General features: G+C 41.8%; 5 protein-coding genes across 8 annotated transcripts in view; 2 read left to right on the forward strand and 3 right to left on the reverse strand.

Annotated features, from left to right (window-relative positions):
• Window positions 1-653: 653 nt before the first annotated feature.
• Window positions 654-14,123, reverse strand: slc43a1b (solute carrier family 43 member 1b). Of its 2 annotated transcripts, none has more exons than XM_028403616.1 (15): window positions 13,984-14,123; window positions 12,357-12,515; window positions 8,953-9,136; window positions 8,486-8,541; window positions 8,164-8,240; window positions 5,747-5,839; window positions 5,324-5,457; window positions 4,951-5,099; window positions 4,078-4,224; window positions 3,885-3,920; window positions 3,602-3,728; window positions 3,342-3,471; window positions 3,093-3,166; window positions 1,997-2,120; window positions 654-1,909 (listed from the first exon to the last, which is right to left on the reverse strand). In XM_028403616.1, the coding sequence occupies exons 2-15, from the start codon at window positions 12,508-12,510 to the stop codon at window positions 1,712-1,714; spliced, it is 1,683 nt and encodes a 560-aa protein (XP_028259417.1). In that variant the 5' UTR covers window positions 12,511-12,515; window positions 13,984-14,123; the 3' UTR covers window positions 654-1,711. The 2 variants fall into 2 exon arrangements, with proteins under 2 accessions (XP_028259417.1, XP_028259408.1); XM_028403607.1 differs by having other exon boundaries at window positions 4,951-5,102.
• A 2,971-nt stretch (window positions 14,124-17,094) lies between these two features.
• Window positions 17,095-35,079, reverse strand: LOC114434688 (sarcoplasmic/endoplasmic reticulum calcium ATPase 2). 3 transcript variants are annotated; one of them, XM_028404033.1, is made up of 25 exons: window positions 34,976-35,079; window positions 34,469-34,868; window positions 31,419-31,538; window positions 31,119-31,136; window positions 30,944-31,026; window positions 30,167-30,271; window positions 26,285-26,423; window positions 24,404-24,570; window positions 22,735-22,890; window positions 22,519-22,660; window positions 22,172-22,338; window positions 21,903-21,991; window positions 21,682-21,784; window positions 21,441-21,572; window positions 21,201-21,326; window positions 20,890-21,111; window positions 20,643-20,754; window positions 20,315-20,553; window positions 20,022-20,242; window positions 19,694-19,896; window positions 19,481-19,566; window positions 18,962-19,095; window positions 18,719-18,836; window positions 18,505-18,639; window positions 17,095-18,080 (listed from the first exon to the last, which is right to left on the reverse strand). In XM_028404033.1, the coding sequence occupies exons 3-25, from the start codon at window positions 31,534-31,536 to the stop codon at window positions 17,901-17,903; spliced, it is 3,195 nt and encodes a 1,064-aa protein (XP_028259834.1). In that variant the 5' UTR covers window positions 31,537-31,538; window positions 34,469-34,868; window positions 34,976-35,079; the 3' UTR covers window positions 17,095-17,900. The 3 variants fall into 3 exon arrangements, with proteins under 3 accessions (XP_028259834.1, XP_028259841.1, XP_028259849.1); XM_028404040.1 differs by having other exon boundaries at window positions 34,967-35,064; XM_028404048.1 differs by having other exon boundaries at window positions 34,469-34,510; window positions 34,707-35,055.
• A 1,864-nt stretch (window positions 35,080-36,943) lies between these two features.
• pold4 (DNA polymerase delta 4, accessory subunit) lies at window positions 36,944-41,287 on the reverse strand. The gene is made up of 5 exons (XM_028406268.1): window positions 41,130-41,287; window positions 40,096-40,211; window positions 39,913-39,996; window positions 38,390-38,501; window positions 36,944-37,154 (listed from the first exon to the last, which is right to left on the reverse strand). The coding sequence occupies exons 2-5, from the start codon at window positions 40,199-40,201 to the stop codon at window positions 37,130-37,132; spliced, it is 327 nt and encodes a 108-aa protein (XP_028262069.1). The 5' UTR covers window positions 40,202-40,211; window positions 41,130-41,287; the 3' UTR covers window positions 36,944-37,129.
• Window positions 41,288-46,374: 5,087 nt separating this feature from the next.
• On the forward strand, window positions 46,375-55,649 carry LOC114437039 (P2X purinoceptor 3-like). Its single transcript, XM_028407404.1, is given in 13 exon segments — window positions 46,375-46,730; window positions 47,789-47,924; window positions 48,386-48,457; window positions 50,628-50,688; window positions 50,769-50,862; window positions 51,095-51,172; window positions 51,259-51,400; window positions 51,753-51,889; window positions 52,064-52,157; window positions 52,371-52,419; window positions 52,422-52,435; window positions 54,841-54,918; window positions 55,296-55,649. Coding segments are annotated over 13 exon segments (1,194 nt in total). The 5' UTR covers window positions 46,375-46,611; the 3' UTR covers window positions 55,416-55,649.
• Window positions 55,650-59,601: 3,952 nt separating this feature from the next.
• The window catches only part of LOC114436233 (P2X purinoceptor 3-like), a 5,467-nt gene continuing 5,162 nt past the window's right edge, over window positions 59,602-59,906 (forward strand). The window contains exon 1 of the mRNA XM_028406405.1: window positions 59,602-59,610. Within this exon, the coding sequence (XP_028262206.1) occupies window positions 59,602-59,610 (9 nt within the window). The remainder of the gene's footprint in view (window positions 59,611-59,906) is intronic.

A 59,906-nucleotide genomic window follows, 5' to 3' on the forward strand; every position in this document is an offset into this window, starting at 1 on the left:
CTTCTATACAACACTGCTAGACAAGTGTCATTACAGCCTCATATGTAAATTAAAAGAGTTATTCCAATGAATCGTAGATATTATAACCACAATAAAAATGATCTGATAGTAGTTTGGTCTCAATATTAGAAAAATACAAATTCAGATGAACATATCACTATCATCAACATATAACTTTTCACTGTGCCATTATTTATATATCAAAAGTGAAGCAAAAAAAAGTCCCCATTTAAAGTCCCCATTACAGCTCACACAGGATTTAATTAGGTGAGCTGCAGCAGGTAGCAGGCTCTACCTGCTGAGGAGGAGGTCTTTTGGACTGAAAGGGGCACTCCTGAAGACCTTCTATGACTCTGTGGTGGCATCAGTCATCCTGTACAGTGTGGTCAGCTGGAACAGCAGCATCACTGAGAGGGAGAGGAAGAAGCTGGACAGAGTCATCAGGAAGTCCAGCTCTGTCCTGGGCTGCTCTCTGGACTCAGTGCAGGAGGTGGGTGACAGGAGGGTCCTGGCAAAACTGACATCCATGCTGCACAATGAGTCCCACCCCCTGCAGGACCCCCTGTCAGCCCTGCAGAGCAGCTTCAGTGATAGACTGCTCCACCCTCGGTGTGTGGAGGAGAATGTGTGGAGGCAATATTCACACACCACAGTGTACAATAAATTATTTATTTCGTTTTTGATTCACTACGTACAGTCTTCTTACAGAAAAAAAACATTTTTCTTTTTTTTTTACTTAATGGATTCATTGTCACTAAATGGCACAGTGAAAAGCGTTTTGCAGTGGTTGTCTGAGATTGTGTTTGTCTGATACTAACACCCACTTTGGTCAGATTGTTTTTACTTTTATTTTTTGAGAGGAGGTACTAACCTTTGAACATGACTGTATACTCAATAACATTAACATTAACATTTTTGAATGTGTCTTGGCTTACCAAATTAAATAGATATAATAGATATAAAAATCTGTGTTTTTATAGCACTTTTTCTACCTACTCAGTGGTCTTTAAAGCCCTTTTGAGCAACTTATGGTTAAGTGTCTTGCCCAGACGCACATCGGTGTGCAGCCAGGGTGGGATCATGCAGCCATGAACAACCACTCCACCAGAGCCTCCGCGCTATGAAGTGATATAAATATGTATATAAATGTTCATTCTTCAAGCACAGAGTGGCTCATGTTGCTCACTGCAGCTCCTCTCCCCTCTGCAATAACTAGCAAATTACCTTGAAGCAGACATTAAAAACATGTCCACATTATCCTGAATATAAACAAAATCAGGACTCACAACTGTAACATACAGTATGTGTACACCTACTTTCAAAACTTACTCCAGTACTACTGGAGGAAATAAAATACTCCAGTACTACTGTGTATGACTAAAGGGGATCAAAGTCTTGAAGGGCTTGTATTCTTTCGTCACTAACCTGCATTCTCACTGCTGTCCCTCTCTAAACTGAACCCCATACAGGAAGGAGATGACATCAACAAGCAAGATGGCATACTGGTGTATTTTCTATATAAAAAGTCTGGCATAGGTGCTACAGTTTCTATGTTCCTTTACCAAAATGTTACCAAATGTCTTCAAATACAGATAAAAGGTCTGTTATTGCTTGTGTCATGCTGCTGTTAGAATGAGGTTACTTTATGTCCCCTGAATATTCACAAACCACCGAACAGTCAAAAACTGTAATATAAAAGGATCGTTTCTCTTTAAGCAGTATGCCCATTGGCTAGGCTTGTTGCCATTCCATCATCTGACTGGGTAAGAGCAACACTCTCCTTCTCTGATTGGCTGGCAGCCACCCTATCACGCTGTGCATTTGCCCTAATTAGGTTTCTGCGGTGATAAAACAGATAGCCTGGCAACAGGAAGCCAGACAGGGAGAAGATGACGAGGCCCATATTGATCTGTTGTGGAGGAGACATGTCAGTACATGTTACAAAACTTGTTGGATAAGTTTGTATAATCACTTTGTCAGTGCATGTGTGCCTCACCCAGTAAGGATCTCCATTGAGGTGTCCGACCATCAGCATGAACAGTGGCTGCTGAAGCAAGGCAAAGGAAGCACTGAACATTGACTGCATGCCGGTTAGTGTCCCAAAGTGGTTGGCTGGATACCTGGACATGAATGAGAAGACAGAATGCCTTATATCTCAGCCCAAATAAAGCCAGTAATTCAGCATTTACTTTGACTAACTCCCAGCAAGTAACAAGCACAAACTCTGGAGTGATCTTTGACTCACTTATAGTCAAAGATCACTCCACTTAAGATCACTTAAACACACTTATAACAAGGAGGCTTGGCTACTGTGAAGTTCACCAGTCTGATCAATTAAAAACAGGGAAAAAATCGTCATCAGGGTCATGGGGGGCTGGAGTCTCTCCCAGCTATTTACGGTTGAGAGGTGGGGTACACCCTGGTCAGGTCACCAGTCCATCACAGGGCAACATACAGACGAGCAACCATTCACACTCACACCTATGGGCAATTTAGAGTGACCAACTGACCTAACAAGCACGTCTTTAGAATGTGGGACAAGGCCGGAGCCCCCGAAGAAAACCCACGCAGGCACAGTCAGAATCAAGCCAAGGGACTTCGCAGTGAGGCGACAGTGCTAACCACTGCACCGCCGTGCCGCCCCCTATCAAGCTTCATTTTTATTGTAAATCATTGCATTTTGTAGTCTATATTTTTATTGTGTTCAGAGTTGAAGGTGAGAAGCTGCCCTGTATGTACGTGTGTTTATGAGTAAACAAAGGTTTCAGTGACATGCTCTGTAACCCAGCCTGATAACCTCAGGTAACCAGGAAGAGCTTGCAACATACGGATACACCACACTTCAGAAATGCGCCTGAAAGTTGTCTGGTGGGAATTGATGTTGCTCTGGAGACGCAAAAAAATGTGCCGCTTACGTTTCGCAGTTGTTTGGTAGCTGGTGTAGTCATAAAAGTGGTAACAGTGAACCACAAGCTATGTAAAGATCAGGACAGCTGTTTGGCCAGCTAATGTTTCTCTGTATGGGTTTACTGGGGTTCTACACATTCAGGCATCTAAGATCTATTAATACTGTAACCTGTGGGGTCACTCACACAGCAGCATAGAGACCTCCACAGCAGGAATGGATAAATCCTCTCACCATGGTATGCAGTACAAATGATACCACCTATTAGAGAAAGAAGGGAGAAATAAACTGTCCACATTAACCAATGATCATCTAAAATGTGTCTGTGAATTCATTCGCTTTATGTTACACACTAATGTGAATGTCGTGCTTTATTTCAAACAGGACAAAGTCATATAAAGATAGAGGTAACTTGAAACAGTGTGTATTGTCTAACCTGTATAGGCAAGTTGTCAATCAAGGAAATTATTCCAAAAGTGACCAACAGGAGGTTGGTGAAGATGAAGGCCCTCATGGCATTGGTCAATTTCTGGATCTTTCTGTCTCTCTTTGGTGGACCTGATTGGCTGAGAGAGAGAAATGTCAGGCTTACAGCTAACACTGTAGTTATGCAAGATGAGCTTGCATGAGTGCAGTTATAAAGGTCTCGGTGTAGTGCCACGATGTTAAAGAGAAACCACTGTACACTTTTCATACTTCTTGTCTCCTTGTGCGTTTTCTTCCTCACACTCCTTCATCCTCCAGTCCATGATGTAGCCAATCAGAGGACAGGTCAGTAGGCACAGCAGCTGCATTGTGCCAAAGATAGATGAGTAGAAACCAACTGGGAGAGGACATGAAGGGTTAGAGTCAATGGAAATATGTGGTTCTGTGAGAGATGCGATATTGTTCTTTTTTCTGAAAGGCTGTCACCATCTTGGTGGTGGTGGTGTCTGATTCCAGCATTATTTGTGAGAAAAACCTGGAAGCGTTCTCTTACCTTGTTCCTCCACCATGTGCTGCAGCTCCTCTGAAGCTGAAAGAGAGAACAGCTGTATCAGAGATCAACATGCAGGCATTAACACATGGCTACGCTGCTCTCAGTAATTGTGTTTCCTCCATCTATTATATATTCTGCAGCACATAGAAAACCATACCTCTACTGTATATTCATTTAGGGTTATTATTCTTACGATTAGGGTCACCGTGAGTGACAAGGAACTCCAGCATCTTATTCATGGCACCCATGAAGAAGATCAGCCTCAGCTGGGTCATCGCCATAGTGATGACACTCCACAGGAAAATTGGAGAGCACACAGAATGACAGAGTGGTACGGAGGCTGAGCAAGGAGGAGGGAAGAGAGAGAGGGTGTGAAATACTGTTGACTACTGAGACAGTCGACTACACAGTCAGTTCAATAAAATGGTTACAGGTCACTGAGAGTTCACCAAAATGGGAAACTTCAGCAGTTAATGAAGCTGTGTAGTCGGATATAAAAAAGTGGAAAACATCAATGATATAATGATATAATAACTTATTGTCATTGTTGATGTGCATGGTGGTTGAATAGTGCTCGCATGGTTGTTTTCAGCAGGAGTGTGATCGTAATAAAAGCTGGACTGAGTCAATGAAAAGCAGCCTTGCATATACGGTATGTCTCTGTGCTCCAGGTGTTCCAACAGCCTGTGAGACACAACAGCAATGGTGTATATAATAGAGGATAACTGTACATGCAGCTGTGAGGAATGTTAATGTGAAAGTGACCTGAGTAACAAAATGCTGCACTTGTGTATAAATGTAAATATGTAAATCATATCTAAAAGGGGATTACATTACTACCAACAAAACCTGGAGCCAGTGTGCAACATTTCCTGCAGTGTGAACTTTCAGCTGAAGCCTCAGGACGTTTACTTTAAAAATGTGTTTCACTGTGGAATAGCTGTGCTGATAGCTCCAAAAAAGATGGGTTTGAGATTCAGTGTATAACATATAACATTGTGTCTCACTGACACTTGGTGATATACAATAAAATGAACTTGATCAGATAACTTAAAATGGAACAAACCTGCACCCTGGGCTGTGCTTTGGGAGTCTGTCTGCTTAGGCTCTGGCTGCTTGGCTCCCATCGTGTCCTCCATGACGGTCACATGGGTGATACACCTTTCCCCTGTCATCTTGTCTTCTGTCACAACCCCTCTCAGCTTCACCTTTTTACTGCTGAGAAAAGAAGAGATTCATGAATATTGAATTATGCAGAAAAAGCAATAATCTGCAGTAATCTGTGTGTAGAAACCTAAAAGATCTGATGAGTGCCAGACTATGACGGACAGACCTGTGGGTTTTACAGGAGTGAAAGTACAAATGTCTGTGTTCTCTGTGTACAGTGACACACACACTACAGGATTTAAAATGTGATGTAGCAGAGTATTCACACTGACGTGTATCTGACATCTTCAGGTGCAGGGAAGGACTCAGCAGGCCAGTTCAGGAAGCAGTTAAGGAAGACCAGGCAGGCCAAGCCAGACCAGACCCACATGATAACCCGAAAAGACACGCCAAGATCATAAATCAGCTGGGTTTGAGAGGAGACACACAACAAGAAATAAACTGGAATAAATACATTGATAAAAATGTGCATAGTTTATTTCTCTTTTCATGCTTAATTTTTTTCTCGCAAGTTTATGGTTATACTATATCTATTATATGATAATTCTTTTGTTGTTATGTAATGATTGTGAAACGAGCACAACAAAACAATAAACAAGAAATCTGTTTTTAACACAGTTTGTACTTATGATTATTACTTTTTAGCATATCATATACCCTGTCTGTGTATATGTGTGTTAGAGTGATGTGTGCACCTTAACTCCAGGGAAGGTGACCGCTGAAGAAGCATAGGAACCGATCATCAGGGAGAGGATAGTTGATCGTACATTACCAAACATATTAGGCAGCTAGATGAGAAGGGAGAACATGTCACATGAACAGAATGTAACGTGTACGGGTAAGGCTAGATTAAGTCTGCCATGAGGAAATTAGAAAATAGAGAAGCATGTAACCAGCAGGTGGTGCTACTGAGTCTCATCGTGCTGGGCTGTAGGCCCAGCTGATTTACACACACAGAGTATGCAAGGTGAGAGGGGGCATGGAGACACACGTCATTGCTCCCAGCAAACAGAATGGAAGTAGTTACTAGGTCCTATGTGTGAGCATCTGTGTGACTCCTAATGGTCAGGCTTCATCTGGGGGCATGTGAACATTATCTGGCTCTACAGATGGGAGGTTTTGGAGTGTGTGGTTGTGTCAGCAGACTTTTACTCTAACTATAGCCACAGCTGGAATGCTGCCAATCACAGTTCCCTGCACGTGGCTCTGTTCAAACTGCAAACCTTCATGCTCAGACACACACAGGATTCTATGTGTCACAGCCTGATCCCAAATCACAGTGTCCAATTAATGTCGACACATTCAATTCAACAAATGACAGTACAGCAAGGCCTGGTGAGAGCATTTGCTAACATTCTACATGGGAAGGTATACTGAGTCATCTCAGTTCGTATGTATTGTAGACTAAATATTTAATGATTATTTCTCATCTCTTCTAGGGACTAGTTCGCACTGCAGGTCAGTCCAACAGTAGTCTGGTCAAAGTCTGCTGTTCTTATAAAAAGTGATAGAAACAGCTAAAAGTAAACTAGAGACAGGTACAGTCTTTACTTCTTACCTCCACACTCACATGTCAAATAGGGAAGAAATGGGACCAATGGACATGGGAAAGTTCGGCTTTGTTTTTGTATTAAATGTTGTAGAGGGGTAATGAAGAAGTAATACCACATAAAAATAACTGTTTCCTCTGTCCAGTCATACCTCTCTCTCTCTCTCTCTCTCTCTCTGTTTACCATCAGTAATGGTTCCATGCCACTAAAGCATCGCCTCCTTCTTCCCTCCCCTTTTTTCCATGTCTGAAGTTCCAGAAACACCAATGACTTCCACAAGGTCAGTTTATTATCATTGATGAATCACACCAACTATGCTGATAATTAACATTCTATAGACAATTCAACACCTCCACCTTTAACACCCCTACATGATAAAAGAGCTCCCTACTTTTCTGTTATCGCCATCACCATGTCAAAACAGACTACATGGGTCTCACAGTAAACATTGCCACTGCGCTTGCCTTCATTTGTACTTTCTCATTAGACATGTAATGAAATTTAATAAGCATAGATGTAGACTAGGCTGAAAAGGCCCCTTTCTGTCACAGGACAGGTTGTCTTATCAAAGTTGACAAAGCTCCAGATGTGATGTAAACTGGGATTGTAGACTGTTTCCATCAGGTAGTTAGTAAGGCATGTCAACAAGATGCAGCCACGACTCTAACCATAAACATAACCAAGCCCTAACCAAAGCTATACCCCAACCTTAAACCAAGTGTGATGATTTATTAAGGGAGCCCTGTTCTCCTTGCAGAAAAAGGAACATATTCATGTCTCACAACACTAATACACATTTATTCTCAACAGTGAGGTCACTGTGACCGTGTCGAATTCAGGACATGGTGTAAGTCAGAAGTGGGGAGGAAGACCCAGAGAGACAGACAGGGCTGACAAGGAGACAAGGCTGTGAGAGGGTGTGTTGACCACGAGGTTTTGGATTGGCTGAGAGACTGCAGCAGAATTTAGAACAAGTGGAACAACATGTGCTGCTTTCCAAAACACACACACACACACACACACGCACACACATACACACAGACACACACACACACACACACACAGACACACACACACACACACACACAGACACACACACACGCACACACACACACACGCACACACACACACACACACACACACACACACACACACACACACACACACACACACAGACACACACACAGACACACACACACACACAGACAAAGTAGAGTAAATGTACTAGTATGAAAATCCCTGGTGAGTCTCAGAAGTTGGAACCCTTCATGCATGTATATAGCACATCTGGACACAGCTGTTTGGACTTTGATAGACATGGTTATGTGGGGCATCCTGGTGAGCCAGCATTCTGTTTACCTTGATGCTGTAATGCCCCAGGTTCACATCCTTACAACAGAGAACTTTGTCCCATATCCCTGTCCAAATACTTCCTGTCACCTGTTGATTGTGTGTGCGTAGACTGACCATAGGAAGGGCTACATCTTTGAGGCAACAAGTGCCCTCATTAAACACATCAAATAAAGTAAGACATACAACACAATGCATAGTGAAGATCGTACTGTGAGTGAGGTGAAGGTCAGGCAGATTCCTCCAAACCCATTGCAGCAGACAGCCAAGAAAATGAGGCCGGACAGCGCTGATGGAATACATGAGAAGGTGCATCAGCAGAAAAGAAACCTGAATGTTTTCAGTTTGTGTTTGCCTGTAATTTGTCATTTTGTTTTTTCTTTCAGTATTTTGAGTGTTTATCATTTCTCTGCTCACTACCTTTCTTCTTCCCCAGATGAACTCTTTGGTAAAGGCACACTAGGAGAGCAACATGCCGTCTCTCACAGAACAAACTGTACTGTATAGAAGCATGTGTATGACTTGGAGTCTCACCTTCAGGGTTGTGTGCAGCAGCAGCGATCATTGCACAGGAGGCTGCGAAACAAGAACTACAACACAGAGGGTGGAGGTCAGGGCACATTTGTGTGGTTCTAATCTTATTTTCATTTTTCTGCACACACTTTCACATATTTGGCATACATTATACCCAAGGACAGGCGAGGCAGCACCCTCCTGGTCTGAGAAATAAAACCCATGCAGTTCACTACACAGCCTCTAGGGGCTGTCTCTAAAAGAAGGTGACCCCACACAGACTCCCATGTTAAACTGTTTACAGTATGATACAAATAACAATTTTGGCCTCTATTGATAATTTCTTTTTGACAACTATACAAGGGGTGAATTTTATGTCAGTTACTCATTTTTATTCTGTTAAGGCCACACACTGCACAGGCTTCCTAACATGAGTGTTAATAAGTGTTAATAAAGACTGTAATATGTTGAAATACTGTTCATCATACCTGCCAATGAGCCTAAGGGGCCGCGGCCCATATCTGTCCATCAAGATCCCCAAAGGTAATGTGGCTGCACTCAAGAGGAACGAGCCAATCGTGAAGCCGAGATTCAAGATCTCATCCTGCTCCAGGCAGGTCGGCCATTTACCACTTTCCACGGATGTCAGGTTGGTGTCAGCAGTCTGATTTTCTGGAAGAAGACAAAGCACCAAATCTGTTTTTTGTGGTATAAGTGTCAACACTACCATGTGCATATAAAATAACTAACAACCTATCAAAATGCAGCATTGGCCAAATACATGTAAACAAACCACAAGAGACGGTGGTATCAACACACAACCTAAACAACATGTGATTTCACAACATAGGAAGAATGTTCACACAACAAAACTAGAACAAATATTATAAGAAAAATGCATTTAGCTGCTGCCTGCTTTGGTCTGCATAAAGAAAATGCTGAAATCTGAATTTGTAAAAATAGTCAAAGAAACTCTGGGACTGTGTAAATGGAAGTTTAATAGAGCAACACAATGTTACAGTGTCAGAGTGATGCTGAAAAGCTCATCCATGCTTTTGTCACTTCAAGACTGGACTACTGCAACTCTTTATTGTCAGCATGTCCACATTACTCCATCAACAGTCTGCAGCTGATCCAGAACGCAGCAGCTAGAGTTCTGACAGGAAGCAGCCAAAGGGATCATATCTCTCCTGTCCTAGCGTCTCTTCACTGGCTCCCAGTGGACTCAAGAATACACTTCAAGATCCTTCTTCTAACCTCTTCATGGACTTGCTCCATTGTATCTGCAGGACCTGATTGTACCATATGTTCCTAATAGGACACTCAGATCTCTGAGTGCAGGTTTACTTGTAGGATTCATAAAAGTAGAGTTATGTTCATCTCATAATCAAAATGTGTTCACTGTCTTCCTTACAGTTTTGTGCCTCTCTCTCTCGCTCTCTCTCTCTCTCTCTTTGCAGGTCTCCAGACCTGCATACTGGCCTGCAGTCTGGCCCCTGAATAGTCCAGTGCTCATTGACTGCACCAGTCTCTGCTGCTCATCTTTGCTTTGATTACTATCAAATTACGATTATTATTTATGAACTGACGATATCTATAGATATCCATTATAATCAGCATCAACCTGCCCTGTTTGTTCTCTGTACTGTATCATGTTTGCTGCATGTTTGTTCCTCTCTCTCCTTCATCCTCTCTGTCCTGTCTCCCTCTTCTTCTCCTCCTCTACCCGGCCGACTGTCAGCAGGAAGGTTCTCCTTATGAGCCGGGTCCTGTTCCAGGTTTCTTCCTGTTAAAGGGGAGTTTTTCTTGCTACTGTTGCTCTTAAGGGGGTTCAGGCTCTGGGTCTCTGTGAAGCGCTTTGAGACATTTCTGATTGTAAAATGCACTATATAAATAAAACTGAATTGAATTTAAGGCAGAAAAGTGTGCATTCCATGTCCATTAGTGTCACGTTTCCTAGGTTTCATTACTTTCAAAGGTCAACTAATGAAAGAGTTGAAAGCTGTGGTCGACCTGCTCCCTCCATTCAAAAAAGACTAAAACACTTTTCTTGGTTTTGTTTCTGCTGCAGATTTATCTGTGAGTAAAGCAGCTGCCCCCTCACCTGTCTAGACTCCACCTCCAGACCTGTCACCTGGACTCCTAAGGGCTCAGGCTGCCTCACCAATCTAAAGCCCCTGTTCACTAGTGCCAATGTCTTTTCACACAATGAACCCCACAGACATGTTATTGTATCTCAGTGAAACCCTGAGGATGAGAAACCTTATTTACATGCCTTGGCTCTCTCTTTTGTCACCTGTCCCCACCTGCTCTCATGCAGCCTGTGGTTTCCAACTCTGCTCCATGTTAGGAGGCCTTTCAATACAGCAAAAGAGATCAATTCATCTGTCTGCCTAGGTGGATTTACACCAGAAGCGTAAGGCTTGCGAAACCGCTGTGAAACACTTTTTAGTCAATGAGAGTATTTACTTTAGAGATTTATTCAAAACGTTGCAACACAAAGTGCTTCATAATGTTTAATGTTTCACACATTTAAATGTTGAAATGTGGGGAAAAGGTCATATGTGATGAAGATGAAGGAAAACGTTCAAGAAAAGCAAAATTGTTTACCTTGTGAGTTACTCAAAGCTAAAATAATTATGTAAATAATTAAATATCTTGCATTGGCCAGCCTCATTTTAAATGCTGTTTGACACCTGTGACTATTGAAGGTCCAGGTGAGAATACTAAGTATACTTATAAAAGCAATTTAACTGGGGCTTCAACTTTGAAAGTCTGGCACTGTTCAAGTTCCTTTGAAGCCTGGGACCAAAGGTCCATGAACCGTGGATTGTGAATGTAACCCTGCTGCTCTGGTTCCTCCTGTGTGTGTGTGACACAGCATTTGTGTGTCTTTGATACAGAACCGGGCCATACAGCTGCAGCTCCTCTGTCTCGGGTCGAGGCCCCTGACACACTGAGCTGGTTCATTTCTGCCCAAGGTATTTGATGGTAGCTGGATATGGCATGAACACCATTGGTTAAGGCATTACAAACAGGTATAAGTGGTGAGGCATCTATCATTTTAAATGATGAGGAGTTTGAAGGGTTTTTCACCCACTCTTATATAAATGTTTACACATTTTTTATATTTTAATAAGTTAGTAACATAGTGTGAAAATTGTTAATACAATACAAGCTAAAAGGGAATACATGTTCTATTCACTTTAAAACTGGCTGTGACCCTATCTATGTCCAGGTTTGGTAAAAAAACGACACCGGGAAGGCCGAGAGAATCAAGACAAAACAATATCAGTAGGTGTGACCACAGAGACCACTTTTTGCAACCTAGATCAGGGGTCTATGCAAAAAGCTCCAAAAACTAAAGATGAATACATCAAGCTTTGGTCCTCCAGCTGGACCCAAAAATAACACAATTAATGAATGACCTCCTGAACTCTCAACAACTAGAAATGCAGTCTTACATCTGCTTTGTGTTTTTATCTTTGTTGTCCAAATATTAAAATGACACAACACCACCACCAACAACAACAACAACAATAGTAGTGGCAAAGCTCCGCACAACTTTGAGCCTAAGACAGGGGTAGCACCAGCCGGCAAGGCTACTAGCCTGTCACCCAGTCGAGCAAGTGGACTGGGTTAGAACTGGGTTAGCATAGCTGCAGTATGGACAGAGGGTTGCCTCTGCACAGACACGCTGTGTAGGAGACATTTTTCCACATATTGTCCACATTTCTTTGGATACATGTTTTGTAAGTATTCTAAAGCCTTATGTAGAATTGAACTAAACTAAAGGTTGATATAGGCAAATATAAGAGCTGATACAGACATGCCTGTGGAAGGGTCACTGCACTACAAATAAGCAGCAGATGGTTCTGGATGGTGGTCTTACCAACACAAACGTGAGAGTAGAAGCCCTCGTTCTTAAGCATGATGAGCAGGGAGGCCCAGCCCAACAGGACAGCAGAGAATAGCAGGTTCTCTATGATGGCTGTGATGGCCATCCACCACCTCCTCCTAAACGCCTGGGCCAAGCTGGGAGCCATGACAGCTGCAGGTAACCAGGGAGACATCAAACAGCATCAGAAAGTGTGCTCAAGAATTACAAAATGTATGCAGACCCACACATGTCATGCCACACGCACACACTACATGATGTCATGAAGCCTGAGGAACCGAGGTAAAGATGACGCCAAAGAGGAAGAGATTTGACCCCAGTTGACCTACTGTTTGTGGGCAGCAGTGGCTCAGTGGTAGAGCAGGGCTGTCCAGTAACCAGAAGGTTGGTGGTTTGATCCCAACTCCTCCCTAGTCACTGTTGTGTGTCCTTGGGCAGGACACACCTTAAGCAATTTCCCCATTGTGGGACTAATAAAGGTTTCTTAATGTAACTGCAGCTCTCCAGGATTCATTCTGGCTCACATTTATTAGTTTGATTGCTGTTGCTAGGCAATCAAACTATTGATCTTCACCCTCTTTCTTCTTTTTTATTCTTCCTTACGTTTTTGGCGCAGCGTATCTTCAGCACACATTGACCGATTTCAGCCATTCAACTATCAAAATGTTCATCTCACAGAGGACATTCTGGGTCAACAAGACCTCAAAACCCACTCCAACTTTGAGAGCCTGGCGTGCGTAAACAATTCGGAATTAGAACATTCTGAATACAAGTTTGATAGAGCAGCATCTAATGAGCGTTTTATGGAGTCTGTAGCTTGAAATTTGTAGGAGGAGATACATTTGGCAGATGACCCTCGTTGAAGGGCTCTCTCATAGACTCCCATGTTAAAAATGACACCGAAATTGCTTAATATTTGAAAAATTATAATTTTTTGAAAGTTTGGGACTGGAAGCTGGAATCGGTCACTGTATGCTGAAGATACGCTGCGCCAAAAGACGGGTGAATGCACCCTGACGTCACTATGAGTGTGTGTGAGCCTGTACATGTAAATGTCTTCACAGCTTTAGAGATCAGCTTGCACAGTGGGCAGCACTGTTGACCACACAAATAGCAGTGCCCCCCCCCTATCAAGCACACACACTCTGGGGGAAGTTTCACCAGCTCTCGGTGGGTAAGGATTAGTCTTGGGATGGGGATGCACAAATACATCATTTTGGGTTTAACGATAAGGTTTAAATGACCTGAAGTCAATGGAACATCTTTTGGAGTCATCCAAGTGTGAGTTTACAAAACACCTAAGCGTGCACGCACACACACACACACACACACACACACACACACGTAACAAGCAGCTGTCAAAGTGAGCTGACAGATCAGTTAATGTGACTGTCAGTGCTGTGAGTTTCCCTCTGACTGTGTTTCATCATGAGCATAATTTTTTCAATGTGACGTGCCTCATGTGACAAAAATCTGTAACCATTCCCCTACAAAGGCCATGAACACTACAGCACTACACCAAACACTCCATACATAATATAAAGTCAGCGTTAAAGTGATCCCTCTTTTACCAGATGTGCCAAACAAAAAGGAAACACTGCAAGTGTTTAAAATAACTTACTTTACACGCAGTCCTCTGCCTGAAAGGGATTCAACACCTCTACGACCAAACAGCCGTCACTTGCAGACTCTTTTTCTTTCTTTCTGTCTGATTATTCCTCTCAGTGTGGCAGCTGTAATCAGTGGCACATGTGCGCTCACGTTGGTTTTCTCCATATACAGTATGTCTATAAAAGGAGCTCAAGCCTTGCCCACCCACCCGCTGACCTTAACAAACATAACACACACCCACAGCCTCTAAGGACTGAACCTGTACTGACCTAATGCACAGCTTTTGTGTTAAAGACTATTTTTGCCAGTTGATATGTTTTGTCATTATTAGGGTGTACAATAAAAGTGATCAGTGTGTTGTACTGGCAGCTTGCTCACTGCCCCCATCATGTGGTGAATGACATTATAACTCATGTAATGATTCTAAATGTGTCTTTAGTATAAACAAACATGCTCCAGTATTTCCTTCTGTTTCTTTCTTCTTTTTTGTTAGATATATATGTAAATGTAAATGTAAAGAATTCTCAGAGCAATGAATGGAGATATATATTTATATTGACTATGCTGCTGTACTGATTAATGTGATATTAACAATTTGGGACATGAAATGTGCTACTGTTTCAGGGACTACTACCTCTTTCAGGGTGCAGGCTTGCTTGCGGTTCCCAGATTCTCCAAAAGTAGAATGGGAAGAGGAACCTTTAGCAGGCAGCTCTCCTGTGGAAGCAGCTCACAGTTTGGGTTCAGGAGGCAGACTACTGCTGGGGGGCACAGCAATATCCTCAGCTATTTCAACAAGATTCATTTGGTCTTCACCTTTTATAACCTACAAGTATTATTTTTAATCAGACCAGTGTTGTGTGTTTTTACCTTGACATCCTCAGCTTTCCTCTTCTCTGGTGCACCCCCAATACATATATATATATATAATCAGTAATGCACCAAGCATGTATACTCAAACAAGGACAATGCACTTAAGGTTTATTGTCATTTTGATCCTGTAACATCTGTTCCTAAGACATCATACCCTTCATCAGCAGCATGAACAAAAAACCAGTGTACATGTGAAGAAACAGGAGAAGGCTGGCATATATGGAAACACTTTCCTAAACTGACATTCAACAGTCCAACAACCATTAACCAGTGGGTAACAGTTCGCACATCCCTTTCCCCACTCATTCTACTCCTAAAAACATGGGTGTTAATAACAGCAATATAGAATATTAGAAGAACAAACCTCTTTCCACAGGATAAAAGAACAAACCAATGTGCAGAAAATACAATAAATATTAAAAACACAAAGTAAGTATTTAAGTGCACCTACACATGTTTATTCTGCCTAAGTAGTCTTCTAAAAACAAAGAAAAAACTTGCCACAAATCTTTGCTATTTTCAGGCTATAGTGTGAAAAACTTAAGCAAACAAAAAACAAATACAACATTTTGACATTTACAGTGATAAGTATCAAATAATTAAAACGTTAAATAAAAAGTCATATAATTATAAGATGGAAGAAAGGTATAATAACACAAATTCAAAAACCTCAGGGTGAAATTATAAGTCATATCACTACAGAATGAAGCTGCAGGTAAATGCAGTGTAAAAGTCAATCATTCTGAAGAAAACTGGGCCTTCTCTAACAGGGTCAAATGTTGCTGTATTCTGACTTTACTCTCATGATGTAATGACTTTTCTTTTATGTGAAATCTGAAAATATCCTGACTTCTCTCTTACTGACCTGGGGACAAAACCCTTCAATGGCAAACAGATGTCACAATGACATCACTAAGGAAATGGCAGACAGGCCAGTTTTAAGAAGCACTCGCTGTCAGTCCTCCTCTGTTTGGGTGAGATATCATCAGGACTAAAAGCAGTGCTGATCAAACTGAGTACATTTCCTGTACACTGACACAGAGGCAGCTTCTGGCAGACACAAAAGAAATTCTAACTAAACTAAAACATCAGCATAACGGAGCAGGAGCAGAGGAACATTAGGTGTACATCCACAGCAAGACTACATGAAACGACGAGCACTTCAGTGTGTTGTCAGAGCGTATGATCTATATCTTCAGTCAGATTGTCTAAACATGTGCCAGCAGTCTGTATGTATACTGTGACTGTATGTATATTGTGACTGTTAAAGCAGAAGGTTAGGGCTCTGTCTGGGCCTGTTACTGATCACATATAATTACTGCTGAAATGCAGAGACAATGTAAAGCTGCTCACTTTCCAAGTGTTCTTCTAAAAGGTGCAATGTGTAGCATTTTACCATTTATACAATATATCTACATGCCGTGACAACATCAGAGCTTCCAACTTCAGGTTCTGGACCAACTTACAAGAAAGGAAAGAACTCTGCTACACAGATCACATTTCTCTATGCTGTCCTTAACAGCTTTACCTTTTCAGGAGCTAACTCAGACATATAATATAGGTTTTCTCCGAAAAAATAGTTCTTTCATTAGCTCCAGGTGGAACTTACTGGAGTGGAGAAACATTAAACACATTCAGATTGAAAAGTATAAAAACATGAGACCTTTCATGTACAGAGACTTACATGTACATGAAATCCCAATTTACAGGCAAGTTGTTTTCTTTTCTTGCAAGGACTGTTTCAGTCATGCAACTTCAGGTGGCGCTCTGTCAAAGCCTCAATATTGTTGTATAGATGTGTTTAGGGTCAGACTCTGATCATACATGTGACATTTGGTACAGATTGGACAGTAAACACAGAAGTTATAGAGACTTCCTGTTTCCTCTGAAATGGTCAAACTTTGAGGCCACGCCCCGGCCACACCGTCAGACTTTTGTAAGAGTTTTGGAATGCGTCTATTCCCTATGGTGTCCTGAGTGGACACAGTGAATTTCAGCTCAATCCGATGAAGTATGCGAGGCGTGAAAAGTTTTGCAGCAGGGTCACACATCGCCAAAAATGGCTGCAAACTTTAAAATGGCGGACTTCCTGTTGGGTTTGGAGGGGGGGTCCAAGAGACTTTTTTGTGCGTCTTGAGGTGATACATATGTGTGCCAATTTTCATAATCCTGTGTCAAACCGACCAGAGGGGCTACGCTTTGGGGGCGCTATAGAGCCATTTTTATATGTGCATTTCAAAAGTTTTTCGGGCGAATGAATTTTTCTACCAAGTTTGGTGAGTTTTTGGGCATGTTAAGGCCTCCAAAAATGCGATCAAAGGGGGGGGGGGGGGGGGGGGGGGGATAATAATCCTAAAGGTTTCAATAAGGCTCTTGCACCATTCGGTGCTCGGGCCCTAATAATAATCCTAATAATCATAAACCAAAAGTTTAAAAAAGGACGTTTCTGCATTACTCTTTAATCTAAATGCTGAAGCAAGCTACTTCATTATCAATTTCATAAATGTATCCTTCTGACTTGTTTTACCCAAGCATACTAACTTTAGCATACTAGCATGCTAATGTTTACTTTAAAACCCAGTAAGCCAGTAAACATGCTATGCTATAGTAAACATGCTACTTTGGATTATGTCAAACAGACCAAACTGGAGTGACATACTACAGCCAAAAATGAAGCTGTAGGTATTCAAATGGTAAATGCACTGCACTTCAACAGCACTCTGAACGTCAATGAAACAAAGCATTTCACATATGTTAGTGGTCACACTAGTGGCATCAGAGCTGCCATGCAAGGTGCGGTCCTATCATGGGGTTCTTTCCCAAGAACACTTAGTACGTGGAGGCCAGCGGTAAGCCACCTGAGCCATGACCACCTGTGTATAAGCAAAGTGATCTGAAGAGGGAAAAAGCTACACATAGCACCTTTGTTACTGAGGAAGTCACTTTTTAAAACTGCTTTGCCCATTTAGTTTTTTTTTCTCTGATTGTCTTTCAGGTCCAGCTTTCTTTAAATTTATTCTCATGTTCCCTGTAAGCCACTTATCCACTCTTCCATCACTCCCAGAAGATGTTTGTGATGTCAGAATCCAGGCTAAAGATCCAGATCACAAGTGGTGCTGATATCAGGAGAAACGACCAGGACACTCCCTTTACTGACTGATGAAGCTTCATCATCACTGCACCGACCAATCCCATGCGAGCCTGGCGCTGCATCTCCTCTTCTTCTTCTAGTGTCTGTTTAATATGCATCAGGGGAAAGGGAAAAAGAAGGGTTGGAAACAAAACACTTCACTGTGCACCAGAGGTGCTTCAGTGTGTCATATTTAGTATATTATAGTAATATAGTCTATTACAAGCAGCAAACAGATGCTGCATTTTACAGGTTCACAAATAATGCCAACTTCCAGATTGCCCTACCTACAGCAATCTGTTGGTGTGCTATTTTCATTTGAACAGACCCAGTTCACAGGTCTATGCCTGTACTTCCCAGATATTTATAATCCTAGGGGGATTCTAGACAAAAATCCTCCCAGAGAATATTAGCCGCCCCCTCAAAACTACTCCTCTGCAAGTCTTGAATGTTGTTTTTCAACTTTTTTTTTTGTAAAAAAACAAAAAACCCTTTGAGATAACCTGCTGTGCATTAAACTCTTCTGACCTGGATCTGGTTTCCTGGTTCGATATAGTTGCGGGCCAAGAACTTGAGTGCTTCATCCATCAAGATGACAGGTAGTGACATCTTCAGTACCACCACCCACTGAGTCCATGACAAGGGGCGTATTTGGAAGATCACCTGATGATACAAAATCAGAGTTGTTTTTTTGTCCTTTCCATGTTAATGAAACACATTCAGTACCTGCATACATGCTCACCGGCAGTGGGTCTACATATAGAATGAGGAAGTGTAGGGCCATTGACAGACAGATGGCTCCCACCAGCCAGGGGTTAGACCAAGGAGGCATTTTTAGTAGGGACTGGTTCTCTGAAAGACTAGACAGAGCAAAAGCATTCATTCTTTCTGTTGCTGACAGCAGCTCTCATCTGGGTCTCTGCCTGTAAACAACTTAAATTATTCTTTAACTAATGACATCATTTTTGTGTTTGTGTGTTCTTACCTGTTCAGGGCATTGCACATCTCTATAGTAACCAGGACAGACAGCGCCATTGTCATGGGATAAGGAGACTCGAAGACTGAACACTGCACACCAGCAAACTCAGCATGGCCCTCACTACACTGTAGATAATGGGACTGTTGTGGAGACAAAGGCATAAATAACATTATTCTACAGTATGTATGGAATGATACCCATATAATTACAGTTCTGTGATCAACCAGTTTCTTTCATTCGTCTGCATCTCTCTAAAGTCAACAAGCATTTTTGATTTAAAGGGAATCTTTTGGACAATTAAAGCCTTCAAATGTTCAAGTCTGTTTAACATTAGCCCAGTCCCTGTAGTTGTGAAGAACTGACTGACTCAGTGCTGACTCACAGCTGACGGTTTTCTCTTTAGACTGAACTTAGAGTCTGAACAGTCAGCCACGACGAGCTGTCATTCATACATCTGTACTCATGCTTACTTGTTCAATGAAGTCAGATATCTTTGAACATTATGAAGTAAAAGCAAAGGTTTACCAGTTGATAGAAAGACACTTTTGGTCCATCATGGGCTGCCATAAACCACCAGGCAGCTGCTCCTACAGTGGCTGCTCCAACATAGCCTGCAGACAGTTATTCCATAGTTATAGTTAAACTGAAAGCAACGTACACAACAGCAATCCCAGAACAGGCTACAATGCTGCCAAGTGTGGCAGTATAGGGTTTTAATGATTCAGACTCATAACTCACATCCAATGATGAGGTACCGACAGAACAACCAGCTGGAGATTAGCGGCTCTTTAGGGGAGCGGGGAGGCCGAGACATAATGTCCAGGTCAGGCGGGTTGAAGCCCAGAGCAGTTGCTGGGAAACCATCAGTGACTAAATTGACCCAAAGCAGCTGGACTGGGATCAGTGCTTCAGGCATGCCCAGTGCGGCTGTCAGGAAGATACTGAGAAGACGAAAAGATGGAAGAGCAGAAAATGGATCTACATAATCTATAAATACCATCTTTGACACGACTTTCTCTATTCAGTTTGGTTGGATACTCATCCAGTTCCTGTTTTTATTACTAACCAGACAACCTCTCCTATGTTGGATGAAATCAGGTATCTGATGAACTGTTTCATGTTGTTGTAGATGGCTCTGCCTTCTTCCACAGCTGCCACAATGGTGGAGAAGTTGTCATCAGCCAAGATCATCTCAGAGGCTGATTTGGCTACTGCTGTGCCGCTGCCCATAGCAATGCCGATCTCTGCCTTCTTTAATGCCGGCGCATCATTCACACCGTCACCTGTCTGAACCGATCAAAAAGGGGAGTTGTACTGCTTATCAACACAAGTGCTTCACAGACAAGGGCATAGTCTCACCATAGCAGTGATGTCACTCAGGCTCTGCAGGTACTCCACTATTCGGCTCTTGTGTGCCGGTTCCACACGGGCAAAGCACCGTGCTGTCTGGCAGGCCTGACGCTGCAGGTGAGGGGGCAGCTCATCAAACTCCCGTCCTGTCAGGCCCCCAGTGAGCCCCGCCCCCTCCTGTTCTTCCTCCTGCTCTGTAATGATGCCCACTCTCCTGCAGATAGACAGGGCTGTCCCTTTGTTATCACCTGGATGAAGACAAAGACAAAGATCCTTTAAATTAAACATTGTTATGCTCCGTAGTATATCAGAGGTTTAGATGTGTGTGCAAACTGACCTGTGATCATGATGACTCGTATGCCAGCTTGCCGACACATTCGGACAGCGCCAAGCACCTCTTTCCTGGGGGGGTCTAACATGCCCACACAGCCCACAAAGGTCAGATCCGACTAGAAAGAGATGGACAGAAGGCATCATCAGGAGGATCTGGCTATACATGGTGGGTATTCTCTTAACAACAATGAAAAAAAATAATCTTTACACAGAATGTTACAGCAGTCTGTCTGTACTATTGTCATCATCACCTCATAGTCACTAAAGGTTCCTGAGTTCTCCAGGTTGAGAGAGTGGATATCAGGGGGCGTGTCCCTTGTCGCCATGGCAAGGCAACGCAGCGTGTCTCGGCCTGACCCCCATTCTCGCACAGTGCACAGGATCTGCTCTCGAACTGCTGGACTCAAAGGCACGCGTGTAGCACCACTGATCCGGCAGTAAGTACATCGCTCCAGCACACTCTCTGGAGCTCCCTAGAGAGAAGAGAGAAGATAAAGGCATGTTTGTCTCTTAATAGCTAATAAACAACCAAATGTGTCATGGACAGTGGTGTGCAACTGACCTTGACAAACATCCTGGCCATAGAGGCCGATCCTGAATGTAAAGCTGTTGAGCAGAAGACAGACATGGACTTTCTGTCTCTGGAAAACTCTAGTGTGAGCTCTTTCCTCATCAGCTGCTTGATTACCTGAAAACAACAAATTGGTCAATGACTCATCTGCAGCAAGATGATCTATTTTCTGCCTCTTTCTTTTCTTCTGACACATATGCATGTTTGTAGACATCAGGTATCCACACTTACAGAGCAGCAGGCTGTAGCTCTCTCAGCAGGACTCAGGCCTTTCAGGTCAGTATCAAACACATTCATTTTTTCCACCAGACAGCAGAGGGCAGTCTCTGTTGCTTCACCGACCTTTTCATACACACCCTTTGTCTGCATTAAACACACAGAATGAAGTAAGGTGGTTCTTCTAGGTCAATTTAGAACTGTGGCAATAATTCATTAATATAGGGTTCCAGCGGCTGCTGTTTCAGTGTATTACCTCATTGTAGTCCAATGATGAGTCATTGCACAGTGCACATATAGTGGCCATCTCTACTAGACCGTCATACTGATTGCATTTCACCACAGAGCCATCCTTGTAGCTGGAAAGACAGACAGAGGAAGCACAATTTTCAAAATGAAACAAAAGGAGTGGGCTTTCATATCTGATCAAGTGTTACAGGTGGAGGTGTTTAATTGTTAAAGGTTAGGGACACTCACACTTCCCCTTCAGGGGCATAAGTAGATCCAGTCACTGTGAACTCACTCAGGTTGCAGCGTTCCCCTGACACACTGTCTACCACAAACATCTAGACATGCAGATACACAGCCAGACAAATGCAAACATTAATATTAGTACACCTTATTATGTATCATGCGATTATGTATCAATTAGTGCTCATCTGAAAATCCTGTTACTCTCAACTACTATTACCGTTAAGCTAATGTTAGTGTGACGAGCTATTAGATGTTAATGTGGCACATCTTACCCTGCAGACTGACATCTGGTTAGTGGTAAGTGTTCCAGTTTTGTCAGAGCAGATAACAGATGTGCAGCCCAGTGTCTCCACTGATGGCAGGCTCCGCACAATGGCATTCTTCCTGGCCATCCTCCTGGTGCCCAGTGCCAGGCATGTAGTGATGACTGCTGGAAGTCCTGGGAGAAACACAAGAGGCAGTGATGAGAGAGGAGAGAGAGGACCCTTACAGAGTCTCTTTCACAGTTCTGAGCCATGTGCCTTCCTCTAGACCGTATCACAGATAAAGAATATCAAAAATATCCATATGTATGAAGAAGAAGAGTTTTTTGCAAAAGCAGATAGATGACATGCCTGACCTTCTGGTATAGCAGCTACAGCCAGTGCCACAGCGATCTTGAAATAGTAAACTGCTCCTCTCAGCCAGCTGCCTCCATGGACTGGGTCATTAAAATGTCCTACATTGATGGCCCACACTGCCACACAGATCACACTGATGACCTGCAGGTTAGAACATAACAACAGTGAAGCAATAAAACAGAATGGCTAATTACACACATATAAAAGTTTCTTACCTTAGAAAGCTGCTCTCCAAACTGGTCTAGTTTTTGCTGTAGTGGGGTCCTTTCAGGGTCAGTAGAGGCCATCTCATCTCTGATTTTCCCAATCTCTGTCTGCACCCCTGTTGCCACAACAACCCCAATGGCTCGCCCTGCTGCAATGTTCGTTCCCTGGGTGTGGGTTATAATAGACACAAATGTACTTCCAATGACTTCAGCGTTAACAAGACTGTTTTTTAAATGGAGATGATAATCAGGCATTACAATGTAAACAACAATAAACAGCAAAACAAACAATACTGTCTTTTCTTCCCATATTGTCTCTTATTCCTTTCTACATCACTGCAAGAACACTGATAATTGCAACAGCAAAGACAATCTGCAGGTCTGGAGCCTGTCAGAGAGATGCTGCTAAATAAAACATCAATGGCTGTTGTTCTTTGACCACAGATCACCTGGTGGCCCAGCTGCCTTTGATGTCTGACAAATATAATATGAAGCTCCAAGCATTCCGTCTTTTTTCTATGAAAAGAACACTGCTTGTCATGTGTGCATATATATAACGTACTATTTGAACAGGATTCGTTTTTCCTGGGGACCTCTGGTAATGTAACTATTACTCACATCAGATCTGAGTAGCACATTCACATGTGACAATTGATGCTCTTGAAAGAGCAAAATGCTGGTATTGTGTGCTTTCATGGGTTATAAGTGTGGCCTCTGAGACTGAGCAGTGCAGGTGTGTGCACATCTGGAGTGCAGACAACCTGTCTCCAGGTAGCAGCTCATATGTTTAGCTATAGGGATAAAGTGTACAGTACAGATTGAGAAGCTGAACACAAGTGAGCGATCCTGCAGCTGCTCTCAGCCCTCACCCTGTACTTTCTGACTACAGTCAGAAGGTTGAAACAGGAATGGTTCATGACTAACTATCCATGTCAGATCCTGTCTAAAGGACATGAGCTTTCTGTGGTAAAACTTTGCTTTCTTGAGAAGAAGAAAAGTAAAGAAATGCAAAGACATATCCAAATGTAATACTGCTCTAGATCATACACTGTGATTTGCACAGGACTAGTATTATCACAAGATGGCACCATTTATAGAGCATGAAGATCACAAATTATTTTGATCACAGGTCCCCAGGTAAAACCTATCCCACCAAGCATTAGTACAGACATAAAGTGAACTTAATGCAGTAAATATAATAACTCCAAATAATAGACTAAATCCATGGTTTGGGGATATAACCCAATTTAAACTGTCATGCACTGTAAGTTAGTCTAGGTTTCAAGTTTGGATTTTCCAAGTGCTGTATCTGTATATGTAAAACTTTATAAAATTGCTTAACCTTAAACTTTCTGACTTTACTACCCTATCTCTAGTTCACAACTCAAAGCACAACAGGTTCAATGGAAGGTTTTGAACTAAGAATGTGTACATCTTTAAGATAATCACTATAATAAATTCTTCGTTCGTCTGCGGGATTAACTGAAAACAATTCATAGATTTGTGGTAATTAATCTGAGCAACTGAGACTTTTTTATATTGACAAGAGCAAAATCTCCTGCCAATATGAAACTTAAAGTAAGTAAGCTGACAACGTAGTAGTCAAATTGACTTTATGTGACTTATAAAATGATCACGTTAATCCTTACCATAAGACATATTGGCTGTTAAAACTTACAGAAAAAAGCATATTCTTCTTGTCCTGGTTGACAGCTCTGGGATCTGGTACAGGGTCTGTGTGTTTGAGCACAGACACAGACTCCCCTGTGAGAATAGACTGGTCCACCCTGAGTGTGGTGGAGCGGATGGATGTTAGCCTGATGTCAGCTGGAACCTTATCACCAACTGAGGGATAGTGGGTAGGAGAGAGAGACAAAAGCAAAAAACACATTTACACTTGTTTCTTCTCATTTTGGTTGAATGTATAGTGACAGTTTAGACTTTGTTCTACTTATTTAAACAATAAATCCAAATTAAACAAATGGTTGGCCGTTAAAAACATTCCACTGTTTAATTTAGCAGAGAGAGAGTTGTTACGATTATAGCCAGACTGCAGGGACATTAAAAAGATGGAGGTCCAGCCTCAGTGACCGAATATATAAATATTCCTCATCTTTACGTTAATAGAAAACAAATTAAAATAACATACTCTTTCAAGGTTACTGACAGAGGCAACTAATCCAAACAAATAAAAAATGTATTGGCCATCATGTAAAAAGAGAATATAACAACAACGCCATAAATGCAACTCTGTTCTGTGCTGGGTCAAGTTCCCATGTTCTTGAACACAAATACTTCTACCACTGACAGAGGGGGAGAGGATAAAACACACACTCTAGTAACACTGTTTACTCTATGAGCAGTCTGACATATCCGTCAGTATCTGGAGGATTCAGCTGGATTTTTTTACTGGGTCAAGAAAAAGTGTGTGTGTGTTTGTGTGTTTAGTTTAAAAGGATTCATTTCAGCCATTAAACAGGATAAACCATCTGATTACTGGAACACACAGGCACTGCTGAAAACAAGGTCAATCCTTTTTGTTTCTTCTCAAAGAAACAGCCATACAACCAGCATCTGCTGAAATCCTCATCATTGGGATTATCCTATCATTTCAAGAATATCTATACCCAAACATTCGGCTCAAATATAAACATATTCAGATTTTCCATGAGGACATTATCCAGAGGGAGAGGGAGAGGCAAGAAGGCATGCAGATTGAGAGGTTTGCCAAGAATAACAAATAAAGAAAGTTATTTCAGTAGTCTAAACAACCATGCACTACTTAAATACAGGTCTATGACAATAATTAAAGTACTCACTCCCACACAATCAAACCATGCAGTGATTCTAACTGTAATACTTGGGGCTTCAATCTTGTTATTGATAGCTTCCATTCATAGCATAACTGCTGTAGCCATCAACACCACAATGTAACACTAATCTGTTTCTGTATGGCCATAGTGGAAAACCATGGGTTGCAACATCTTTGTCACATTACTGGCAAAGCTGAAATCTTGTTTGCAATGTATTTGTAATGTTATTTTACACATCTTGATGCTCATTTTTTAAAAATTGTTCACACAAATTCATACCACAGAAACATGATTATTACATACCTATTGAAGTTAGTATGCTGCCCAACTAGCTGCAGACTACTCTCTTGTCCAACATTTCTCTCTGGGCAATAGATTGGGCAGCAGAAATATAGCAGACTGGAATGTTTAGAGACTTCTAACCCTCCTGTTTTCACACAGTGGCAGACCTCCAGACAGTTCTATTAGACTAGACAGGCCTCTTTTATGCAAACAAAACTGCATCTCTGTGCAGTAAGGCTTGGTGGTTAATGTGTTTAAATCAACCATTACTAGCTTTTTGCATAGCTATCACTGCTGTGTTTTTGCATTCTATAGACTGTGCTAATCATGCCTTTTCCATCCCAACTTTACATGGAAAACACATACCATACAAATGCTTGCAACTTGGTGTATGGCTAATCCCTTTCAATAGTTTTTACTGCATGTATAAATCGGATGATAATGTACGTAGTTCTCAGACTTACCTGCAACTTCAACAATGTCTCCAGGGACAATGTCTCGAGCTCTGACCCTCTGAACGCTCTTCTTGTCCTGTCGGTATACCTTCCCCATCTCTGGCTCATACTCCTTCAGAGCCTCAATGGCATTTTCAGCATTACGCTCCTTGAGAACAAAACCAGATGTAAGCATTTGGTAGAACAAATCACTGAGTAGTGAGGATGACAAAACACTCACTCAGGCTCACATCTCATCACGTTCCGTCCATTGGGTCAGACAAGAATTCATTATGCGGCTCGAGGAGTGTACATATATGTAAAGTTGATGAAAGAAACAGCTCTACTTAGAACAGGCTTCTGTGTTTGGAAGTATGGCTTGTTTACCAACAAAGAATGATGTGCCTGCATGCCAAGGAGTTAACCAGCTACAGAGTTCGATGTTACTGTACCAGATACTTCCAAACTATAATACCATTGTTATATACACCAACCAGGCATAACAATATGACCACCTGCCTAACATTGTGTTGTCCCCTTTTTGCTGCCAAACTGGCCTCACCCATCGAAGCATGGACTACACTAGACTCCTGAAGGTTTTCTGTGGTATCTGGCAGGTCTGGAAGGTGGGGTCCCACTGGAGCGGACATGTTTATCCAAGTTATTATTGTGCTCCTCAAGCTATTCCTGAACCATTGCTGGTTTGTGGCACAGCGCATTATCTGGCTGACAGAGGCCACAGCCATCAAGGAACACCGTTTCTATGAAAAAAGTCTACATGGTCTGCAACAATGCTTAGGGTACTTATACACGTCAAAGTAACATCCACACGTATGGCAGCACCCATAGTTTCCCGGCTTGCTCTCTTCCCATCATGGTGCCATGTGTTCCCTGGTTTAGTGATGCACCTGGCCATCCACATGATGTAAAAGTAAACATGATTACTTCCATTGCTCCGTGGTCCAGTTCTAATGCTCAGTTCTAATTGTTGGTGCTTTTGGCAGTGTACAGGGGTCAGAACCAGCATTAACTTCTTCAGCACTTTGAGCAACAGCAGCAGTAGTTGTCTGTTGGATTGGACCACACAGGCCAGCCTTCACTCCTACATGCATTGATCAGCCTTGATCACCCATGACCCAGTCTCCAGTTCACCGCTGTTCATACCTTGGACCACTTTGATAGATACTGACCACTGCAGACTGGGAACACCCCACAAGAGCTGCAGTTTTGGAGATGCTCTGACTGAGTAGTCTAGCCATCAGGCCCTAAACTTGCTTAAAATCATTATGCTTGCTCATTTTTTCCTGCCTCTAACATATCAACTTTAAGGACAATAATGCATAATATATCCCACCCACTAAGAGGTGCAATGATAAAGAGATCGATGTATACATAAGTATCACACCGGCATTGACATGCCCAGGTTAACTCTGTTCTTACATCTCCAAGTAGTAAATGCAATCACAACTAAACATTGATAAGTGCTGCATATTTGCTACAGCAAGAGGGTCCAGGACGACTGGTCTGGGAGCCTCTAGAATTTTGGTACCAAACCCCAATACCATGCCCTGATGAACTCAGTACACCTGACCTGAGTAGAGTACAGCAAACTTCTGGGGCCGTATTCACAAAGATTCTTAGAATCCCCTCCATTCCAGAATCCCAGTGAGGAGGCGTGTTTGACCCCGTTGCTAAGTGTGACACATTGTTTTATGAGATGTAATTGGTTGACAGAACAACATGAGAATATGTTCCTAATACATAAGCAGCATTGACTAGACAGAGACTGTATTCACAGCGATTATTTGTTTCCGTTAGGAGTGAAAAAGAACAACATTCTTAGAAGTTTCCAAGAAATTACTCTTATATTTAGGCCTAAATCCTAGTAAAGATAAAAGTGATTGACAAGCCTTAAAAAGAGGCCTTAAGGTAAAAAACTGTTAAGAGTAGAGAGGAGGACTTTTAAGAGGCTTAAGAGTTCCCTAAACACAGAGAGGACAGAGAGGAGACACCTTCTCCAATCCAAGAATGAGTGAGCTATTAAAACCCTACGGCTGCATGCATTCTTTATATTATACAACATCAGTGATATCTCTGCGTTCTTCTGTTTCCATTTTGTTTGCAGGTAAATCTGCACCAACAAGCGACTACGTAACAGACAGCAATCACAGAATGAGACAGCTGAGCGCGTTGATATCCTACAGGCTGAACTCCATGCAAACAATTTGTGTTTAAGATCTCATCATCATCTGAGACTACAGACTTCATGTCACTGTCCATTCTATATTGTTTATATTATTAGGAACGTGTTCTCATATTTTTCCTGTCAACCAATCACATCGCCTAAACAAAGCGTCACACTTACACGCCTCCTCACTAAGATGAAACTTTCACTTCTCCCTGTATAAGGAACTATTAAGCCTCTTAAAAGTCCTCCTCTCCACTCTTAACAGTTTTTACCTTAACACATCTTTTATCTTTACTAGGATTTAGTCTTAAATGTAAGGGGAAATTCTTGGAAAACATCATAAAAATCTTAAATATGCAGAACTGGACAGGACAGGACCAGACCCTGACATGTACCACACCTCTGGCTAAATACACTAAATTCACTCCATACACTGATTCTGCATGGGACCCTCGCAGAATAGCTACCCAAAGGACCTCACAAGGGAGTAAAGGCATCACAGAAACCATGGCGAATAAGCACCTATCTCAGTACATGAGCAGGGCTCAGAAACGAATTAGTAGGAACTAGGGATGCATCAAAATGAAAATTCTTGGCCGAAACTATGACTGTGTACTAACCTCACTAAAATCAAGGCATTGCAAATGCAAAACTTAATATTAATGTTTCAAAGAATAAAGCAACTGAAAATCTTGATCTTTATAACGCGGATCGGAGGTGCAGAGAATCGGAGTAGTGAAACGCGTGCTGACAGAGTGTACTTTTCATCATTTTCACTCCGCGGTCCGTCTCAGCCTCGTTGCTTAGAAGACACCTTAGTGCCTTAGTGTTTAAAAGAATAACGTCAGCTGCAGGTGCATCAGAGGGGCGGATCTCTTTAGTTAGCTGCTCAAATGAAGAAAAGACACCTCAGACATGCTGGAGCGTCATCACAACAACATCCTGTTTCAGCCGAGTTGTTTCGGTGAAAAAAGTGTTTCGGCCGAAAACAGAAAATGCACTTTTGGACCACAACCGAAAATCTTCGGTATACGAAAATTCGGTGCATCTCTACTAGGAACACCAGCTGTAGCTAGCAGTCTGTCAAGACTGTAAGCCCAGACAAACCAACTTATTCACTGCCTGGACTGACTACAAGAAATCCAACAACTCAGTGCTCCCTACGTGGATCCAGGAATGCTTGAAATCAACATAACTCAGGGGCCAAATGCCTATCCTCATTCCAATACTCATAACCTGACTGTGTCTTCTTCTAGTCCACATGCATCTTGAAAGTTAATCCCCTCTTACCTTTTATAGTCATTTTTACCACCAATAAACACCATCACCAACAGCAGCATTTGGCTCTTTTAGGCTTGATATTGGGCACAAAATAAACAATTTGAAAACCCCTGTGCTTTGGAAGGTTTGCTTTTCAGATCATTAATGATTAATTTATTTATTTATTTACATTTGAGCATTTGCTTCTTAATAGTTTTATCTTAAATAAATATAAATATAGTCTGATCCTGAATTGCAAAGCATTTTGTAAAGGTTCTAAATGTATTAGCAAAAGCAGTATAGATTTGACACTTTGATATGATTATATGTGTGATGTGCAGTCTGTTGGTAAACACTGCAGCTAGCGCTGTAATCCACAGCTACTGCGAGGGCACCTTTACTGCAGCTACAATCTCACACTCACTCACACATAATCACACACACGAGACATAAACACAGTTTACCTGCCATACTCCTACAATAGCATTAGCAATGAGGATGAGGAGGATGACGAAGGGTTCAACAAAGGCGGTGATTGTCCCCTCCCCTTCTTCGAACCAAGCCAGGGTCTACAGAAAAGAGCCAGAAAGGAATGTGAAGGCTTGTGTGCAGTGTAGTACTCACTTAATTTGTATAATATGGATGTGACACACTGAGTACAGTCAGTTTGTCAGAATCAATATAAAACAACATTTCCTCAGTATAAATATGAGAACTCATCTATCCATGTTTTGACGGACAGCATGAAAAGTCAGTCATAATGAGAATAGCGCCCGGCTGAAGTCATCATGTGATGGTAACAGAGTTATAGCCATGTCCGCCTGGGATAACGCAAACAGCGCAAAAGACCAGAAGCCAGCAGCAGCACATGTCCAGTGTTTGGGCTTCTGCTCGGGCATTTTAGTCCATTAAAAGGCAGAGTAGTGGGCCCTGCTCATTGTGTCAGATGCATGTTCCTTCAAAGACAGGTCATTCTACCAATGTTAAACTGTAATAACCTTTATTATATATACACAATGTTATTTATTTGAAACAAAGCTACTGTGATAACACTCTTTTCCACATCACCCAACCCTTCCCTGTGAGTTTTTAAAAAACGGATTTTATTGATGTGTAGTTGTGTGTATTGTGTACTACGAGCCTGAAGCATTCAGCACTGATATATAGTAGAGGAATAAATAGATAGATATACAAATGTACAATTTTGTTGTAAAAATGATTGTGCTTGTGTGTTTCCTTACAAATGAAATGCATGCAGCCAGCAGCAAGATTCGAACCAACAGATCCTCAAACTGTTCAAGGACCAGCTCCCACAGGGATTTCCCTACACAGCACAAGGAGAAGCAGACAGACAGGGTACAGGATAACACATACATAGGAAATAAAAAGAAACATACAGATACTCTTGATACTTACCTTCTTCAGCTGGCAATTCTATAAGAAGAAGAAAAAAGTAGCATCAATGGTTAAATACATTTAAATATGTCAGATCTTTACCAATATACTGGCATTTTTAACATCTATGTATTGCAGCACATATTTTCCAATTACAAGCATTACACTTTCCTCACATGACCAATGTTAAGCTATCATGGGGAACCAGCAACTCTTCTATCAGTTCTTACCTAACCTCCAGACATCACTAAGGTCAACACGGTATTTTGGAGGCACACACAGGAACATGTATAATAAAAATAAATAGATTTCCATTCATACCATTTGGTCCCCATCTCTCTTTGTTCTTCTTCAGCTGCTCACAGCTCAGTCCTGTAGATTCATTTACACCAAAAAAGCCCAAAACCTCCTCTACCGTCTTAGTATGAGCATTATCCATTACTGTGGAGAGAGGGGAAGGGCAGAGGACAATCGCTTAATGTTAATGGTAATCTTTCTTAGTACAAATATATCACTATGAAATCTATTCATGTTTTCATGGACAGTTATAACCCTGGAATTAAGTGTTCAATGGGGACAGTAATGTGACTTTCCATTACTTAGACTGAGATACATTATTTAATTCATGTAGTATGATCGGATACTTAGCAAATTATAAACCTATCTCCAAACTCATTCTTATTTCTAAGACACTTGAATAGGTGGTTGCATGTCAGTCAAAGCGCCTGCATAGGAACAGTATGTTTGATGCATCCACAGCACAGAGCGAGCAGCTAGACAGAAGTCAGCAAGTTTTAGCTTCTCTTCACTGGCTCCCAATGGACTAGCTCCATTATATCTGCATAATCTAATAGTACCATGTTCCTAATAGAACACTCAGAGTGCAGGTTTGCTCGGAGTTCCTAGAATTCATAAAAGTAGAAGGACGAGCCATCAGGCACCGCTACTATGGAACTGGCTTCCAACTTGGGTTCAGGAGTCAGACACCACCTCCACCTTTAAGCCCAGGCTTAAAACCTTTCTGTTCAGCAAGGTGTATAACTAGTCTAAACTATAGTGTGTAGAGAAGTTAGTCACTTGTTGATATGGCTTTAGCCACAGGTAAACAGGTATGAAATGTGCTGCTACAGGCCTACGCTGTCGGGGGACACAAACATTATCCACTGAGCAGTTCCCCGTCCCCTCAAATCCCCCTCACACCTCTCCTCTAGGCTTGTGCAAAATCGTATCGTGTGCAATTAATCGTCAGAAAAACTGTCACCGATTAATATTCGCCACTTATCGATTACGGCGATTAGTCGCGTTTCGTTATGATCACGCATTTTTGTGTGAGACGTACTCTCACCATCACCGTCAAGCGCGCACATGTGAGCCCACAATAACAATAATGGCGGAAGACAGCGGTGTTTAGTTAAAAGATGCGGAGCAGCACGATCCTAACAGAGGTTCACCGTCTGTCACCATAAGCCGGAGCACGAAGAAAGCCGAAGAAAGCCGAAGAAAGCACAACGAGGACACAACGCCGGCTACAGCTGTATATAGTGCCGCCACATGCATTAGGTGAAGCGTGGAGCGTTGGTTGTTGCCATAGTAACTGGACTTTTGCTCGGATCAAATGAATAAACTCCGATCTTTATTTACGGACTCCACAGCAACATAGGAAACATTACAACAGCGAAGTCTCCTCCAGCAGATATTGGAAAGAATTCCACTCAGCCGAGAATCCGCGGTACGTTTAGTCATCGTGCTGCTTACGACCAAACTAAGCACTGGAAGAACATAATGCAGGTTGATTTGCACAGACACACATTTAAATGTGAAATTGTCCGGTTTGTTTATTTGTTTGTTTTTTCTGCTGCTGTTCTACAGTCTGAGTGAAAACATGCACTAGTGTGGGACATATTCCAGTCACAGGTTCATTTGCACAGACACATTTTTTAACTTTAATAATCACTGATGTGACTTTTCTGAACTTATTTGTCCTGTTTAATGTTAATGTTGACATGCACTGCTCTGTGACCTGAAGATAAGAACATTTGAAGGACAAAGTTACTTTAAACGTTTGCTTCATTATTACTTTGAAGCAGTTTGTGCATCTGTTATCAATACATATTTCCATGGCTGGTTGGTGCCTAATCACTACTCACCAGCCTGTTAGAATGAAGGAGTGAACTTGACTGATGATTTGTCGGTATCAATTCAGAACAATGTGGCGATTTAGAGTCAAAAACATGTAAGTGCAACTGTCATCAATGAATCGTCAAATTAATCGTTATCGGCTAAATGCCACAATTAATTGTGATTAATTATTTTGCCAATATCGCCCAACCCTACTCTCCTCTATTCTCTACGGAAGCGCTGAACTGCCACAGTAGAAAAAAAATTATCACTATCTCGTTATAACGACATATTATCTCGTTATAACGACATATTATCTCGTTATAACGTCAAACCGTATCTCGTTATAACGTGATAAGACGCTATCTCGTTATAACGTGATATTATCTCGTTATAACGAGATATACTGCTATATACTGCTGTGTTGCTCTTAAGGTGGTTTATGCACTGGGTTTCTGAAAAAATACTGATAGTAAAATGCGCTATATAAATAAATCTGAGTTGAATTATACAAATATATGTAGACACTGATCGACTGACCTCTTAAAAAAGGTAAAATACACTGCACTACTACTACACGTGTAAGGTCCCTCACTATGTTCCTTGATACCTGCGATTAACAAGGCACACTGTTGCAGTAACAGGGGAATCACATGTAGCCAACAACCACACATATGGATCCCACAGACAGACCTGCTCAGGACAAGGGGTTTACAGACCAGGAGACATTCACAAGGTTTTACCTATTGATAACATTGATTACTTGTACCCATTTAATGCTTTTAAAAAAGAGCTCAGTTGCAAATTCGTTGTCCATAAACAACAGAGAAAATATGAACAATTTTTTGTTTCTAGAATTTCTCTTGAGAAAAATAATGCACACATTTCTGTCATTACCTGCATAACACTTCATAAGGAATTGAAGCAAGGTTTCTGAAGCAGGCACGAATGTCAGATCATTCATTCTACGGAACTAAATTGCTGCAATTAGGCTACTAGTGCTAATTTCTGTTGATTAGCGTAAATGCTGGATTATATCCACACACTTCGACAACACCTGCCATTATTATTCATGTAGTGTGCAGGTTAGTGACAGAACAATGTGCACCGAGAAATGACACCACCCGTTAAAGCCTTTTAGCCACAACCTGGTAATCAGCTGAAAAGAGACGGGGATGTGTCTCAGGGCGAGCTAGCAGGCTAGGCAGCTACACGCTCCGTGTTAATCCTCCGGACATGAACAGGTCGCTTACCAGAACCGTCGGTGTGCCCGTGTGTCCACAGCTGAAGGAAGACTAGATGTTATCACAGCACCATGCGAGCCCGGCACGATTATTCACAGCAGCGAAACAAACACAGCAAACATTAGTTTGGAAAATTGTTTTTACGACAGTCTGAAGCTCATGAGTTAAAAATCATTCCGAGATATCCGCGATGTTCGATGGTCAGGCGGTAAAATGCTGTCTGTGAAGAAAACCTGTCTCCACTCACGGTTCGGCGCAGGTTAGAGCATCAGATCTGTCATCTTACACCTGATCCTGGATGCAGGAGTGTCTGTGGTCCGTGATGTCAACCTACAGGCTCGCGCATCCCATGGAGTCAAGCCTGCGTCTCGAGCTGTAACATCCGGTGACCGTGACCCAGTCAGGGTACCTTTTGAAGAAATGATAGCTTGTTTGTCACAATATAATTCATATTGCCTTTTCAGGTATTGTTTAAAAGACAGTTTGAAGTGTTCCTCTGCAGCTTACAGCCCGCACCAATAGAATACAAGTTATTGTATTCACTGCACGTCGTCCTACTTCTGGCGTTATCCCGACTAACAGTGGCTAGCTTGATGTTTCCAAACAGCGCCGTGATTAACGGTATTTGTTAAAGCTAAAGCCCAGCGGAAATGAGAACGGACCAATAGCAGGTGAGAAAACTAGACTGACCTTGGGTTTTGGCAAATCAGAGTGTAGACTCTCACACAGTCCCGCCCATTGGGTGCATTAAAGCGCTCAGATTGTAGCGCTGCGATAGCTCTCGATCAATCGGCAGGCGGTGCGTCTGCTGTTGGGTAACTGATGGATGTGAGAACCAATCAGAATTGTGCGCTGCGTGTTTGACTAAATTCCGAACCAATAGGACGCCGCGGAAGCGGGTGACGTGACAAGCTGCGTTGCTGATGACCCTTTGTGGAGAAACAAAAAACAAGGCTTCTGAACTATGATGCGGAGCAGGGCTCTCAAGTTTTCAAGGCGTGAAACTCAGACCTCACCCGGCAACAAGAGATTCTATTTTCTGATTGACTGAGAAATTCTATTTTCTGATTGGCCGACAGGACGCAGCTGTACGAGCGCACAGTGGTCCGCCTCTGGCTCGTTGAAAGGACAGTCAAATTCTGTGCGGCGAAGAGAATCATTTCTCCGTGTGATTATATTTTATATACATTTTGTTGTTTTGGGGGCAATGGACAGTGTCAGTGATTTAGCTGCTTTCTTAAATTCTAAATTGACTATTGTTGTCAATTCGATTTTAATTGAGTTTTATTTATAGTGCATTTCACAATCAGTTGTCTCAAGGCGCTTTATGGGAACCCAGAGCCTGAACCCCTTTAAGAACACCAGTGGCAGGGGAAAAACTCCCTTTTAACATATGTTCCAGCATAGCACATCTGGGAGCAAGAGCTGCAGGTATCTTCACAGCTTGTTCACGGACTGAAGATGTAGCAGTTCTCCTATTATAGTTTCCCAGAGGAGAACAGACCTTGAGAAAGGTGCTGAGGATCTTCTATGACAGACCTGGCTCTCTGGATGCAGTGCTGCTGATAGATCAGGTAAGGAAGAGGGACACCAATGGTTTTTAATTCAATTCAATTTGATTTAAATAGTGTTTTATCAGAATTGTCTTAAAGTGTTTTTCAGCTGTCTTCACTTGGCATCTTCCTGTAGTCCCTGGACCTCCAGCTGCCAAACTGGAGGCTGTAGAAGGTGACTAGAGAGGCCTGCCTCAGTCTGTGGAGGAGTGCTCTGGGCTGCTGTGGTATTGGTGGTGGAGGTCTTAGAAAACAGATGTCGCTAACATCCTCCACAGCAGCACTGTCAATGATTAGCATTGAGTGGTGATGAGTGCCAGCTCCCCTCAGATCGTCACTATCTCCTTTGTTTTGTCCACATTGAGGGTGAGCTTGTAGGATTTGCACCCAGCTGTAAGATGCTTCACCCACTTCCTGAAAGCAGAGTCATAACTGTCACTTACCAAACCCACCACTACTGCATCGTCAGAATACTTAATGAGGCGGTTGGTGCTGAACCTGGGAGTGCAGCTGTGGGTGAGCAGGCAGAGCAACAGGGTGCTCAGGCTGAGCCTATCCGTACTGTGATGGTTTGTAATGTTCGGCTGCCCTGTTTACAAAGGCAGACCCATCTCCAACATTTATGTATATTATCGCCGAGTGGGAATATGTTGAAATAACTAATCACCTCATACACTACAGAGTAAATCAGGCCTATCCTTCAAAAGCACTTCATACACTCAGTTCTCTGACACACATCCAGGCAGTTGAGAGTAAAACAGAAATTGTACTATTAGGTCAGTTATAAAAAGACTGAAACAAATGTATGTCACTGTGTAGACCACGAGGGAGACACCAGAAGAGGGCAAAACGTGGGAATGTACAAATCATGTCTTAATATTTCATTTCCACAGTCCCTAATGTCTACTTAAATCACATAACAGACCAAATCTTCCTGGAACACTTTCTTTATTTAGTATCATGGTACAAAACAAGAATACAAAGCAGTGTAAAACTGGAATCAGAGGTTTGTACTTTTTACTTTCCTGATTTTCTGTTTCTTCTTATGTTTTTATGATACAAAATAAATAAATGTGTTTACAGACAGTATGTCTCATCCTCTTTTTTTACATCTTCTTCAGATAGGGTATTCGCTCCACAGGCTGAAAGGACAACAACAAAACATTTATGATCAACTTTATTTATCACCTGAATTAAATGTAAAGTAAAGTAAATACAGTCATGTTCCAAAGTTAGCAGTATAAGTAAGCCTTAACAGTCCATGACCGTGAATCCAGTACTTTTTCCTCCTCAGACCCCCTGATAGGTCCTACCCATGATTTCGCCCTCATTAACGTTGCTCAATTCCTCCATCTTAACCAGTCTTCTGACAGGTCCCATTATTAAGGTAAGTATTATTCACTTACTGGTTGTGGACAGTAGCTGATCAATGTATTTTTTTACAATTGTTTATATAATGATTAATAATAATGATTTAAACCCTGCTGATTTTGTAAGTTTGCTCACTAACAAAGAAATGATCAGTCTATAATTTCAATGGTATGTTTCAGAAACAAAATCATTTTAAAAATGATTATCAACTTTTTTTCCCATTTTCATGAATGGGAAAAGTTTTTGATCTCCTGTCAATCAGCAAGAATTCTGCTCACAGGTGTGTTTAATGCAGCGGACTGATTGGGAGCTGGGTGAGAAGGTGACGACGGTTGGTGTGATTATTCACAATGGAAGAAACATAAAATAACTGCCAATCTCCCTCGGTCTGGAGCTCCATGTAAGATGCCACCTCGTGGAGTTTCAGTGATAATGAGAACGGTGAGGAATCAGCCCAGAACTACTCAGGAGGAACTGGTCAATGATCTCAAGGCAGCTGGGACTGGAGGAGGAGGAGGAATGCTGCCTATGACTCCAAGAACACCGTCCCCACCATCAAACATGGAGGTGGAGACATGCTTTGGGGTGTTTCTGCCGGGGGGGTCGGACAACTACATCGTATCAAAGGGAGGATGGATGGGGCCATGTAGCGTCAAATCTTACCTTTGTTAGCAACTTCAACCAAATCAGCAGGGTTTAAATTTTTTTTCTGTACTGTACTGTAACTGTATTAACACTTAGTAGATAATAAAGCAAGGGGAAATACTTTCTTTTATCTTAAACAGACATAATTCTCACAGTTTTCTAAAAAAAAGAATTAATTCAAAGAATTTCTTTGACCTGGTCACCATGACCAGGTTAGAAACAGGATTTAATTCAGTGGTGTTAGGCAACACAAATTACTATCATTTTCTTAATAACAAAACCAGGTTTGTATAAATATGAATGTGAAGGTTTGTCTATTAATACACAAAACCCCTGCTACCCCCAAGAATCTGTGTGTTACCTCAGGTTATATTGTGGGTCAGTGTGTGTTTGCAGCAGCAGTTCTCTGATCTCCTCAGGTGGGTTCAGACCATGAAGCTTTGCTCTTTCCCACCTCTGTAGCCTGCTGATACCTGAAAAGAGGAAGAAAAGAGATGAGCCATCGAGGACTACTGCTTTGAGTGGAAACAGTCAATGACACTGAACTAAACAGTACGGTAAACTCCCTCTGCATATAACACCTTAATCCAGTCATTAATCATCCATCACTGTCCTCCTCTTGTTGTATCTACAGTACAACAACGGAGAGTTCTCTATTGTTTATTGGCCAGTGTCTGTTGTCCAAAACTATGTTAGGACAAAGGATGAATATATTTTAAATCAGCCAAAAAACTCAAGTTACATAGGTAATTACTGAGAGGTTAACAATATGTAAAACTGTGGGCCTCCTCCCAGATAACATGCATTGCATGGCACATGTTGTTGCTTAGCCTTGCTCACTTTCTGAATGCCAGGGATTATTATTGTTATTCTATTTGACACTAAGTAGCCAACAAGTATGATAATCTAACAGAAACTTTCAAATAAACTCAGTGTGTTCTCAGGCATTTGTTCTGGGAACGTGAACATTTCTTTAAAGTTCTACTCCAAGGATGTGTGCGTGAACTGTTTTACATTTTATATTTACTTCATAGCTAGATGGACGCAGCTTGCCTAGCAGCTTGGTCAGGCATTACGGTGGATGACGCCGACATCTACTACCCACACAGATCTCCCTCCCTCAGCTCTAAAAGGCTAAAAGGTGCACTGAAACGTGTATTTTTCTTTTTCAGCACACTCTTCTGAAAGACAATGTGGTGAAAATAGGAGTGGACCTCACATTATGGATTATTGGCCGTGATGTGGTAAACCCAGCACAGTGTGGGTCTCGCCTGGGGAGTAATTCAATGTAGAACCACCACTGCATATGCTGCTATAGGCCTATGCTGTAAGGGGACACAAACATGATCCACTGAGCAGTTCCCTGTCCCCTCAAATCCCCCTCTCATCCTCTTACCTCTCCTCTATCCTCACTAGTCTGGTTCACACTGATTGATGTCATAAAGTGTGTTTGCTGTCTTACTTGTAGTTTTGTGCGTCTCTCTTGCACACACACACACACACACACACATATATATATATTCTCTCTCTCTCTCTCCTTCTCACAGAAACACCAGTGAATGTCAAAGAAATGGACATAAAGACAGATGACTCTTAAGTAGGTCAGAGTTCATCTGCTAAGGACACTCAGGTCCTTTGGACAGCATAAACACCCCTAATTATGACTAACTGTCAGTCAGCTTTTATGGAGTGGTGTGCTGGAGCATCTAGATGGTCAGTGACTGATGATCGAATGCCCCATCAAACCAGTTCAGAACACATCCCACCCTGCATGGGCTGTCAAAGCACCGGCCAGTTACAAAACGTCTTAACACAAAAATTGAATGGTCTATTGGTATCAGTAATAATATTTCACTAAGATGATCTCTATTGTTATCATGGTACCTGTGCAGGGCCCAAATCTCCAGTCCAGATCAAACTGCCGTAGCCTCTGTAGCTCGTCCTCTCGGATGGTTTTAGTTTCAGCCTCTGCAAATATAATATATATACCGTAAGTCAAAACAAAGTATCAGGGAGATCCAACACTGACATCCACACGGAAAAGAAACGGTTAAAGAGGAAACCCACCTTGCTGTGGGGGAGGAGAGGGCCTCCTCTCTCGTTTTCCCCTGAGCCTCCTTGCCTTCTTCACCACCTTGAATGAATCTGTTATCAGTCCACGCTTGGTTGTCATGGTGACCAATCTATGGCACACACGTAAGTATGTGAGTTTGCTTTGCAATAAAGAACTTATCAGCCCACATTCACAACACATCCCATAAATAATGATATAACTGTGAAAACAGGGGCAGCGAACAGTACATGGCAACATGAAGGCCATTAACTACTACTTGACTTATTAGTAGTAACACTACTACTACTACTAATAATATGTTTTCTCTTCTGCCTTGAAACTCTGTGCTACATTATTATTATTATTATTGGTGGGAAATGACCCATGGGTTAAAGGCCATTGTTCCATTTCCCCAGGACAACAGCAGAGCTAATGTGATATCTGTCCACTGGATAAAAGGACTGCTGCCAGTCATATGTGGCCTGTTGTAAGTCAGACTGTCCTTAAGGTAATAACAACAGAGCTCGATGAGAGTTCACTGGAAATAACAACGAGGTGTTTACAGGTAGTGTTTTGGGGCTGGAGACACTTCCAAATAAATTAAATTAAACGATACGACATATATGGGTTTCTATGTAACCTATATGAATAGCTAGTGAACAGCTTCCTAGCAAACATGTAGCCTTTAGCATATCGCCTGTTTTTTTACAGCGTGTCCTGAAATGAGAACAAACACCTTGGCCTTCTGTAGAGTCACTCCCTTTGTCCTGCTCACAAACACACTGCCGTCTGTGGGAAACAGCGAAGCAGTCCGAACCAGTCCGAACCAGTCCTACTAGCCAGCTACTACAAGCAGTACACGTGTTATTACCACGACTCAACACAGTCGTTTTTTGATCATGTTAATATACAAAGCGACAGAAGAGGAGTCTGTTTATCGACCATCAGCTGCAGGACGTTATCAGACTCCACATCAACACACTGCGTCCTGCATCCGTCTCGGGCCAAGTTCTAGGCTTTAGCTGCAGATATATATTGTTAAACTTACCCGCTGATTGAAAAGAATAGAGCTTTAACATATGTCACTCCGTCTAATGATCAGTGGTCACTTTGACTGCAAACTGTGGACAGGATCACCCAAACATACGCGACGTGTTCTTCTTCGTCCCCCGTCACTAGGTGCACTCCAGCCTGTTAGCTCCCTGCTGCCACCTGCTGTTTGCTTTGCCTACTACAGGACTGGAGCTGGTTGCGTTTATAACAACAATGATTCACAAAGAAAAGCAGTGTTGGTGTTATTTATAAATGAGTCCTTAGTCATTCATTTTGGACTTTACAAATCATTATATACAGTAAAATGTATAATTAAGAACACCATCTATTGATATAGAGTAAATATAGTCACATGACATATGATGTAAATCAGCTCCACCTTTGTCAGGCAGGTGTCCATAGGCCTATAGTCACTCTGCAGAGAAACCTCATATCTGCTGCTTGTATATTTGACCTTGTTCTTTTGATAATTAGATGTCAGGGTAGGAGTAGCCTCACTTGATAAAATGAAAGCTTATTTCCCTCTTTATTACCATGGCCCAGTACAGTGAACTGTATTGATTTGGTTCTCTTTGTTGAATCTCTCATAAACTGGTTTGTGCAGCCCAGGTAGAAAAGTTTAAACTTTAACACTTTTCATAAGTAGTTGAATGTTTTACCTCACTGTAATGTAATTGTAACATTACGTAAAAATATAAACTCATATGTGTTTACTTACGTTACGTTTACTTAATAAAACGTTCTAATGAAGAAAGCATTAAACTCATCAGCCTCGAGTCACTTTAACTGAAACTGTGAGTGATGAAGACCGAGCCACAAGACACACGTCATGATTGGCACCATCAGTGAGGAGCGCTGTTAGGGGGTGTATACATGTGTATTTGCTAACAGAAAGGCAGGTCAAGGTCTGGATCTAAGGCCTGGATCTAAGGCCTCCTCCCCACCTATGTGGCTATGCAGACTGGACCTCTAAGTTCTGCAGTCTTGCAGCTTATGCTCCAGTTTGGTGAAGTACTGACACACAGGTGTTGGTAAATTTCATAAAGACACTTTAGGCATGTTGAGTGACACTGTGAAAGTGTGGTCATAAAGTAATTCATCTGTGTAGTGTTATGTTCAACATTTCTTTCCTCCCCCACACCTTCACTCATGGTCCCTCCATTCAGGGACGTAGTGGCAGCCTGTTAGATGTTACAGTGCAGTGAATAGCTGAAACATTGATTTGTGGCCCTTGCATTGTAGTCCTGCATTACACACACGCACACGTTAATACATTTCCTAAAGATATCTTAAGGATGATGACGGCTACTTTAAAATGATGCAGTTAAGGTCTAAACCCTCTGAGAAATGTTACGGCCAAGAAAATAAGTCAAGGCTCTGGAACTCAAACTTAGCTGTTGGTTTTTGATCTGTAGACATTTCACTGCTCCCCCAACCACCTTCACTCATGGAGCAAATCCTCCTCAGGGACTGAGGCATCAGTTTCCTCATACTTGAGTAGTGTTTACTTAACATAACTCTGAACTGATATTTATAGTACACCAAACTAATTATTTGGACTGAACTATACTGAGTTTACTGTCATGGCATGAGTAGTCTGAACACCTTGTTTTTCCGCTTTACTGATTTAAAATCACATACTTCACTTAGAAATTTTGAGGCAATCGGTTTCCAAGCTTTTTTTAAGTAATGTCAACTCTTTACACTTTACAGTGCTTAATGGCTATCATGACCAAATTAATTGTAAGAAAGCAGCTGTAGTTTCAGTTTCTAATACTATTTTTACAAGATGCTCCATCCAGAGAAAGCTGAACTCATCAGTGAAAAGAAGACACTTAATGCACTTTATTATTTATTTATTTTGTTACCATTTAGCTCCCACAGAGTGATTACAGGGCAGGATAAAAACAGACTTACATAGTCTTTGTGGCAAATGCATCAGTCATATACTTCTGGTGTAAATATCAAAATCAATGCAAATCTTTTCTCCTTTCCTCCTATCTCTTCTCCTGCCTTCTTCTGTGTTTCCCAGTGCTTCTCCCTCACTCTCTCTTAACAGATCACATTACATAAAATGTAATCTTCACACAGACCCACCCACTGAGGTCCTCCACCACATATAAACCATGTTTGTATGCGGTGCAGTGATCTGTCAGTGTTTAATACAGACGTAGAGTTGAGCAGTAAGTCTAAGTAGGAATCTTGCAATGTGAGTGCTGTTTTCTCAGCTCACACAGATCACAACACAGAATAGAGAATGTCAACAAAATCTTAAACATTTTGCATCTTTACTATCACCCATTCCCAGACTGGCCCAACGAGGCACTACAACATCACTAAATTGCTAAATACGATCAAGTACTTGTGATAGAAGTAGTGAACTCAGCACTCAGCCTTCGACCTGGTGTCTTGAAGATAGACAGCAAAAATAATCAGCACATTATGTCATGTTATTTCACCTAGGTCTGTTCGCAACAGCTCCTCCCACAGGCAATCATAAAAAGACAAACTGTTTTTTCATGTGTGTGTTTACTGGCTCTTCCTCCATCTCCTTTCCTTACCTGTCTCTTCCTCCATCTCCTTTTCCTCTGATGGTCCCTCCTACTTTTCTTCCATCTTTTCCCTGTCTAAAGCCTGTTTCTCTGTTTGTTCCTCATACCATGTGTCCATGTTCCTTCTTGATTTTCATTCTCCCCCTCAGCCCAGTTTCTTTGCCCCTCCCCCTTACAAAAGACTGGATTAATGGTGGTTGACAAATTCCTGGTTTTTATCCACTGACATTATCGACTTTTGACATAAGTGACTGCTTTTTAATGGAGGCGTTCAGAACGTCTAGATGGCATTAGACTGTAGGCTGCAGTGATTGGATTAGTGTGAAACATTATACCCTGATTATGGTCTGTGGTGTGTATTCGGATGTGGGGACGGATCGATGTTGCTGATAGTAGCCTTTCATACAAAATAAGTTCTGCCCACTCACTGTGGTTGACCCTTGATATAATGTTTAGAGTAGGATGTATTAAATATTCATTATGTAATTGATCAGACATACTGCATTGACCATGTAAGACAAGCTGTGTTTACAAATCCTGAGAATACTGTTTTAAGCAAAAACTTAAAACCATAATAACCTGAATGATGATCAGGGGAGGAGGTCCGCAGTGAATGGAATACTGAATGCCACCAGAAGAGGGGGGAGACAGGACAGAGAGGATGAAGGAGAGAGAGGAGAAGAAGAGGGAGACAGGACAGAGAGGATGAAGGAGAGAGAGAGAAGAAGAGGGAGACAGGACAGAGAGGATGAAGGAGAGAGAGGAGAAGAAGAGGGAGACAGGACAGAGAGGATGAAGGAGAGAGAGAGAGGAGAAGAAGAGGAGACAGGACAGAGAGGATGAAGGAGAGAGAGGAGAAGAAGAGGGAGACAGGACAGAGAGGATGAAGGAGAGAGAGAGAGGAGAAGAAGAGGAAGACAGGACAGAGAGGATGACGGAGAGAGAGGAGAAGAAGAGGGAGACAGGACAGAGAGGATGAAGGAGAGAGAGAGAGGAGAAGAAGAGGGAGACAGGACAGAGAGGATGAAGGAGAGAGAGAGAAGAAGAGGGAGACAGGACAGAGAGGATGAAGGAGAGAGAGGAGAAGAAGAGGGAGACAGGACAGAGAGGATGAAGGAGAGAGAGGAGAAGAAGAGGGAGACAGGTACAGAGAGGATGAAGGAGAGAGAGAGGGGAGAAGAAGGGGGAGACAGGACAGAGAGGATGAAGGAGAGAGAGAGGAACAAACATGCACAAACATCATACATTACATTACATTATACACCTTACTAAACAGATAGGTTTCAAGTCTGGTCCTAAAGATGGAGGCGGTGTCTGCCTCTTAGACCCAGATTGGTAACTGGTTCCATAGAAGCCTCGTCTTCCCATTCCACTTTTATGAATTCACACAGCACACAAGTAAAACTGCACTCTGAGATCTGAGTGTTCCATGTTAGATCCGGTGTAATGGAGCTAGTCCATTAAGAGCCTTGTAAGTAAGGAGAAGGATTTTTAAGTTTTCCTTCTATTAGTGATGAACTTACTGAGTAAGCTGATCTGGCTTTACGGACGGCCTTCTTAGACGTCATTAAACTGTCTCTCCAGGCCCTCTGGGATTCATCTGATTTAGAGGAATGCCACTTCCTCTCCAGTCCTGGTGTAGTCTGTTTCAAAGATCGGATATCATGTCTAAAACTGAGCGTAATGTGTCTGCAGTCTTTGTCTGTCAGTTCTTGAACTCTTCATGAGTAGTAAGATGGAAAGCATTTCTCTTTTGCCTCTTGTCCTGATCCATCGTTTTACTCTCCTGTTTTTTGTCTCTCAGGAATCCTCGAGCCCTGTGAGTCCCAGCAGACCTGCCTTCTTCAGCTACAAAACACTAATAGAGTTTTGCCTTACTTTGCCTGTTACATCATTTTTGTTTATAAACAAGCATTTTGTTTTTATGTTTTTATTCATATTCAGCCATATGACTTTTTTCTCATACCTGTGCACTGACAAAGCTGGAGTCCTTTTTTCTGTTCTATATAAGAATTAGTCTGTTCTCTGTAAATTAGAGTTGGATTTTCAGAGAACAGTATCAGCAGATGCAGAATGCCTCTGAATGCACTTGGATAGACATACAACCAATCAGAGAATGACATGTGAGAGCAACAACCAGATTAATACTAACAAGACATCCAAAGTGGCATGTGGTGTGGGTTTGGCTATAAAACCCAAGGTGTTATAAGCAATCCTGCAAATATTATTGTCCACATCAGCTCTGGGAGTTGAAATGAATCGGATGCTATTTTCCTTACAATAGGTAGTGATGAGAACGAGTCTGTTTACGGTACATGAACAGTTTAGCTCGCAGCACTGAATGACACTTGAGATCATACACACTTCCTTGTTTTGCCAAGACTCTGTAGTTGGGAAAGAGGAATTTAAGTCTGCTCACAATGCAAATGCATGTTTTTGTTCTCACTTTATGGAGCCTGTTGTTTAATGCCTCTACAATCAAAGCATTTAAAAACACTGAGCATCCCTGAATGGCTTTTTTCTCTGAATGCTGACCAAGAATGTGGAAAAGGATGGAGGTGGGCTTTTAAGAGGCATTTAGATAATCAGCAATTGACCACCAGAGAGTCAGAAATACAGAGAGAGAGCGAGACAGCTTGTTAGTCGGTCATTGTGATATTTGAAACCTGAAGAAACAGGAACAGAGTGTTTGCTAAAGACCACAGTCTCTGAGCTACAGCACAAGGATTTAAAGACAGAGAGAGTTAGGAGAAACAATTGTTGGATATGTGGCTACAGCTCCTGATGATGAGGATGTCAGCCACATTTTGGAATCTACATCTGTAATTGTTTTAAGGGCAGCTGCTTCATTTGGGATTTTCTTCCTGTTTCTCTTCACAAACAAAAGCTCTTATCTTTATTTTGTTACATCCTCTTATTGCCAGGATGTCTTGTCTAAAAAACTTCTTCACCTATGAAACTACTAAATCTGTGGTTGTGAAAAGCATGACCATTGGCATTATCAACCGTGTGGTCCAACTTCTCATCATCACTTACTTTGTTGGGTAAGTGTTTATTATTATTGTTGTTGTTGTATAAAGGAGGTATAAAGAGTTTAATTGATGAAGTCTGTTTACAATGACATAACTGCTGTGTGCATAACGGTTGTGTCAGCTGTGTAATCAAGCTAAAGAACCTGTATATGATTTACCTTGATTTACATTGGGGCATTGTGAGGGAGCTGGTCACATCTGCCTGTAGCTGGTTTAAACCTTTCACCTTTCCTTTCATACAATTTGATGCTTGTATTGATGATGTGAATATTTTGTGATTAATTAAATATTTCACAACCAATGTTCTTATAATAATTATTAATTATTACAATTTACACTAGTGGGGTTTACCACTACAAATACACTTACATATACAGGCTTAACAAAAATATTAAATTAAGAAAACCATTATTTGTCCCACACTAGGGAAATTGCGTATGATGCGTGTAAATGATCAAGATATCTTTAGGAATTGTTTTCAAATTTGGCATAGACTACCAGTTACTCAATACCTGATTCGTAGAGAAGATTGAATCAAGGCGTCTGGACTTGTAGGGTTTTCTTGAAGACGTTTCAAACGTCTTCAATCTGCCTTACGATTATGACCTGGGTGACTGAGAATCTTCATCAACACAGTCTTTGGTCGTAGCAGCAGAGCTCTTGCAGGGGTGGGGCCAAAAGAATGACCCCTCACTTCCACCAGGCATGCAGGCTACGTGCTGTGGCACTCAAACGAGAGGGTTGGACACCAGCAAACACACTGAACAGAAATGATTTTTACATAAAGGCTATGACCTGGACATTTGTCCTGGCCTGAGGCTTGCTTGAGCACAGCATAACATGGACAAGTTTGATAAAAGGCTTCCAGCCAGCTAAATGTGCAGCAGCCAGATAGTGAATCTTTACCAATTCAATGCACAATATTCAGTGTGTTTAGGGAAAATATTCTTGTCTGCAAAAGGGGGGAAAGAGTTGGGAACCAATGGGCAACAGCAAAATGAGATTTTGTGTACACAAGTCTAACAATGCAATGTTGAGTCAGAGTGACATTTTCCATCTGTGTGTTTTAGCTGGGTGTTTCTGCATGAGAAAGCATACCAGGAGAGAGACACAGCGATTGAATCCTCTGTGATGACAAAGGTCAAAGGTTTTGGAATTTACAACAACAGGGTCATGGATGTCGCAGACTACGTCACACCTACACAGGTATGGATGGATGGATGGATGGATGGATGGATGGATGGATGGATGGATGCATGGATGGATGGATGCATGAATGGATGGATGGATGGATGCATGGATGGATGCATGGATGGATATATGCATGGTGGATGGATGCATGGATGGATGGATGCATGGATGGATGCATGGATGGATGGATGCATGCATGGAATGGATGGATGGATGCATGGATGGATATATGCATGGTGGATGGATGAATGGATGGATGGATGCATGGATGGATGGATGCATGGATGGATGGATGGATGGATGGATGCATGGATGGATGCATGGATGGATGGATAGATGCATGGATGCATGGATGGATGGATGATGGATAGATGCATGGATGGATGGATGGATGCATGGATGGATGGATGGATGGATGCATGGATGGATGGATGGATGGGCTAATTACTAACACATGAGTTACATGTTATCTGCAGGGAGCTTCAGTCTTCTGCATCATCACAAAACTGATCACTACAGAGAACCAAGTCCAAGGATACTGTCCAGAGGTTGGTCACTGTCACACATACCTGCACTACTACATTACCTTTAGCAGTCATACTGTATTTCCCCAGTATCTTTACACACAGACAAGGCAGTTCTAAATATTGCATTGTATTCTTTACATTTACATTGATTGCAAAACACACTGCTGGTCTACTATTAGTGTTACAATTATGACAGATTTAAATTTACTAATATTACAACATTATGTGAACATAATTCTTACAAATCATACACTAATGTTCAAACGTTAGTACTTCCTCTTATAAGCCTATGTTTCTTTGTAAAAAACATTATACAAAATCATCTGACTATAGTGGGTATGTAGCAGGGTAGGATAGTAGGTCTTAGTATTTGGCAAAAAACAACCTTTAGATGACATTTTTCAGCAAATTCTGATATAGATTTGTTGCTGTGCTTTGGGTTGTTGTCCTAAACGATTTCCACCAAGCTTTAACTGTCAGACAGATGTCCTCACATTTGTCTCTAGAAAACTCTGGTATACAGCAGACATGGTGGTGATCAGTAAGACCAAACAGCTCCACATTGGTCTCATGTGTCCATAGGACATTGTTCCAAGTGTTGTTCTTTGTTCAAATGCAGTTTAGTGAACCTCAGTCCTGCTTCCATGTGCTTTTTAGACAGAAGAGTCTTTCTCCTGGTAACCTTCAAACAAACTGTACTTGTTCAGTCTGCTTCTAATTGTGCTGTCACAGTAACACTGAGCATGCTCAGTGAGGTCTGTAGGCTCTGACATGTAGCTCTTGGTTTTTTGTATTTCTCTGATCTTGGGCTGAATTTTCTGGGACGTCCACTCCTGTGAACACTGACAGCTGTCTTGAATGTTTCCACTTGTGAATAATCTTTCTCACTGTAGAATGCTGAACTCCAAATAGTTTGGAATGGTTTTATAAGTCTTTCCAGATTGATTTGCAGCAACAGTTAGAATAGAATAGAATAGAATAGAATATTCTTTATTAATCCCTTTGGGAAGGTCCCTCAGGGAAATCTTTGGGGAAAAAAAAGTTGAGGTTCCACATTATTACCGAGGGGATTGCTGGCTCAAAAACGTCTACGTGCAGCCTTTACTTTAACTCCTGCCTTGCTGCCCCTGTATTTCCTCCTCAGCTCTGCCGGGACGTTGTGCTGCATTCCGATGTTAGTCCTCAGTGCAAAAAGTTCTTCTCTTGAATAAACAAGATGACTGTCGCATGGTGGTGCCATGTTAGAAATAAAATATATCCACAGGATACGTAAAATAAGTAGATAAAAACGTTAAAGAAAGTAAGAAACACTCGGGTGCGTAGGAGACACCGGTAAGGCAGCCGTCTCCAGCATCGGAAGTAGCTGTTTTAAGTAGCTGCTTCTCTAACACCATTGTTAATGTCTTTCTCTCTTGTCATTGTGTTAAACCACACCTGAATGCTCCAGAAACTGTCAAAACATCTGTTTTTATAGAGCTCTGTCAGGACTCCAGTATGGGCCGGTGTTTAATTTTGAAAAACAATGTTTCCTGTTTTATTTTGTGGTTCTAACTTCCCTCTTGCTTCAGGTATCTTGTCTTCCTATTCTAACGTGTTCTTTCCCCTGATTACCTGCCCTATGTGTTTCACCTGTGTCAAGTCGTCTTCCCTTCCCTTGTGTATTTATTGTGTGTGTCTCCACTTGTCGCCAGATTGTCTTGTGTCCTTGGTGTTCACGCGATCCAGCATTAGTTTGTTTCAGTGTATTCTGTGTGAACTTGTCTTATGGATTCCTATCTTTGCCTTGCCCTTTTAATACCTCTGCCGGCTTTTGGGCTGCTCTTGTGTTTTGGACTCGGCTTGGAAAATTACCAACCTCAGTCTTAGTCTTACCCCATTTGTACTGTGGTCTATTATTGGGCTGAACTACTGTGTACCGAACCTCTGGCTTAAAGTAAACCTTTTGAACTTGGATCTGCCTGTGGGTCGTGCATTTGGGTCCCTCCAGTAGCCAAACCTAACGTCGAATATGTTTTTTTTCTTTGATCATTTTTTGCCAAATAAGTAATGGGACAGTGAAAAAAAAGTTGTTCGTACGAAATGTTGTTCGACCTAATATGGTCAGATAATTTTTGTTGACTGTTTCTGTGTTTTGTTGTTTGCTCTCTATATTTGTGTATGTGTGTTTGTGTGTGCCTATGTGCATGTCTAGACTGAAAAATTCAACTGTACCCAAGACAGCGACTGCACCAAAAACAAGCAAGGGAGTTATGGTGAGACTCTCTGTCAGCATTTTCTGTCAGTTGTTATAAACATCTTTATATACAGTACTTCAGTTTTTCTTCTTCTACAGGAATTCAGACTGGAAGATGTGTTCCTTTCAAGAACGACATCAAGATGTGTGAGATCAAAGGGTGGTGTCCTGCTGAGATTGACACCATTGAGATGTAAGAAGACAGTGTGCATGTGTTAAGGAGCTTTTTACACAGCTCGGTAGTACTGAGGTAGGCTGCCCTGTCAGGTTTCTCTTACCCATTCTCACAGGTTAGGGATACCTGGCAGGGCAAGTGTTAAGTAACTGTTAAGTTAAAAATTCAGCTTCAACTACTTTACTTGAGTGAGGGGGGAAAGTTACATACAACACAAACTAACACAAAGCTGTTTACATGTCTTTTTCAGCAACCCTATGATGGAAGTGGAGAATTTTACCATTTTCATTAAGAATAGCATTCGCTTCCCAATCTTCAACTACACCAAGTACTGTATACTGTTACACCTAAATGTTAAATACAAAGGTGATAATAACATAATGAAGTCTAATGTGTTGATGTGCATGTATGCAGAGGGAACTTCCCTTCTACAATCACTAGCAAGTACATCAAAACATGCAAATTTGACATGGTCAACAACACCTACTGCCCTATCTTCAGAGTGGGAGATATTGTCAACTACGCAGAGCAGGACTTTACCAAGCTGGCACGCAAGGTAAAGACCAGATGTTTTATTTCAATTCTGTGTTATTATCCACCCATCCATCCATTTTCTAACCCACTTCATCAAAGTCGTAGTAGCAACATGGATAGCAGAGATACCCAAACCTGTCCCCATCAGCCTCCCTCAGCCTTAAAGGGCGGTGCCCATGGGGCCTTTCAGCCAGATGCATGAACTACCCCAACTGGTTCTTTTCAGTGTGCTAGAGGAACTCTAATAAGTCCATTGCCCTGCTTCAAGCTCTTAATTGAAAATGCAAAGAAATCTCAGCTGTGCCTCTTGTAGCAGATTTTAAACGATGATCCTTTTCTTCCCACATCCCCATCTTTTCTGATTGTTCTGCCAGGGAGGAGTGATTGGAATTAAGATCAACTGGATATGTGATCTGGACAAATCAGATGACCATTGTAACCCTTCATACTCCTTCAAAAGACTGGATGCCATGTCAGAGAAGAATGCTGTTTCACCTGGATACAATTTCAGGTATGTAGCAGCTCTGGTATATACAGAGAAACAATGTTGCTGCTGCTGTTCATGAGCCCTCTAATCAATCCTTGACTTCTAAATATATAAGGGCTTATTATTATAACATTTAGCAAATTACTGCATATGGACATATTCTGCAATAGAAATACTGTGATCTTTTTGCCTGCCCAGGTTTGCCAAATACTTCAAGATGGAAAATGGGACAGACTACCGCACTCTGGTCAAAGCCTATGCTATTAGGTTTGATGTTCTCGTGAATGGAAATGTGAGAGTGTATTTTATTGCACATTAGTGTCACCTTCCCAATAAATACAACAAGGTTTAAGATGTTTCTACAATAGCATGCATGTTTTAAGTAGGCATGCATATTTAAATCCATGGCATGGATTTCATATGAAGATGCTACACTCATGACGTAACAGTGCCTAGCAGGAGATGGGAGAACACCTGCTAACGAACTAATGTTCTTCTTTGACAGGCAGGGAAGTTCAATATGATCCCTACACTCATTAACATTGTGGCAGCCTTCCATCTGTGGGAGTGGTGAGTTTCCCTGAGCAGAGCACCAGTTGTTACTCATCAACATTAGTGTAACAACCCTTTATAGTATAAACACATACATATCATTTTATTTTGTTTCATGGTTGTGATGACCAGAGACCAGAGTATGACACAGCAGAGATCACCTAATATAGTGCAGAATCCAAGACTTTATTCGAACAGGCAAAAGTCCATACACGGGTAATCGGTTCACAAGGCTACAACAACCAGCAAGGCTAGCTCCTGAGCTAGTCCAAAGAACAGGGAGGAATCATTCCCTAAGACAAACAAATGCTGGATTGGTCGACTAAGTGTGAAGACAATCGAGATTAAGAATACCTTTATTAGTCCCACAATGGGGAAATTGCAATCTGGCAAAGACTAGAGGGCAGCGAGGGTTGAATTACCCAGTCAGTGATTAGATGGTTGGAAACCACTGACTCTGAAAAAAGGCAGGAAACTAGATGAAGGAAGCAAGAAGTTAATAACAAAGCAGGAGGACCAGACAATTTTCAAAATAAAACAGGAAGTGAACAGCCCAAATCACAAAGACCATCAGAATGGTTTGATTTTCAGAACTGATTAATAGAGCTAAAACTTTCCGTCTGATTGTAGATTTTAGGGATAGGCTCAAGCACACTGCTCGAAAAATAAAGAGAATATTAAAATAACACATCCTAGACCTCAATGAATTAAATATTCCACTTGAAAATCCTCATTGTTTACATAGTGGAAGATGTTCAGAACAAAATAACATACAAATGATCAATGTAAACCAAATTAGTATCCCATGGAGGTCTGGATTTGGAACTCAAAATAAAAGTGGAAAATCACATTACAGGCTGATCCAACTTGAGTGGAAGTTCCTCAAGACAAGTCAAAACGAGGCTCATGTGTGGCCTCCACGTGCCTGTATGACCTCCCTACGTACAACGCCTGGGCATGCTCCTGATGAGGCGGTGGATGTTCTCCTGAGGGATCTTCTTCCAGACCTGGATTAAAGCATCAGTCAACTCCTGGACAGTCTGTTGTGCGTTGGTAGATGGAACGAGACATGATGTCCCAGATGTGCTCGGTTGGATTCAGGTCTGGGGAACGGGCAGGCCAGTCCATAGCATCAATGCCTTCAACATGCAGTGCTGACACACTTCATGAGGCCTAGCATTGTCATCATCAGAAGGAACCCAGGGCCCACTGCACCAGCATATGGTCTCACAATGGGTCTGAGGATCTCATCCTACCTAATGGCAGTCAGGGTACCTCTGGCTAGCACATGGAGGGCTGTGTGGCCTCCAAACAAATGCCTCCCTACACCATTACTGACCCACCACCAAACCGGTCATGCTGGAGGATGTTACAGGTAGCAGAACGTTCTCCATGACATTCTCCAGACTCTGTCATGTCTGTCACATGTGCTCAGTGTGAACCTGCTCTCATCCGTGAAGAGCACAGGGCGCCAATGGTGAATCCAATCTTGGTGTTCTCTAGCAAATGCCAATCGGGCTGTAAGCACAAGTCCCACTTGTGGACATCGGGCCCTCATAGAGTCCATTTCTGACAGTATGAGAAGAAACATGCATATCAGTGGCCTGCTGCAGGTCATGTTGCAGGGCTCTGGCAGTGCTCCTCCTGTTCCTCCTTCAACAAAGGAGAAGGTAGCGGTCCTGCTGCTGGGTTGTTGCCCTCCTACGGCTCCCTCCACGTCTGTACTGGCCTGTCTCCTGGTCTCTCCTCCATGACAGACACACTGTGTCTGCCTCATGCTACCTCTAGGGGTGAGAGCATAGACAAAATGCAAAAGTGATCAAACATCAGGCAGAAAGGATGAGAGCAGAGACATGGTCTGTGGTCAGCACCTGCAGAACCTCTCCTTTATAGGGCTTGTCTTGATAACTGCCTCTCATTTCCACCTGTTGTCTGTTCCATTTGCACAACAGCAGCTGAAACTGATTCAGAGTCAGTGTTGATCCTAACTGGACAGGCTGATCTCACAGAAGAGTGACTGACGTGGAGTTACATTACTTTTGTCTTTTGAGCAGTGTATAATTTGGCCTTAGCTGTTCTATTGAAAAAGGATCTATCTATGAAGGGCCAAAGTTAATCTGGATGCTCGGCCCCAACCACAGCCACCATTTAGCTGCAAATTGAGACAATCTAATGTCAAGCTTATGTATTAATAATGCTTTCATCTGGGTGTTGCAGCCTGAATCATTTTTTAATGACTACCTAACCTTAAACCAATGATATAGGAAAAACATAACGTATTTGTTTCAAATCACATTCAAAATAAAAGCCATAGTTAAAGTGTCCTGCATTACTGTTTATGGCATTTGGGTATACAACTGAATCATGAATTTGCATGCATGTGCTTTATAAAGAAAATGTATCAGGCTGCTTTTATTGTGCAGGGTACATTTCTGTGTGACATCATACTGCTGCACTTCCTCAAAGGTGGAGAGAAGTACAAGGCCAAGAAATTTGAAGAGGTAACATATAGGGATTTCTTACCATAAATGTTCATACTGAAATGTCATTAGGCGCATGTATGTTATTAGCCAGAAGAGCGGCAGCTAGTGAGACCAGACTGTAGTTTGCTGTATTGATAGAAACACCTTAATCTGCACTTTAATCTGTAAAGACATTGCAAGTAACCAAATCCAATAGTACCAAAATAACCAGGGAAGAAATACAGTTACATTAAAACAAAGGAGCTAAGGATTGAACAGAAAACAAGAACAGAAACGAGGACAGTCAAGTACTTAAAATTGGTTTTGCATCTGCTGTATCATCAGCTCATTTTCACATTCTCTTTTGTAATCAAATGTAAATCCATCTCTCTCTCTCTCTCTCTCATACACTGCAGGTGTCAGACAATCAGCTGGAATCCCAGAGCAACAAGTTGTATCGTTCAGAGCTGTCTCTCCGACAAACCATTATGAGATCCAGTGACTCGGGGGCATTTTCTATTGAACATTACAGCTGAAGTAACGGGAGGAACAACCAACTGCTAATATTCTCTTATTATCATACAGTACCTAAGTGAAACCTAAGTGTTTGTCAGTGTAAAGAAAAGCATGACATAGAACATGCTCCTTGACATTGTTGATGAAGATTCTCAGCCATCCAGGTCATAATACGTAGAGAAAATTGAAGCAAGGCATCTGGACTTGTGGAGTTTTCTTCTTCATACTCACAGCAAGAACAAAGGGCTGTCAACCAGTCCCCCTCCGGCAGTCTCAGTCATTAGCCAGTCGTTAGACACACCTGGCCCAGTCAGCCAGATCATCACAGGTAAGTATGGAAACATTTAGAGCTATTGTTTGTAAGTTTTATCCAGACCCACCCACTGAGGTCCTCCACCACATATAAACCATGTTTCCCACCAAACAGAACTGATGAAGCTGCTTGGATGAGCAGAGAAACGTCTTCAAGAAAACTCTACAAGTCCAGACGCCTTGCTTCAACCATCTCTATCCCTGGACATTGTTGCACTACACAGACAAGGATAATTAAAGTAGTATGTATTAAATATAAATACAATACAGTCTTCAACATTGTCTTTGCATGAAAACACAGGGGCATGTGACACTAGTTCAATAATTTTAGATACCCTTAAAAGGGACTTTACTGTAATGATCCTTATTGTACACTACACCAGCAATAAAACAGCTGGCATGGTTTAATAGCTCTGCTGTGTTTTCCTCTCTGATACAATCATGAAATATGCTGAAGATTGATTAGCTTGATGATTTCCGAGTACAGGAACTGTAGATAGAAAACCCTTAATAAAGAATATCCTGCTGTTACTGTTGAACAAGCACATCACTTCACTTTGAAGCCCAGCCAACATCTGGTCACAACTGAAACTGATGCTATGATTTTCACTTTCACAAAAGCATGCCTTTCTTCTTGTGTAAGTATGTAACTTGAGCAGTATAGTAAGTAGATTCTGATAAATGGTGATGATGATGAAGAGGCACAGTATGCAGTGACACAGACAGAGGAAAAGACATTTAGGGGCTGCTGGGGAAAGAAAGAAAGCTAATTCGGTAAAGAGAGCAACACCATGTGATCCCCTCTCATGTTACTAATGGAGCGTTTCAGCCGCCTCTCAGATTCCAGGCTCAGTTCTGAACTGAACTGATTGTTCGGGATGGGCTGTTCTTGTTGCCAGTGCCTTTGTATCTAATACTATAAAATAGCATCATGGTAGTTTAACATTCCCATTTCAAATTTGAAATAAATGTATTCCATAGTGCTGTGCCAGCCTTAGTTTTGACAGGTGCCATTAGTTTCCTCTCTTAAGTGAGTCACGCCTGTAAGCAGCCTCCATTCACGCAGAGTCACTTCAGCCTTGTCAGTAGAGGGCGCTCTAAGCCCTACACTTAAATGATCACTTAATAGTTTTTTTCTGTTTGGTACATTTCTCACATCACTGTTTACATTTGCACAACAGTTAGTTCAGCGCCCACAACATTTAGTCATTTGTGCACATTATAGTCGCCTTTACTCATTCCTTCCAACAACCTGCAAATGCTTTTGGACATGCAATCATTGCTTTCCAGATTCAGATTTTAAGCATTTATTGTCATGTTCACAGTAAGCAAACGGGTTTCCCTGTGCTGTCCACACTGAAAAGGTACAATAAGAAAAATAGAATAATTTACAAACAGGGCAAAATATAAACTATGAATAGGTAAGTAGAGCTATATACGTGCATGTGTGCTACATCAGCTGTTGTGCAAATTTGGCAGAGAATGAATAAATATGCAAAACTGTAAGGAGGTAAACAGATCAGTGGGTCATTAACAAGATTCAGATAAGAGACATTTGGCTCGTCCTATATTAGGAGCATGAGCATTTTACATTGTGTAAATGACCTGATATTTTAACATGTCTACCTTCTTTATTGGTAACTATTTGAGAGAGTTTGAATGACACCGGCTTTGTTAATAGAGGCTCCAAAACTTGGTGCAAAATAGACGGCCAACCCACCTCTGCTTCAGTTTAACACACTCAGCATCCTCCAAATAACCTTAAACCTTAAAGTAAGTTCTGGTGTGCACATAATGTATTGGAAAATGTAGCACTGCAACCAGGGCACAAAAAAAGAAAAAAAAACTCCACCATAGGTGAACATCTAACATCTCAGGAAATACCACCAGTATATTTATATCTTGCAAAACAAAAATTGCCTTACAATTTCTACAACTGGGCCGAAAGCAAATCCACCAAAAGAAAAAAAAATAGAAAAATTGGTTAAAATTGGTTAAAATAGTTACACTTACAGACCTAACAGACCTAAAACTCTGGATTTCTCAGTGAATGTTTTGAAAAATGTCTGAGGGGGGTCATCTGATGAGGCTGATGTGCCTGTAGCTGGATGATTTCACATGAAATGACTGCTGGTGTAGTTGGAGAACTCAGTGTCACAGGGATGTTTGGAGCATCTTGTGGATCACTTGCCTGAAGCACTGGAGCGGGTACTGGTGAGATGTGGCAGGACTCTACGAGCGGCAACCTCTGGGGCTCAGAACTTGTAGTTCACGCTGCAACCACTGGGGGCTGGCTCCATAAGCGAGTCATTTCCCATAGACTCCCATGTTAAAATGGCCGACTTCACAGCAGAAATGAACATGTTTACAGCCTGGTACCAAAAACCACTCTGGTCTCAGATGATAAGTTCTCTGATTATTTTTATAATTCACCTGTTTTTATTATATTTGAACTTAAAATTACGCATAATTATGGGGCTTATAGTTTCGAGTGACGGGCGGTTGCTGTATCACAGTGTGAGTTTACGCGATCACCCGACCTCCTCAACTCCACTCGTGCTCCCATTCTTTAAACAAACGAGTGATGTCACGGAAGTCCTCTGTTCTTTCACATCTGCAAAGAGAGACTCATCACGCTGCTCAGTTCTCATTATTCGTTTATTACAGCTAAGCATTAGTATAGACACACGTTTGACAGAGCTCATTTACAATAAAGTACACACAGTAGTTGTTCCTGGTGCGTCAAGATGATAAACACATTTGGCACATCATAAATGAATTTAAAATGACAATTTCCCTAAAAATGTTCTTGGTCCATATGGATTTTGTTCAAAAGCTTATTCAAAGCTCATTTAATACAGACTGTGTATTAATACATCAATGGATTTACTGTGTTTTTAACCTACTGTTCAAAGATGCGATCAAGAAAGACATCAAAACATTTTAACCTGCAATCTGAAACCACCTTCCTCCTTTCTACAGGGCAGTAACATCACATAAATTTGTATTTTCACCATCCTCCGGAGGAGAGTTCACAAGGGCCACCATCTCTGAGCCATTTTTCTCTTCTTCCGCATTTTGATCTCCATCACTTGCACTACTCGTGTCCTCTTCATCATTGTTCTCACTTTGGTTCCTTTCCTCTTCCTTTTGTCTGTTCATTGCCCTCTCCTTTAGATCATCCCCCTCCATACTAGAGTAGTCGTCTGATGTTTCACTGTCTTCCTCCTTGTGTTCTTGCTTTGTCTCAACACACACAGCACGTGGGCACAGACCTCCCTTTCCCTTGTCATGGCTCTGCTGTCCTTCTTCTTCTACCTGGCTTTCTTCCACATCATCTTTCCTTCCTCTCTTCCCCCCTGGCCAGAGGCGAACACCCATTCTGTCCTCCAAGTTATTGATTCCAGTCCTCAGCCCTTCCCTCACACCCAGCAGGAGCCGACCAACAGAGCTTGTCTCACCTAAATAATGCTTCCTCATGCTATAGCAGCAGCCCACAAACACCATCAATAGCACAATGGCAAAAAGAATCAGAACTAACCAGGTGCTTGATGTTTCAGATTTTGGTGTTGGTTTTGTTGGTGTTGTTGGTGTTAAGGCGAGGGCTGGTTGAGCCGTTGATGATGCTGATGTAGCAGTGTTGTTATTCTCTTCATAGTATATTTCCGTAACTGTTGTGTTGGTAGTTAAATCTTGTGTAGCTTCTTGAGCTTTGGTTGATGTAGGCAGGGTTGTGAAAGCAGTAGGGTAAGCGAAGGGACTCGGACCTGTCACATTGCTAGATGATGCAGGATTCAGCAGAATCCACATAAGCATAGGCAGAACTTTGATGGCTTTGGTCGTCATGGTGACTGTCCTTACAAAGACAGAACAAGCAGTTAGAATCATGGCGGAATGCTAGAAGTAAGCAGTTTTGTCTATACCTGTAGCAGTCCTGTAGTATAATGAACTGCACAAGTCTGTGTATTTAAATGCTTTGAATAAGTACATCTACAAATACATCAATTCTGTGATAGCTTCCATGTCCCTCACATTCCACTGAATAGCTAGAGTGCATATGATAGATGATGCGGTCAGCAAATTGATGTTTTGTTCCATTACTACCACAGACACAATCACACCAATGACAGACTCTTAACAGTGTTTCATGATGCTGACTGGCTGACTTGTGATTTACTGAAATTACCTGCTTCTGACAT

The sequence above is a fragment of the Parambassis ranga genome, chromosome 1 (genome assembly GCF_900634625.1).
Source record: "Parambassis ranga chromosome 1, fParRan2.1, whole genome shotgun sequence".
Lineage (NCBI taxonomy): Eukaryota > Metazoa > Chordata > Actinopteri > Ambassidae > Parambassis > Parambassis ranga.

Excerpts from the sequence above, each read along its gene's own strand:
- slc43a1b (XM_028403607.1), bottom strand. The coding sequence starts at position 12,510 with ATGGCTCCCAGCTTGGCCCAGGCGTTTAGGAGGAGGTGGTGGATGGCC. Across the intron at positions 5,458-5,746 it reads TCACCTTCCCTGGAGTTAAG|CTGATTTATGATCTTGGCGT; the intron begins GTGCACACATCA and ends TCTCAAACCCAG. Across the intron at positions 3,921-4,077 it reads CACTCACGGTGACCCTAATC|CTTCAGAGGAGCTGCAGCAC; the intron begins GTAAGAATAATA and ends TCTCTCTTTCAG.
- LOC114434688 (XM_028404033.1), bottom strand. The coding sequence starts at position 31,536 with ATGGATAATGCTCATACTAAGACGGTAGAGGAGGTTTTGGGCTTTTTT. Across the intron at positions 22,891-24,403 it reads AGAAGAATATGCTTTTTTCT|GGAACGAACATTGCAGCAGG; the intron begins GTAAGTTTTAAC and ends ACCCACACCCAG. Across the intron at positions 18,081-18,504 it reads AACCAGGAAACCAGATCCAG|ACACTAGAAGAAGAAGAGGA; the intron begins GTCAGAAGAGTT and ends CATATTAAACAG.
- pold4 (XM_028406268.1), bottom strand. The coding sequence starts at position 40,201 with ATGACAACCAAGCGTGGACTGATAACAGATTCATTCAAGGTGGTGAAG. Across the intron at positions 38,502-39,912 it reads GAGATTTGGGCCCTGCACAG|GTATCAGCAGGCTACAGAGG; the intron begins GTACCATGATAA and ends TCCTCTTTTCAG. Across the intron at positions 37,155-38,389 it reads GACCCACAATATAACCTGAG|CCTGTGGAGCGAATACCCTA; the intron begins GTAACACACAGA and ends TTGTCCTTTCAG.